This window comes from Taudactylus pleione, unplaced genomic scaffold, assembly GCF_031769625.1.
Source record: "Taudactylus pleione unplaced genomic scaffold, aTauple2 ptg000541l, whole genome shotgun sequence".
In the NCBI taxonomy this organism is placed as follows: domain Eukaryota; kingdom Metazoa; phylum Chordata; class Amphibia; order Anura; family Myobatrachidae; genus Taudactylus; species Taudactylus pleione.
The window spans coordinates 3,428,021-3,500,109 of NW_028284943.1; the positions used below are offsets into that span (position 1 = coordinate 3,428,021).

Genomic DNA, 72,089 nt, shown 5'->3' on the forward strand with positions numbered 1-72,089 from the left:
CAGCAGCCCCACTGTGTTCAATCAAGGCCCCTCTGAGGATGCTGGAGACAGCTCTGCTGTGGATGGCTGGCAGGGAGTGCAGCGCTGACAGAGCCTTCCAAGTAAGTCACAGACTTTTGGAAGCAGCTGGGACCCGCAGCCTGTAAGCTAAAATGGCTACTAATAGACACGATAAGGGGGCTGCATACTAGGATGCATCCTACACCTTCCAGCTGCGCTGCTTGCTAATAGAGCCTGGCAGTTACCACACTGTAGCCCCCTCTCCTGAAGGCAGGAGAGGCGGTAATACTCACCGCTGCCATGCCTGCCGGTTTGCGGTGGGCCATGGGGACCAGACAAGCCATTTCTAAAACTGTGGCTGGGAGGGTGCATAGAGGGGGAGGAGCCAGTCACACATCACCCATCTATACCCCCACTGTCATAGCTCCAGTGTCCCCTAATGGATGAAGGATAAATTTTAAAAGTGATCAAATGAATACACAGATTTACTTGTGGCATTCCCATGTTACATATTTTGGCCTCTATTCACCACCACAATGGCTTTGAAATTAAACAAATAAGATGTGCTTTAACTGCAGATTTTCAGATTAATTTGAGGGTAATTACATCCAAATCAGGTGAATGGTGTAGGAATTACAACAGTTTCTATATGTGCCTCCCACTTTTTAAGGAGCCAAAAGTAATGGGACTATCAACTCAAAAGCTATTCAATGGACAGGTGTGGGCTATTCCCTCGTTATTTCATTATCAATTAAGCAGGTAAAAGGTCTGGAGTTGATTCTAGATGTGACATTTGCATTCAGTTGCTGTCGACTCTCTATATGAGATCCAAAGAGCTGTCATTATCAGTGAAGCAAGCCATCATTAGGCTGAACAATCAAAACAAACCCATCAGAGAGATAGCAAAAACATTAGGTGTGGCCAAATCAACTGTTTAGAACATTCTTAAAAAGAAAGAACGCACCGGAGAGCTCAGCAACAGCAAAAGACCCGGAAGACCACGGAAAACAACTGTGGTAGATGACAGAATAATTATTTCCCTGGTGAAGAAAAACCCCTTCACAACAGTTGGCCAAATCAAGAACACTCTCCAGGAGGTAGGTGTATATGTGTCAAAGTCAACAATCAAGAGAAGACTTCACAAGAGTGAATATAGAGGGTTCACCACAAGATGTAAACCATTGGTGAGCCACAAAAACAGAAAGACCAGATTAGAATTTGCCAAACAACGCCTAAAAAAGCCATTACAGTTCTGGAACAACATCCTATGGACAAATGAGACAAAGATCAACTTGTACCAGAGTGATGGGAAGAGTATGGAGAAGGAAAGTAACTGCTCATGATCCAAAACATACCGCCTCATCAGTGAAGCATGGTGGTGGTAGTGTCATGGTGTGGGCATGTATGGCTGCCAATGGAACTGGTTCCCTTGTATTTATTGAGGATGTAACTGCTGACAAAAGCAGCAGAATGAATTCTGAAGTGTTTCGGGCAATATCATATGCTCATATTCAGTCAAATGCTTCAGAGCTCATTGGACGGCGCTTCACAGTGCAGATGGACAATGACCCGAAGGATACTGCAAAAGCAACTAAAGAGTTTTTTAAGGCTAAAACGTGTAATGTTATGCAATGGCCAAGTCAATCCCCTGACCTGAATCCGATTGAGCATGCATTTCACTTGATGAAGACAAAACTGAAGGGAAAATGCCCCAAGAACAAGCAGGAACTGAAGACATTTGCAGTAGAGGCCTGGCAGAGCATCACCAGGGATGAAACCCAGCGTCTGGTGATGTTTATGCGTTCCAGACTTCAGGCTGTAATTGCCTGCAAAGGATTTGCAACAAAGTATTAAAAAGTGAAAGTTAGATTTAGGATTGTTTAGTTTGTCCCATTACTTTTGGCCCCTTAAAAAGCGGGAGGCACATATAGAAACCATTGTAATTCCTACACTGTTCACCTGATTTGGATGTAATTACCCTCAAATTAAATCTGAAAGTCTGCAGTTAAAGCACATCTTGTTTTTTTCAATTCAAAGCCATTGTGGTGGTGAATAGAGGCCAAAATATGAAAATTCTGTCTATGCCCCAATATTTATGCACCTGACTGTATGTCACAACTCCTTAAGTGAGTGCTTATGGATCATTTTTAAATAGCACCCTATGGGGGAGATGTATCAAACCTTAAGAGATAAAATGGATATTTGTTTATAGCAAATATCAGCTTCTGCCATTTTATAGCAGATGCAAGAGAAATAACTAGAAGCGTATAGGTTGCTATGGGCAACTTCGCACGCTCTCTCTAACATTTAACACATCTCCCCCTTTGTCTCCTACTCTGAAATCAGGCTTTGATAAAATGTTTGATAACCTTTTATCCAAATGCAGCACATAGTGAACCCCAAGGAACCCGCTTCCAAACGTTATCCTCGGCTAATCCTAAATCCTGACAGACTACGGCCTGGTACGCAGGCTGCTCTTACATTGCGGCACTGAGTGTTTTAAAATTTGTTTAATTTACCACCCTGCCGGCACTGATAGGGTTACCCGGCCGCCCGCGCTGTGTGACCAGGGTCTGGTATCAGTCACGTGAGTAAAAGGAGCCGGAAAATGTTACGAGACTACGACACAAGGGAGTCATTCAGAAAATGCCGGAAACCACGTCACTGCCCTGAAGAGATGACAGCTATAACGGGGGCAAGTGTGACCCGCGCAGGACACGTCACGAACTCGTTGTCGTCACCTTCTGCCTCTATTGGCTATACCCTTCGCGCGTTGCACTCGCGCTTTCACAGCCGACTCGCGAGCTGTTGCGGCTATAGAGGATTGGCTGTGACGCGGCTCCTGACAGGCACCACCCATTCTCTGCCTGCTCCGATCGTTACACTCTTCCTATTGGCTGCAAGCGGGAGGAGGAGACATCCTGTCCCACCTCCTCTGAGCTCAGCCAATTGAGATACGCAGGGACGCCCCTTGTTCCCGTCCTTTGATTGGCTGTCCAGCTTAGTGGGCGGTGCCAGCCGTTGCGTTGTGTCAGAGGTGTCATAGCGTCCGGAACCGTCAGAAACGAAGAGGGGGGATTGGAGCGTACAGCGGCCCCAGCACCCTGACAGCCGGACTTCAATGAACAGCTCGTCTGTGAGTAACATACCCCCGCAGCACCAATTCAGCTCGCCCAAGCATGGGTGCTATTAGAGGCGCCTGGGTTGTGGCAGTGGGGCCCAGTGAGCGCACAGGCAGGTGATAGCCGGCGTCATGTGTGGCAGTCAGGGGCCACGGAGTGAGACACGCCCGTGGGAATGACGTGAGCCAAAGCCGTGTTCCAGAGGGGATCTCCGGCAACTGCTGACACCGCCGTTCACCGAGCCCCGGGGCTGCCTGGCCGCACCTATCCCTCCTGGTGACTTGGTAGACCAGACTGTGTCTCTGTAGCTGTGTGACCGCATGTGCCGGAGCCGCTGTGCCGTGGTCACACATGGGAGGAGGAGGAATGCTCTGTCTGAGCTGGGGGTTTCTTGGTCTTATCCGTCTGTGCCTGCGCCCTATGCCGTACATGTTACACAGCTATCTGAGGAGCAAGCAGGGAGACCGCGGTGACAGGTGGGAGAGACCGCACATGACAGGACTCTGACCCAGCACCATCACAGCTCCCTCCATGTGCTCTGAGCTCTTTCTCCTCACTAAGCAGCTGTTCTAGCGTCTATATACACTACAGCTCATTCTTTTACATCACTAACGCATTATATTTCTATGTTTTTATGCATTTAAAAAGTAAATTACAGGTGTATCACCAACACTTTCAGCTAGCTAGAGCCATGAATGTTTGATACTCAAGACCACCAAAGATGAGTTGTAATTCACCACTGCAGGGTACATTTGCCAATCTGGGGCACAAAGCACTGGATGTCAGATTGAACATTTTTTTACTCCAAATCGTGTGTAGGACTGCCAGGGTGCTGCCGGTGGAGAGTTCAAGGGAAATCGTACATCGTGAGCACATCACCAAGTGTGTAGGCACCTTAAAGGTGCCCACACACATACCGACTTGCCCCCAATCAGCCAATGTACACGATTTCCCTTGAACTCTCCCCAGGCAGTCGTGGTCACGATTTGGAGTTAAAAATGTCCAATTTGACTTAAGATCTATCGTGCAGCCAGTGCATTGTATCCCAGATTGGCGAATCTGCCCTACAGCACGGCAGATCTGAAGATGCGATGTACGACGATCGGGGACGCGCATCGGCATCGTGATCAAGTGTAGAAACTCATGATTTGGCCATTTTTTACATGATCTGTCGTCACGATTCGTCGAAATCGGCCAAATTGGATGAAAAGTCGGTATGTGTGTGGGCACCTTAACTCTTAAACTGGCCATACACAGTGCAGTATGTACCGTGCAATGCAATGGGGGGGGGATCTGATGTCCGGCATATCAGGTGGTTCCCACACACTGCGATCGGGTGGCAGACCGCCCGATATGCTGGCTCCTCCCACCCGCATAACGCTGCATGGGATCGCACATCGCATCCCCACATCGACTGAAGCTGCAGTAAGATCTGGGAGTGCGATGTACGACCCCACAGGTGCCCGCACTATCCAATATCATGCCCATAACATGGTACGATATAGCAGCCAAATCGAACCAATCTGTCTGATCGGCTGCTTTATCGCACAGTGTATGGGCACCTTTACACTTAATCATACTTGCATAAATCTGCACCACTATATTTTTTACTTTTTACGTTGGTTCAACAGCTATGTTTTTATAATAGAGAAATTAATTCCTCTTCTTTTATGAACTTATGATGAAGTATTACCACCTTCTCCGGCCCTGATTCAGTTGTTATAGACCAGGGCTCAATCCAATTAGGCGCGATGTTCTCTCCCCCACGTGTATGAGTGGCATACTCCCCCACGTGTATGAGTGGCAGTATGCCACACTTACATAACCTTGTAGGTCTGTGTACAAAATTCCACGAATCTGGGGTGTGTTCCAATGCGGTTACCAGCATTTATACGCCGTTGCAATGGCAACTCGTTAATTGGTTTGAGTCCTAACTATACCAACAAAAAAAAGAAGTTTTTAATGTGCACTATTGAGACCCATTTTTTTAAATATTTATAATAAAATTATCTTATAAAAAGCAAAATATTTCTTACAAAAAGTAAAATATGAAAGTGGAAATGTGCAAGAAATTAAAGAAAAGGTGTTTCATCATAGATTAGCAGTTGTTGCTCACGTTTTTATATGATGAACAGACTAATAGTTTTTGGCTGTATAATTGCTTATTAGAATAACCACTAATTGGGGATATTTGTCATACTCTGGGAATACAGGTTGTCTTCCATATCCAAATATTCCAAAATACGGAATAATCTGAAATACGGAATTTTTTAGCATGACTGAGCTAGTGAGCCCTTTACTTTTTGATGGTTCAATGTACACAAACTTTGTTTGAGGCACTATTAAAAATATTGTATAAAGTTACGCTCAGGCTTTGTGTATATGAAAATCAAACGAATTTCATGAAAGTACACAAACTTTGTTTGAGCCACAAAATTATTAAAAATATTCTATAAAATAACTTGCAGGCTATGTGTATATAAAACAGAAATGCATTCTATGTTGAGAATTGGGTCCCATTCACAAGATATTTCATTATAGTTTGCAAATATTCCATAATACACAATATTCCGATATCCAAAATACCCATGGTCCCAAGCATTTTAGATATGGGAGACTCAACCTGTAAATATCTTTTGTACTATACAAATGTCAAACAGTTTTAAATAGTACCTCATGACAAGGAAATTATGTATCGTAGCATTGGAGTTCACTAGGAATAAAGTAAAGGAACATAAGGTAATTTAAGTACATATAATATCAACAACCACGGTATTTGAATTGAATAGTACACTTTTTTTTTTTTTTTTTTTTATTTATTGCACATTTCTTTACTTTTTTTCACCTTTCATATTTCCAAAATTTAAGTTATTTTAATGCATTTCAGTACAGATATATTCTTTGATTATAAAATATGAAAAAATTGTCTCAATAGTTCATAACTAAAAACGTTTCCCATTTTTTTTTTTTTATTGGGACGTTTCTAACCCCTATGTCTATGACACAGGTTGCTAGTTATCGGCAGGCGCACATGTTGTCTTTATTTGCATGGTTATCTTCTCTTAGTGCATTTGGGAACAAAATGGAACTACCAAGGACAATTTGACTTGGATGTCTCCAGTTTATGTTGCATGGTTGAATGGACTGACTTGGTTAAGTGAGTCTCGGGGGGAGGGAGGGGGACCTGCGCCTGCATCTCTGGCGACGGCTGGTATTCAATTGTTGTGCCATGTGCACTCATTAACTGCTTATCATGCATGATGCCCCCAAATGCACCCAGATTAGCCGCGTAAAGTGGCTAAACCCGTGAAAGCTAAACACCAGATTTTGGGTGTATTTCTGCTTGCCACCTCAGGAGGGTGCCAGCAGAAATGATGGGCACCCACTGCACTTGTGTCCAGAAGCAAAAACCATTCAATATCATCAGTCACTTTAGACAGGAGCTGCAGGTGCGAGTAAACAATTGAATTCCTGGTGCATATAGAACAAGTAGTGGGTTGGCTTTCTTAATGGGTTATGGATGTGACTGGGTTTGGCATTGGACAGAATAGTATCCCGTGAGGTACATTTATTGTGCAACTCTATAGCAAGTTAAGTTGTGGCATGTTGTTGTCATGTGAGTGTTGTCTGAACTGTAGATGGAGCTTGAGTCATTGGCTTGTGTATTTATTGCTCTGGGACCAACACCATCATTATTGTCTAGTGGCAATAACTATGGACATGTTATTTATTTCACCACTGCTGGCAGACTTGCATAGAGCTTACATTTTATGTGATCATAGTAAAGGTAAAAGAACCTGGTAACAGCTGTTAAGTTATACAGGTTGAGTCTCCCATATCCAAAATGCTTGGAACCGGGTATTTTGGATAACGGAATATTATGTATTTTGGAATATTTGCATTTAATAATGAAATATCTTGGGAATGAGACCCAAATATGCACACAGAATGCATTTATATGTTCTATACACCTTAAAGTGCGCAAACCCGGTCAGATTTTTCTTCAGATCTGAACGATAACGATTTAAAAAATCGTTCAATCGTTCATATCTGAAGGAAAATCTGACATATCTGACATGTTTGTCAGATGAACGATGCGCGTTCCCGATGGTCAGATAATGGTATCTGACATCTGATGTGTTTGCAGTCAGATTTGGACGATTCCATTAATTTTAATGCAGTCAAAAATCGTTTGTAGTTTAAATTGTTCAGATCGTTCAATCGATCATCTGACACATCTGACCGTGTGTATGCACCTTTATACATACACAGCCTGCAGGCAATTTTATACAATATTTTCAATAATTTTGTGGCTCAAAAAAAGTTTATGTACAGAAATAAAATTCATTTATGTTTCATATACACCTTATACACACGGCCTGCAGGTCATTTTATACAATATTTTTAATAATTTGTGCCTTAGACAAAGTTTGTGTACATTGAACAATCAAAAAACAAAGATTTAATTATGTCATGCCAAAAAAATTCTGTATTTGGATATGGGAGACTCAACCTGTAGTTATCTTTATGGCAAACTGAACAATACTTAGAGGCTTTATCCAGCTAGGAGCACAGCTGCTCCATACCACCCCCAGGAAGCTGGTTTTGCCCTACTTTAGGTGACTCATGTTGTACCTGAGAACATGTTGACCTTCTGAAATGACTGAAAGTGACACAATCACGGTGTCTTCTTCCCTTTGCTTTGTTAATGCAATGTTGCTGTGATGATTTTGAATGCTTCGTATTAGTCATCCTCATGTTATATAGAAACTGTTAGCGCAACACAAGCTTTCTAAAATCTGGATGCTATTCTCTTTCAATAAACCTAAAGCTAATAAGATTTTTTTTCAACTTAGACATGAAATCCCTTGTTTTTAACCAGCATAGCTGTTTCACTTTTTACAATTTTTTTTTTTCTACTGCTCCGATTACAAACCCATTAAAAAGTGTTATTCATGTGTTGTTGGTAAAACCTAGATCAATGATTGTCTATTTGTTATTTCTCAATACAATGATGGCAAACTTTCTGCTTGATTTATAGCATGTAAAGGGAGGTAGTTTTTAATCAGACCTTAACATTGTCGGCAGAGTATTGTCGTGCGTAGTAGTATGCGTAGTATGTCAACACAGTATTAATGTTAGATAAACTATTGTAACCGGGTCGGCACTTTAGAACTGGGTACACACTGGAGTGATATCGGGCCAATATGTAATTTCTGGCTGAATCGGAACGATATATCGGCCGGATCGCTCAGTGTACAGCCAATTGGCGCACTCATGCGGTCGTTAGCAATATCTTCTGTTTGGCAGTGCTGCCGGGGGATAATGCCATAGTAGGGAGAAACACAGCATGGGGTTCCCCCTTGCCACTACATTAACCAGTTCCAAACTGGTCAGCCCAGAGCTGAAATTCCTTGGAAAGTGGGTACCCAATAAATAAAATGGAGTCTCTCCTCCTGATCAACAACCAGCCCTGGACTGAAAGCTCATGGCTATGCCCCGCACCCCTGGTGGCGGTGGGTACGGGTTTCATGGTATGTTAATATTGTTCATTACAGGTAGCCTACAAGTCCTAGCAGCAAGCCAGCTCTGGCATGCTGGAACTTGCAGACCCACAAGTGCTAGCATGTGTGGACATCAAGGGCCTGCTGGCACCTGCAGCTCACCTTTAATGAAAATATTTACATTAAAGACACAACACCTAAGGTTGAAATATTTTATTGGGCAGCACCTTCACCACGGGAAGGGGGAGGGGGGTCGTTTGCCTTTAAGCACTTTTGCATGGTCACCACCTCCCCAGGACTTGTGGCGTCGTCTTCTTTTATCTTTACCTGGGGGACAGCGACCTTTACGCTCTTTTGCATGGCTGCCTTCTCCCCAGGACTTCCTACGTCTTGCTCCTACTCTGCTGTTGGACTATCTGACACCCGCTGCCTTAAAATAAGTTGGCACATGGGGGTTGGACGATGATGCAATGAGCAGTGATAGGCTCGCCACGACCATCTTTTATTTTAAAAATAGCACTGTGGCGATATTTGTAAAACTGGTAGCTCCGCAATAGCACGCGACGCTGCTGAGCTCTGCACTAATGGCTAGTGGGACTGGATGCTCAATCCCCACCGCTTCACGCTGAGTCCCGCAGCATAGTAGGATCCCGCACCGCTGATGGTGTGCAGAGTTGCCAGACTGAAGATCGGTTGCTAGCTCTGGTCTCGGCAACCAACACACTGCAACATTGGTCGGGTCTCCTGGCTTTTAAAAATGTTTAAAAACCAGGGGGCGCGACATGCGAACTGTATCTGGGGTGCGGATCGGTTGGCAGAGAGTACAAATTTGTCCAATGTCGGACAGACTGGTCGGTAGTCAAGTCTCCCAAGGATTGGATAAGTGTGTACCCAGCTTAACTTTAAATATGATGCTTTACCGTCATCTTTAAAGTTATAGTGCTGACATGGTTGCAACGTTTTAATTAACATTAGTACCGTGTCCGCATACTGTGCTAGACATTACGCTGACAACAATGTGATTGTTGGAAAATCCTACTGATCCCATATGTAATAGCAAACTTCTAATTTCTCATACAATTATATTAAATATGCACTAAACTGTTTTTTTTTTTTTTTTCTAGTTTTAAAAATTGTCACTATTTATATTCTAATAGCATTTATTTCATGCTTTGGGGTAACAGGGAGGATGTGCCTGTGATTAGTGCTGGACTTTGTTTCAAAGTGCTGGAACTCAGCCTTACTTAACCTCTTTCAATCTCACTTGTGACTGGACATATTATACAGAGGTTTATGTTAGCTAACACAATGCTCAGGAAACACTTTTTTGTAGCTTACTTTATCAGTGTGAAATTTTGTGTTATTGTAATATGCTTCGGAAATGCTACTTCCTTTTGGGGAAGGCCATTCTTGCTAAGTGCTTTGGGTAATATTTTTGTAGTGTAGGTAAAAACCTGTAATTGCAGTTGTTTTGGAAATGTTAAATCTATTTTTATAACATAGGGCCGAATTCTCAGTGCCTTTTGGAGAAAAGTTTCAGCGGATTCGGTCTTTCCGCCTGTTTTCAAAGTATCTCCATATTAAATTCCAGGATGATTTCGCCTAAGCGGAAAGTCAATGCATTGTAATAGGCGGAAAAGTATCTCCTATGAATAGCAAGTGAAAAAATAGTGCAAAATCGTTATTTTTGGGGTGCAAACAAGGGGAAACTACTCAGAAACCTTGGGACAGTCCCCCAAGGACAAATCAACAAAATAATAAAAAAAAATTACCTCAACACCCCAAAAAAGTACTTTAGTTTTGAGGGCGAAAAAGTAAAGTGGGGGACAACTATAAAAACTATCGAAATAGATTTCTTGGGGTGCTGAAAGGAGGGCCAAGTGTTTTTGGGATTGCAGGTGCATGTATGAGGGTGGTTTTTCATGTTTTTTAAAAGTTCACTTTAGAGACATAAAATATGCTAGCACCCATGTTCAAGTACCCCAAATTTGACTGGGCTACTTATTTTCACCAAAAAATACTGCTTTATGCCATTCGTCACCACTTTTGCAAAGACGCTAATAAGAAGCTATTTAAACTACTTAAATACCCCAAACAAGTTTATTAGGGCTATTAGTACATATCTACATTGATTCCCTATGTTAGTGCATCTTTTTGGGGGGTACGGACTTATTTCCCCAATTCTGACAGTACTTTCCGCCTGTTCCGCATTCACCACTTTCCGTTATTGCCTGTTTAGGAATTGAATATGGGGAAAAGCGGGGACGCGTGCGTACACTTTCTGCCTCTGAAACAGGCGGAAAATTGGACAAGCGAAACTTTTCCGGCTTTTCGCCTCTAATGGAATACAGGCGTTAGTGTGTATGTATAGATATGGTATCAGGTGATTTTGGAATTGTTTGTTTTTTGCTGTCTGTTAATTTTCCTTGTTATACAAACATCTATACATTGTAACATCAAAGTAGCACAGTGCTTATTGATTTACACATAGGTTTTATGCAATGTTTTGGTAGTACACATAATGCTGGGCATACACTGGCAGATACAATGCCTGTCAGACCTACATACATTTTATCTGGTAGCCTGACACCCAGCAGGTGTCAGTGATATTTCACAGTGTATTGGCCACAATATCTGTGCTCCTCCCCAGGAGACCTTTTCCCATTCCTTCCTTGTGAAGGAACAGGGGAAATGTATGTCTGTAGGCTGCAGTAATGTGGCCAGCTTTTAACTTGCATCGGACGACCATGTGTGTACCCATCTTAAGATGACACATTTGCAAAGGGACGGCAGTTTGCACAGATAGGTCAAACAGGTGGCGGAACTAAGGTATTCCCAGCAAAGCGTGGAGCAGGCTCACTGTTGCATCTAGTTTAATAAGATTAATGTGTGGTAAGAGATGCTGAGAAGGCATGTCTTTTCGGTTTTTCCTTGCTGCAATGTGCATGAGCTCAGAGCTGCCATATTTGTGGTCTCATTCTATGCTTTTAATGGGACCCGTTTGGCTTATCCATGTTGCACTTTGGGAGGGATCTACTGAGATTGTGGATGAACCTTGCATTTTTCTGGACAGACTATGGAAGTGCAAGGTGATTTTATTGGGCAGAATTACATTTTGTGCCTGACAGAGCTATTCAATTGTTGCTCCTGTCTGGCACGATCAGCTGCTGGCGCCGGCAGCACGAAAAGTGACCCGTTTCAGCGCCCAAACTGCACTTTTTGTGATCGTGCCCAGCACTTTGGTCGGATGTAGCTGTTTTATTTATTTATTTATTTTATTTATTACCAGTTATTTATATAGCGCACGCATATTCCGCAGCGCTTTATAGAGAATATTTGGCCATTCACATCAGTCCCTGCCCCAGTGGAGCTTGCACTCTATATTCCCTATCACATGCACACACATACTGTACACACTAGGGTTAATTTGTGTTGGGAGCCAATTAACGTACCAGTATATTTTTGGAGTGTGGAAGGAAACCAGAGTATCCGGAGAAAACCCACGCAAGCACAGGTGGGCCCATTTAGTAAAATCCGAATAAGTTTTAGTAAATAGAGGAAGGTAATTTGAGGTGTATAGTTTGGAAGGATGATTTATGCGGCTAAACCCGGCCTCTGGGCACGATAATTGCCATCAATTGAATAGCACCCCGCGATCTCCCGTCATTTTAGACGGGAGATCAGGCGCCTAAAACAATTGAACTGAGCCCATTGTGTTTTCAGTCATCTTTAGTCTGATGGAAGGAGGTGCCATTGGTTAACTGGGTGATCTGAGTAGGACCTGGGGTGTCGCTCAGCTGATGTAACAAACTGCTGAGATACAGACCAGAGTGTGCTAAAAGCACCAGAGCAGTGAGCGGCACCCCAGACAGAAAAGAGAAACTGCATGGGTTATGACATGTACAGGGATGAACACTAGTGGACTGATAACTTGCCATACAACATTTTTCCAGTCAGAATTTCTGACTGAGGTTTATATGCATAAATTTACTAATGAATTTTTGGAAAAAGACTATATTTGAAGGTTTGGTAAGGATTTAAATTTTGAGATTTTTTTATTTCATTTGATAGTATTTATTTGACACAAGTAAGATGTAGAATATTTGCTGCATAGTTGAACATTAACTTTTCTATGTTTTGCAAGTAGTTACATGCAGTTGCCATCATATAGGAATGAGATTAATGGTGTAATGTAAATAGGAAATGAAGAAACATGTATTATCTTCAAATTGAGATACTTCCACTTAAACTACCATTATATCTTTGATGGAGTGAACAAATTTTGCCATGGATTCAATGCATAGGTCATACAGTGAGCATAGTGGGCACCCATTTCTTGTGCCATTAGCTATGGTTAGACAGTCTGTAAACCATACTAATTCTTACAGTACTTGCCTTCTTTATAAGGAAGCCAGAATAGTTACGTATAGCATCCATGTATCTCCACTTTACTCTGTTGAATGCATTTAATTTGTCAAGGGCTGGCAAGGCCAACCTGTGGCTCTGCAGCTGTTGTGTCACTACAAGTACCAGCATATCCTACCCCTGATCAGCTGGTAAAGCATGCTAGGACTTGTAGTTTCACAACAGTTGGAGAGCCACAGGTTGGCCAACTCTGGTTTAGTGGCCAAGATCATGATTGAGGTCTTTTGACATTGAGCATGATGTAATAGTTACAAGATTTTCCAGGTGTTGTGCTGCTCTGAGGAATGATTCTGTTTGGGTATATCAATGAGCAAATAATTCTGTTTAACCTGAACTCCCAAATTTACATATGTTTTTGATGTCATTATTAGCAAGATAGATCGGTATTTGTCAAGCTCCAGAGGTTCTTTCTCTGGCTTAAGAATGATAGCTATGCTGGCCCTTAGGAGGAATGACTGCAGTGTACTTGATTAGTATAGAGTTCTACTTGGTGAGATGTGCGGCAAGTTGCAGCATCTCTCCTGTAATCTGTGGATAGTCTGTCAGGTCCAGTAGCTTTGAAAGTTAAAGATAACAGACCACTTAGTGAGTCTTCTCTTGAGCAAGATGGGTGTTCGGTCTGATAATATGGTATGTAGATTATTTTGACAGAAGTTGGAAACTTGATAGCGTGTTTGTATTCTTTCCATCATCTTTCTTTCCAAAGTACTGTGTAATGGTGAAAAAATTCATTTAGAGTATGGTTTTTCAGATGGAAGCCAATGTTGTGTTTTGTGTGTTTAATTTCTGTTCTAACATTAAATCCTGCCTTTTACTCTTATCGTAATGAGTATATTCTATGCCCTTTTCAGCTTTGACAAAACAAGGGTTATTTGACATCTGAGCATTGAATTGTATTTGAAAATAAAGTAGGCCTGTGTAGGCTTTACAGGGCTGCTATATGACGACTTAGATCCTGAAATTTGGGTTCCAGACTGTAAATAGACAGTAATTTGATAGACACCAGATGTTAGACAAAAGGTCTACACACAAAAATGGTCGACACATTATTTTTTGTTTGTTAGGGATAGGCACTTACCCGGAGGATTCGGTATGAAATCCCGGCTGTCGGGATGCCACTGTTAAGAATACTGACAGCGGCATCCCGACAGCCAGAATCCAGAGACATCAAATCATTGTCCAGCAGACATAACATAAAAAGACCCCAACCCTGGCAGGAAGGAACAGCGCAGGGTGAGTGTCCAGTGTCCCCTATGGAATCGGAGAAAGGGATTTATCGGTAAGTACCAAAACCATGTTCTTTCATCCACTAGGGGACACTGGAGAGCATAGACAGTGGGGACGTCCCAGAGCTCCCATTATGGGAGGGAAAGCACTGAGAACCATGCAAAACAGACCGGCCATACGGCGTTACAGAGGCTGCAAACATGTTAAATCTATAAAATAGAAAAAAGGAATGTCAGCCAGACCAAGTAGCCGCTCGGCAAAGTAACTCCATGGAAAAACCCTACGAACAGACGCCCACGAGGAACCTACAGAGAGAGTGGCGTAATAGAAAATACGGAGGCTCCCTAGATGAAGCCATAGACACCTGGGGGCCAGTGACTGTTTTGAAGCTGGCCAACCAGGACGAACAGCAGCATACAAAACAAATAGTTTGCTTTACATATGGCTGCAGACCCTACCAGATTAAAACGAAGAACCCTAACAACATCTAAGGATCCTGATGAAGGAGAGTGTCGAGGAAAAACCAGTACCACAATAGATTGGTTGATGTGGAAAGCCGAAACCCCTTTTGAAAGAAAATCCATTCCTGTACCGAGTTCCGCTCTAACCTCCTAAAATATGAAGTATGGAAGACAACAGGCTGGCGCTTCCAGATCCGACACCCTCCTGGCTGATGCCAGCGTGAGCCTTCCATGAAAGGTATTTGAACACCAACTACAAAAGGTCGAACAGAGGCGAATGTAAGAAAGCAAGTACGAGATCCAAATCTCGAGCTGCAGGAGGAACAAAGGGTTTTTGCAACCGAATCACACCCTGTAGAAAAGTCTGTACCTCCGGTATTCAAGACTCACTTCTTCTGGGGTAAAAAAAAAAACATCCGAGCTGAAATATAAACCTTCAGCGAACCCAACCGCAGACCGGCTGAGAAACCTGCTTTCAGAAATAAAACAGAAATCTGGCTAGGTTGAATTCTGTAGGAGGAGCTCCTCCACATTCACAGCATGAAACAGTATTCCAGGTACGGTGGTAATGTTTAGCAGCACCTTCCTTCCTAGCTCTAAGCATAATAGGACCTACCCTGGTTGGGATCCCTGTACTTCTGAAAATGGCCCTTTTAAGAGCCACGCTATCAAACATAGCTGCTTTAAGTGTGGATAGACCAAAGGAACCTGAAGTAAGAGAACTTCTCTCAGAGGTATAGACCACGGATCGTCGATCAGCAGAAGTTGAAGGATGAAATACCAAGATCTGCGAGGGCAATGCGGAGCTACCAAGAGAACCTTGGCCTTCTCCCTTTGTGATGTGTACAATTTGAGCGAGAAGAGGAAATGGAGGGAATAGATAGACAAATTTGAACTGCCACGCTGTCGACCATGCCTCCACTGTCGCTGCCTTCGGGTCTCTCATCCTGGATGTCATGAGGTTGACCTGGGGAAGACCCCACCATTCGTGAAAAAACCTGCGGGTGTAGTGCCCATTCCCTTGGGTGCATGTCCTATCGGCTGAGGTATTCTGTTTCTCAGTTTTCTACACCTGGGATGAAGATTGCCATTGCAAACCTTTCCGCCCAGATTAGAATCCGGCTACCTTCTTTTAAAATCGCCGGACATCTGCATCCGCCGTGATTAATGTATGCCACTGTCGTGGCATTGTCCGACTTGACCCTGACTGCACGGCTCCACAACCGGTGATCTGCTGTCTGAATAGAGTAGAAAACTGCCCGCAATCCCAATATGTGTATCAGCAGACTCTCTTCCAGTGATACCCAGCGGTCTTGGAAGTGCTGTTCCTGAAACACCACTTCACATCCTCTCAGACTCGCGTCTGTGGTGAGGAGAATCCCATCCTCCACTCCAAAACTCTTACCCTCCAGGAGGAATATCGAGTTCAACCATCAGAGGAGGGATATTTGAGTTGTGGGACTTAACTTTACCCGATGGTGAAGGAAAAAGATGGGATCCTGTTCACTGAGAGAAGAGGACTAGCTAAAAAATCCTGGAGAGAATTCCACTGTAAGGAAAAGGCCTCTAATGCCTTGACCATCTTCTCCAGGAGTTGAGTGCAAACATGCACCAATACCAGACGAGATCAAAAGACCGTCCTTACCATGTACTGAATGGAAGTTGCCTTTTTCCTGATGAAGGAACACTCTGACATCAGGTGTCCATTTGCGTAGTTGCAGATGAGACCTGAGAAAATACAGAAACCACCCATGGCGATTAGACGGCTGTGAGTCACACTGATATTCTGCAGTAATTAGACCCTGTAATGGGCCTTCAGCAGAAGATCCTGTTTCTGAAGGAGAATCATGACGGCCATGACCTCTGTGGAAATGAGTTCCGAAAAACGAATCTCAAATGCCTGGTGAAGCGGCCATAAAGTTGAAGAAAGTCGTCCTTGATATCCAGAGATATTGTGATTCGCCGTCTAGTCCCGCAATCCCCAACTGAAGGGACTTGAAAATCCTTAGGAATAAAATGAGATTCTACAAGTTCAGAGTAGGTTTTGATCGAGCCATAAGGCCTCAGAATCACGAAAAACTGGAGTAAAAAACTTGTCCGGTCTGATGTCTGGGAACCTGGACCATCACTCTAGTGCAGCTAGTGTTCCCTCTAGCTCCGGCGGCAGGCAGGGCGCCGGAGCTAGAGAGGGCAATCTTGTCCGAAAAGGGGGCGTGGTTATGAAAAGGGGGCGTGTCTATAAGACGCGTCCCCTTTTCGTCATACTTGGGGGCGTGCCCGGCGCTTACGGACATGCCGGGCAGCCCCCACCGCATGTTTGGTGAGAACGGCTCCCACAGGCTGTTAGGGCAGGGCGCTTTTTGCTCTCCTCCTGGAGGGCAGGGTGCTTTTTGCCCTCCAGAAGGAGGGCAGGGCGCCGCGCCCCGCTAAAACAGCCTAGCGGGAACGCTATGCAGCATCTTTCAACTACTGTGCTGAGGCACACTAGTGTTGTCAAGTGTGCCGCGGCGGTCAGCTCAGCGCACTTGTACTGTAGTGTTTTATTCCTAAGCCGGCCAATGTAGTGCTTTTTACTCCTGTGGAGGCCAATATAGTGTGTTTTATTCCTGTGATTGCCAATGTAGTGTGTTTTTAGTCCTGTGGAGGCCAATGTGTATGTTTTTTTCATTGGTTACGCATGCCAAATCACCAGATAGTGTGCCTTGGCAATTTTAAAATCTTGTGTAGTGTGCCTCGAGTTGAAAATCACTGCTCTAGTGGATAGAAGCTATACTCCTGTCGTTGGAAACTGACAAACCTGTGGTAAAAAAAAAAAGGTAGAGGAGGAGACTTATGTTGCATACACACGTAAAGATTTTCTGTCCAACTAGTTGATATGTTGGAATTAAAATCTGGTAAGGTATGAAAGCAAATGACAATCGGCAATTTGCTCTCAAATGCCGGAAAATGGACAAAAACTGTTGTTTGAACAAATTGTTTAGATCAAACATTTAATAAACTTGTCTGAACGACCATTTTAATCTGTTTTCTGGCATTTAGGAGCAAATTGCTGATAATCAGTTACTCCCATACGTTACCAATCAACTAGTTGCATGGTTGGACAGAAAATCTTTACATGTGTACCCACCCTAAGAAGTCAAGCTTGTATCCTCGAGTGATGAGATCCCAGACCCAATCATCCATACTATATTCTGTCCATAATACTCTGAAGTCCTGAAGACTCGCTCCCACTTTGGGAACCACCAGGTGAGAGGAAAGTCCATCCTGCACTAGACTCAGTAGTGGACTTAACCTCATGTTCAGTAGATGTTATTATGACACTACCCCGACCTCCAGAACCACAGGTACTTGATAGTCGCGTGAACAACCCGGAGCACTAGGACCAAAACGTGGGTCCTGTATAAGAACGTCTAGGGGAAGGTAGATGAAATATAAGAGGATTTACCCCATCCATGTCTCTAGATTCATGGCAAAGAAAAAACATCTGTGCGTGAAAATGTTTTCGGCTTTCTTCGATTCTGCACTTACTGCGTCCTGTCATTGTAATCTACATGAAGCTATCACACTTGCAGCTGTACAAATTGACTTAAGAGTATACTTCAAACTCCTGTACGATGTCTTAAAAGACATGTCTTAAACAGCCGCTAAACTAATGATATACTGTAGTGGGATTCTCACAAGATATACTGCTATGCATGAAAAAGATAAAAACCGCCGGGACATCTGAAATTGTTTATCTGGATGTTCGCTGTGGGGCAGGACTAGTGATTCCTGTATCTGCCATACCTGGCGGATTGCAGACAATAAATCTTTAAAAAAAAAAAAACTACATTCCAGAATGCTGGCAGTGTGTCTGGCAGCCCATCAGTTGCCTGTCTTATTGAGAGGTCACTGCGCTAGGGGTGGGTCTCGAACCTTTGTACGTGACGCATGCCACTGTCAGCCTCCATAAAATGTTCTCAGAATCCCATTCTGGGATTTGGATCCCAGTCTTCTATATATAAGGCCATGTAATTACCCCTGCACCACGGGTATCTGACACTGATCAGTGGTATGTGAAAGGGCCTTCCGAGACCTTCCTGCTTCTAGAACCCCCGACCTGGAAGCACCTCTATTTCCAAGAAGCCTCCAGCTCAGTAGAGAGAAGCTATTGCTTATTGTATATTATGCTGACGGACTAAGCTCCTTAACAGCACCTTATTTATTTTCCTGTCAGCCAATTACCCAAATCTCATTTGCTTTAGCGTAACCTGCGCCATCTAAGACGGCGAATCTGACATCCCTGAAGTTAATTGTTTAGGATGCAATTTTTTTACAGGGAGAACACACAAACTCCACACAGCCAGAGCCGCAGTGGGTCATCGAATCCCAGTGCTGCGACGGTGCAACGCCAACCACCACACCATCTGCGCTACACAATACTGTTTTATATTGTACAATATTTGCAGGTATGTAGAGACACCTTAGAGCCTCATGATACTTAGACCCCCCACACACATTAAAGTGTAATGAAAGAGGAAAACAGAAGAAACTGGTATACAGAAAAACAGGAGAGAGCCACACCTGCCCTAATAGCGCTCCTAGCAGTGCCAGAAATTGCTAGACATAGAAGGCATTAATCACAAATGCTTAAATGCTCTCCTGACCAGCCTAAACCCCACTGTTACTTACACTTCCGTTTAGGCTACCAGTTTCACTTGCAGCAGAATTTTCACTATACAACAGGCAGAGTCCCTCCGTGTAATGGCCGCCAGCACCTTCCAGAGAAGCGCTGGGGCCGCTGGGAGGAAAAAACGGCTCCGGAGGTAAGCTCCGCCCCCCGCTATGGCGATTAAACTGTATTACAAGCGCCCTAACAACCTGGAAAGAAATGCCACAAGTAAGTGGCAATCAGACATAATGAGTATATTAGGCTGTCTGTACTAGCAGCAATCCCAAGTCTGCAGCGGTGAACTGGAATACTGTTACCACTCTTACATTAAAGCTGTGTGCTCAACGTGTGGGGTCACACTTCTTAAAATTTAAAGTGCCATGCTCCCTCTCAACAGTCTATGCCCTCCAGTGTCCCCTAGTGCAGTGGTTCTCAAACTCTGTCCTCAGGACTCCACACAGGTCACGTTTTCCAGGTCACCCAGCAGGTGCACAGGTGTGGTCATTACTCGCTGACACATTTTGAAAGATCCACAGGTGGTGCTAATTATGTCACTTGTGATTCTGTGAGGAGACCTGGAAAACTTGCACTGTTTGGGGACCTGAGGACCGTTCTCACGATTAAACACCCTGTTTAAGGCGCGAGGGGCTGAAGAATGGGCATTCTCCGACCTAACAGCGCGCTGCTTTGATGTAAAATTAATAAATTCACCTAGACTATCAAGCAAACAGATCAAGCTTGCTTGCATCACGATAAAAAATAAATTGGAAAAACCCTTTCAGGTAACCTAACCAAAAGCAACTGTAATTAAAGTGGTGGCCACCATATATAGTAACCAACAAGAAAAGCAGGGAGTGTGGTAGTAGAAAGATTAATAAATACTAAATCTATATGAGTGAGAGACTGACATAAGGGTAAATTCAATTAGCCGCGAGTTGGCTCACAGCACGAGTAGGTGTGGCCACATTTATTTATTTATTAACCGTTACTTATATAGCATCACCACATTCCATTGCCCTTTACAATTGGGAACAAACAGTATAAAACAAGACTGAGTAATAACAGAAGGCTTAGAGGTAGGGCCCTGCTCGGAAGCTTACAACCTATAGGAATGCTGCACTTCGGTAGCTCTGCTCTTTGAGATTTTTGTTCGCAGGCCCATAGGGCTATGTACTAAAATCCGCAAGTGTGGGCCGAGATGTGGACAACCTGAGGTACTATTCCGGCGTTTCCATGTTGCAATGGCAGTTAACCCTGGTTGCACCTAATTAACCCCACAGTGTGTAAACTTATCACAATTTAAAACAAATTAAACACAACCTAAAGATCTCTGAATGCTTTAGAATTTAGATGATCATATTACATGCTGCAGAAGAAAATAAAGTTGTTAAAACATTTGAATCTGGACTCCTTAAGCAACCAAATGAAAGTAAAGGTTTGCTTGCCTCCTGCTAAACTATGATTGTTCTTTGTTCTTCAATAAATAATCCTCATTCTAGGTAATCTGTTTTCAGCACGGTGATCACCTCTAGCTTGCTACATTTTCAGTTTGTTGGCGTAAGGTACATGTAATCCATACTAACATCTGATAACCCTTTCACCGAAAATCGTGATTGTATTGTTCTGCTCAAATTTTTTTTTTTTTTATCTCGCCTGTCACTGATGCCTCCAGTGGGGGAGTATAGTTGATGTCAGTTTAATGATTTGGAAATTTCTTCCCAAGAGACTGATCACTTTATCTGCAAAAACAATTTACAGAGTTTCCACTCATTGCACTCCACCCACTGATATAATCCTGCTCACATGTAAAAAAAGGATGTTCTGTAAGTGCGTTTTAATCTATTTTCAGCTGTTAGCAGTGACATAAATCATAAACATTGACTTACAGTACCTATCTACAAATGCATACTGTACATATTCTGCAAACAGCACAGAGCGTTTAAAAACTGGCCGCCTAATTTGTGGTCCTCGTGTGCTCTGACACATAACACCTGTTTCACTGTAGAGTCTATACATGTCATAAACTGATCTGTCTTTAGCACTCTTGAAATGTCTGACAGAGCTAACCTTTTCCACCTCTGATCAGTCTGTGCAATGAATCTATATTCTTTGATCCCCACATGGGTCTACTGGCAAGCCAGCTGGTCTGAGATTACAAGGAGATATGTGCTTTAGCTGATATTTACGGGTCACAGAGCAAAACACACACCGGGACAAATTGCAGGATGTATCTTCTATGCAGCAGGAAGATGAAAATGTCTGCCACAGACACTGCAGGCCATTCCGACTCTATAAGCTCTGTCCCTGAGTGAGTTCTCATATTTCTCTCCCTTCACCTCTTGCCCATTTTGAAGCAGCTGAACGACCTTATTTGTTTGGCAGGGGAACCTTTTCATGCTAATCTTACCAGGCCTCTCAGACCGGAGTAATCACTTTCATGAGACTCTTATGGATATGTAAGTAAATGGGGTGGCAGGATTGATAGAACAGTGCTCCTGTGTTTTTTTTTTTTTTTTTTTTTTTTTAATTTTTATCATTTTACCAGAGATGCCCCTAGGACTCAATGCATTTAGGCTCGAGTTTTTTTAATGAAACCCACAGATGTGTCCTCATACATCTAGCCTCAATACACCACGCAGCACGACTTGCCTGGTGTGAGTAAGCCGGCAGATCCCGTGCTACTCTGCTTGCATCGGGCGTTGTGTTTTGACAAAAATATGCCTACGTTACAATGCGATGTGACTAGGATGCACCAGCAGAACATGCTGATAAATTTGATATACAACACTTGTATATCATTATGCACCTGGGTGCATTCAAAAACTCTGCGGCCGCTATGTATACAGATTCAGGGACTCAGTTGCACGCTGATATACAAGTGTCGCATATCAAATTAATCAGCACAATCTGCTGGTGTGTCATAGTTGCATTCACAATGCGACTTAGACGCATTTTCGGCAAAAAAGACGCCCGGCACAATGCAGATTTTCACGAGACCTGGTGCTCTGAGAGGGGCTTTTAAGCGCGACTGCAGCAAAGATTTGTAAGGACACATCTGTACAGCACACGAGTGTACTCATCCGAGACCTGCGAGATCCAATTACAAATGCCAATTTATGGGGCTTGCAGCGAGAGTGTGCGATCTTTCTACAAAATGAGACCTGGAGAACTGCATGAAGAAGTGGGGAAATCATCCTGGAGCACAAAAAAGTGACACAGCAGGATCATATGGAAGGGGTTATTGGACAAAGGGAAAGTACTGGAGGTTTTTTAAAAGGTGTCAAATGGCTGATTTCTGCACTTTTTGTTCATGTTGGAAAAATGATAACAAGTGTGTTTCATCGTCTTTCCAGCATTTTGGGTTTCAGAAAAATGCCTGTATAGTAATTTTCCAGTGTTTTTATACTGTACATGTTTCTAGTTGTTGGAATAAACCATTTTACCTCTCACCTGCAATTCCAAAAACTCTTCTGCCATAAATTCAACACCTCCACGTACCTGTCCCCCCATCATTTAACCCATCATTGCATTATTCAGAGAAATTTTCCTGAAGTCTGAGGTGTCTTTTTGCTACATTATGCTATTTAAACCCATCCAAGTGCATAATTTTTCATTTGGAGGGGTGCATCAGAGGTTCTGCACTGTGTCCTGCAGGTTTACCTCAATTTATTTTCCCTACCTTTTCACCTGCTTGGGGGGGGGGATGTTGCAATTGGGTTGCAAATTAAATTTGGAGTGTGAGTTTGTAGTGCGAACTGTTTGCAGAACCCTACTTGCACCTAGTTGGATTGACACCCTAGTTGAGAATAAATGTGGCTATGCAGTGCAATGAGTTAAATAATCACCAATATCACTTGGCTGATATTCAGACTGAATGAATGTGGTTGGTTTATTGAACATTTTATTTCACCATTATTACTTTTCAATGAACTACCCTACTTTCTGCTCATATGTCTCAGTTGTAAAAATGTTAACAATCAAAACTGATAAAAAGAAAAACCTGAGTAGGCTAGTAATTCTTAACCAGTGCACCACAAGAATTAAGGGGTGAAGGCTGAAAAGTCTTGTACTTTTTGTTTTCTTCGCCTTTTTTATTAATCATGAGTCATTATGGTGCAAACATCACAATATAGGGGGCGAATCAATTTGGCGTAATGCTGAATAGCCCCGGGAAGGAGTTCCCGGAGCTATTCAATTCAGCGCACTGTTAAGTCTGACTAAAGGATTTCTGCTCGCACCCTCCTGATGTGTGAGCAGAAATCCGACTTAAGTGCAGGCTGCGATGCAGTTTTCCGGCTTAGCGAGGTTCTAACAGCCTCGCGGATGGCACTTTACCGCGAATAAACACCCAGCTTAAGGTGCGGTAACCGGCCATTCTCTGATTTAAGTAGATGTAGTCGGACTTTATAGCGCACTGTATTGGATAACTCCGGGAACTCCTTCACGGGCGCTATTCAGCATCGCGTTGAATTGCCCCCATAGAAATGGTTGTGCACAATGAATTATCCTTTCACATGGCTCCAACTGGATTTGGGACTATTCTGTTTATGATGTGTGCCCTACACATAACTGGGAAGGTTAATTTCAACTTGATTGATGTGATTTTGCTTTTCTAGAAGAGTAAATAGCAAGTTTTCTATCTTAACCCATTGAGGTGCGCAGAAAAACTTAAGATGTTGGGAGTACCACAGCTGGCTGATGTGTGCGCAGTGATGCTTGGCGTCACATCGCCAATAGTTGTATCTCTAAAATATTTACAAATCATTTATACCATGATTATAACTTGTCTATAATGTATACCAAGCTACTGTACATAGCATCATAAATATTTAATGATTGATGAGATGGGTTCAACCTAGTCTCCTTTAGCATACCTCTGTTGAATATGCATTCATTGCTGGGCTGCTGTGACGAGTAGAAACAGACAGTCTTTCTCGGAAAAGAAGCAAATGAGATCTATTTTAAGGGGTGGTTATGTGATGGAAAGATTCTCAGAAGTGGTAATTGGTTGACATGCGGAACACAGAATATTGGCTGTGGCCTCCTGGGAGGTAGCCACCCTCTTCCTGTAATGCTTGTTAAGAGAACTTCTGTTCTCTCACAACACAAACATGTATCTCATGTATGCAGTGCAGCATTTACACAGGGAAGAGAACAGAAACTGTACAGAATTGTACACTTGTTATTCCACAGTGCATGTTCATTTAATGGGTAATCTATATCCTTTTTTTTTTTTTTTTTTCCCCCAAAACTGCTATATTGGGGAATTTAGCTCACAGGCTGACTGGCCGGGAGCTATTCATTTACTTCATGCGACGACCACTTTTTCTCATGAATATAGCCTGTATTTACTGTAGCTTCGTTAAGCTGTATGCTCCTGGGCTGCGTGATGCAGCGGTTGCTGCTGGCCCTGAAGGCCACCTAACGTGGATTTCTGCTTGCCAAAAATCTGCCATAAGTGCAGCCTAGTGGCTAGTCATTGAAAGTAATTGAATAGTTCCCGGGCACTATGCCCGAGGGTTAAATTGCCCCATGGAGTCTGATTGGGCAGACATGCTTTTTAAAAAGTCAATACAGTATGTTAAAGAAATCTTAATGATCATACTAGTTTGCTTGCAGTTGATATTGGCATCAATGTGTGCATTATTTCATAAATATTTTGCTTCACTAGTTGAGTGATTGCTTGTAATCAATTCTTGTGGTTTTTTGTACATTAATGTTTTTTTATGCTATAGTAACAGTCAGGGCCGCCATCAGGGGGGGACTGTCGGGACTCCAGGCCCGGGGAGAGAGGGAGCCCGGGTGGTTCAGGGCAGAGACTGGGACTCTTTGCCATATACTGACACCGACCATGGCTCCCACTAGCGCCAGCAAATGCTCCCTGGTGATTGTGCGCATTTTTTTTTTAATTTAAATCCAGTCACCTGGGCCCGGCTTCTCTTCCCAGAGGACCTCTCCAGATCTTTGGACTGTTCTTGGCTGATCCTGCCGGCCTCCGCGTCATGGATTGGATCACCCAGCCGCACCACCCCTCGAGGCTTCACTGAGCAAGGCTCCTTCCAGGTCCCTCTGATCCTCTCCGACCTCCTTCTGTTGGCTATTCCAGGAGGTCACATCCCACACTGGGGTCCTGTTAGTAGGACAATGCAGAATGCAGTCTTCGGTCCAACGTTGGGGTCTTTCTCCTCGGCACTGACTTCTTCCCCGGCAGTCAGCAGCAGACTTCCCCGCGAAGCCCCTCCTTCGGCGTTCCGGCTTCAATTCAGGTCCTCCCAGCGGCAGGTCTTTCCAGCAAGGTCCACAAATCACTTTTCCCAGCAGTTCTGGTGGCTAGGTAATCCAGGGGCAGCAGCCACACTTGTGGAAATCACTTCAGGGGTCCTGTTAAGCAATGACAGTAGCACATCCAGTCTCTGCCGTGGTCCAGCATGGACCCCTCCTTTCAGATCAGTAGCATCAACCCACATACTCCGGGGGAAGAATCCTCCTCCTCGCCTCCACTGGCCGTGTCCTTAGTGAACCAGGGGCCACATCCAAGGACCAACCCAATGGCCGCCTATCCTGCAACCCAGGAGGCCAATAGAAGAGGAATAATTTTCCTCGGCTCCACCGCTGGCAGAAGAAACCAGGTATGCTCACCCTACCCTGTGCTTCCCTCTAGATCAGCCAACCAGCCTTCAGTGTACCCCCCAGTCCAGCCAGCCAGTCTGACTTCACTGCCCTGTCACCCCTAGTCCAGCCAGCCTTGCCTTCCCCGCGCCCCTCTAGTCCTGCCAGCCTGCCTTGCCACCCCCAGTCCAGCCAGCCTTCCCTGCACCCCCCTAGTCCATTTAGCCAGCCTGACTTAGCTGCCCTGCCCCCTTCTCTCCAGTCAAGCTGGCCTTTCCTGCCCTTTGCTCCCCTAGACCAAATGCCCACCTCTGCCCCATACCCCAGGGAAGGGGGCCCTGCGTTTTTTTGTCCGTACCGGGCGCCAAAATTTCTGATGGTAGCACTGGTAACAGTGCTAAGTTAAATTCTCCCATCCCTTGATAAAAGTTTTGACATTTGAAATGTGTTATGCATACTGTTTAATAAGCTATGGGAACATTGTCTTACAAGCATTCAGAGCAAGGGGGGGGGAACCTTTCTTCTGCCAAGTGTCATTTTTATATATATTTATATTATCCGTGGGCCAGGTGCAGGCCACGTCCCATACATGTTACATCATATGGGGGTCGGACCACAATCTCCGGTGATTACAACAATGCCCAGAGCATCCTAAGGATGCTCTTGGGAGTTTTAAGAGCAGAGCTGTGACTGTCTGAAGTGACCTAAGGACGCTCCAGGTGGCACTGCTGCTTAGATTCTGGTTGCAGGGTGCCATTCTAGGCACCCTGCTAGCCAGATGAGGCTAGCAGAAAAAAGCTCAGAGGGCCAGACCAAATGATTTCGGGGGCCTTATTTGACCCCTGGGCCTGAGGTTCCCCATCCCTGCATTAGAAGGAATCATTGTAGGAAAACATGTTTGTTTTTATTATAGAGTTGTGCTAGAATTGTGTTCTACTATAAGTGATTGGCTTAAAATGCTGTTTCTGCAGAGGAAAGAAGTAAGAAGTTGTTGTACTTTGTAAGAAATTAAAAGGATTCTGACAAATCTTCACAGCATAGTACTATGCTAACATTACTGTCTTGATTTGCTATTTGCAGTAGGGATGGTGGGGGTTTGTATTCACCTTACATATGAAAGGGTGGCGCTTTGTGGTGCAGTTTTCACCTTGCCTTTTCATGGGGGGCCGTGGTCATCATGGGGCTTGGTCTGCATGTTACTCAGAGATGCTGGGCTGCCCCCAAGCTTTCCCACAGTGTGACTAGATGAAGACGCAGCGCCTAGCTGAAACAGCCCAGTGGGAGCACTATACCGTATTCTAGTGCAGTCCATATGATCACGACAACACAGCCCTATGATTCAACACAAACTTATTATAGATAATAAAATGTGTTACCAAGATTTTACAAATATAATACAATTTTTATATTAAAATGTTTTATAATAAATAACGGCCCCCTTGTTAGTCTTGTATATAAAACATGTAAGTAAATCGTATTTGTGTGTTTTTGATTCTGGTAACAATTTCCTAGAGTTTTCAGTTTAATGGCTGTATATTAATACTTATAAAGACACTTTATAGGTATCACAAGGGCAAATATGGTTGTAAAACTTGTGGAAATAATAAATTTGGCATGTGGAGAAAAGCTGCAGGGAAGGTGGTCAGTGCTTTGTATACAGCCATGGGCAAAAGTTTTGAGAATGACACAGTATTAGATTTGCTGCTTCAGTATTTTTAGACCTTTTTGTCAGATGTTACTAATACCCCTTTTACACCAAAATCCCGGGTCCGACCCTGGAATTTGAACACTGGTCAATCCCGGGTTGAACTCTGCTTCAGACCCGGTTTACACTGCAACTTGACCCGTGTTATTCCCGGGTTTGACCCGTTCACACTGAACCCGGGTAATCCCTGCTTTTCTCTATAGAAGTAATTAAAAATGGTCTGTTTTAAGGTCTGACAAAGATGGTCACAAAAGGCAACAAAAGAGAGCGGTGGGGACTGTTTCCAGCATTGCTACAGGCTGCTGTTCAGGCTGTGGCAGGCTGTGTATCAGCCTGCATTTGTGGCTGCTGGTCAGGCTGTGGTGCAGGCTGCAGTTCTGGCTATGGCAGGCCGTGTGCCTGCCTGCTTTTGTGGCTGCTGGTCAGGCTGCTGTGGTGCAGGAGGTTAGGCAGGCAAGCGATGGCTTCATGTGCGTCTCTCTCTGCAGGGCACTGACAAATTACATCATCTGCCAGTGCCCCAGAAGCTCCAATCAGCATCTTTCAGAGCTAGCCGGGTCAAATAAGCAGGGTAGCACCCGTTCACACTGCCGCATGACACGGGAACAACCCATGTTCAACCCTGCTCTCAACCCGAGTAAGATTGCCGGGTAAACCAACCCGGGAAATTTTTCTGGGAGCCGTTCACACAGAGCATCGACCCGGCAATAACCCGGGTTATTCGGTTGGTGTAAAAGGGGTATATGGTATACTGAAGTAAAATTGCAAGCATTTCATAAGTGTCAAAGGCTTTTATTGGCAATTACATTAAGTTTATGCAGAGTCAATATTTGCAGTGCTGACCCTTCTTTTTGAAGACAATGCAATTCGCCCTGACATGCTGTCAAATTCTAGGCCACATACTGGGCGCTATTCAATTGTTTTCGCTGTCCGGATCTCCCGTCTAAAGTGACGGGAGATCGCAGGCCGCTATTCAGTTGTTCCTGCTTTTCCCGCTGATCGCGCCCGAAGTGGTCAGGTTTAGCCGCATAAATCGGCTACCCCCGACCAAAATGCGGGGCATGATCGTGAAAAATGCCGTTTGGGCGTCCAAACAGGGTCGCTTTTTGCCCATTTCAGCTCGCACCCCCCTGGGGCTGCAAGTTGAAATGGAGGGCTGGCAGCTGATAGCGCCCGACAGGAGCAACAATTGAATAGCTCCGTCAGGTGCGAAGATGGCTGGAAACAATTGAATTCCGCCCACTGACTGCCTTGCTGCCCATTCTTGCCTAATGCTTGGAGTTTGTCAGAATTTGTGGGTGGACAAACAAAAACCCGCCAACAGTAAAGCATCCTGAGACCATTCATGTGTGGGGTGGCTTCTCAGCCAAAGGAGTGGGATCACTCACAATTTTGCCTAAGAACACAGCCATGAATAAGGAATGGTACCAAAACATCCTCCAAGAATAACTTCTCCCAACTATCCAAGAACAGTTAGGTGACGAGCAATGCCTTTTCCAGCATGATAGTTATCACTTTTGCCTTATGGCAAGGTGCTCCAAGTGGCTCGGAACAAAACATCGAAATTTTGAGTCCATGGCCAGGAAACTCCCCAGAACCTTGATCCCATTGAGAACTTGTGGTCAATCCTCAAGAAGCGGGTGGACAAACAAAAACCCACAAATTCTGACAAACTCCAAGCATTGATTAGGCAATAATGGGCGGCCATAAGTCAGTATGTGGCCCAGAAGTTGATTGACAGCATCCCAGGGCGAATTGCAGAGGTCTTGAAAAAGAAGGGCCAACACTGCAAATATTGACTATTTGCATAAACTTAATGTAATTGCCAATAAAAGCCTTTGACACTTATGAAATGCTTGTAATTTTACTTTAGTATACTCTAGTAACATCTGACAAAAAGGTCTAAAAACACTGAAGCAGCAAACTGTGAAAACCAATACTTGTGTCATTCTCAAAACTTTTGCCCACGGCTGTATGCTGTTAATGTGTTTGTGTGCATGAATATGTAGATGTGTAGGCCTCCATACATCTGCGATAGATTAGATTGGGGAATTTCCCTGTTTTGCAGATAATTGGGGCAAAAAATTGTCGATGTATGCGGCACACCAATTGCTGATTCCGACCAAAAAGTGATCAGAATTAGTGAATCAGGTTGCCCAACATGTTCGATTTCCCAGGCCAATCGTGGCTGTCAATTGCTAGTCTATGGTAACTATATCAGCCGATTAAAATGATGAGCCTTCCAAGATTGGCAAATCTCTTTCCTGAAAATGATCTGCAACTCACTGAAACATTTCTGTAATGTATTGCAGTGGATTGGAGTATCTTTAGATTGACAGATTCTGCGATTTTTTTTATTCCTCAATCGTTCATTTGTGATAGCTGATGTATGGGCCCCTTTATTATATGCCCTTCTATTGGAAACACCTTGACACGCTACTCAAATCATGTGCAATATTTAGAACAGGTAGTCAATAGGACAAACTTAAGGCGCATACTCACTTAACGGTTCGCTCCATGAGCGATATCAAATGTTTGTCGGGCTCAATGTCGTTAACGATATCATTCAGAGACTTCACCGGCAGCATCCCTGAACATGCACAACCTGACTCTGTCGTCAGGTTGTGCATGTTCAGGGATGCTGCCAGTGAAGAAAGATTTTGTTGTGCATGTTCAGGTGATGAAAGATTTCGTTAACTATCCGTGGGAACGCGCATAGTTAACGATATCTTGCATACACAATGGATGATATTGTTATCGTTCACAATATCAGCCAGTGTGTATGCGGCTTTAGTGTGCATAGTAAAGCTACAACTGAAAGTTGATTTTCAAAATTGAAATTTCATTGCTAATGTAAAGTCCTATAAAGAAAGTGTTGCTAATCATGCCTCCAGCAGGAAGAACTGTGGGGGGTCCCATTCTTTGTCTCAGGAAATGCCTGCCCTGCCTTTATACCTGTAACTGATGTTTTTCCAGGCACAGCCATGCCATCAGTCCATGCTGCTGATCTGTTCGCTTTTCATGATGCAATATTTACAAAAACAGTATGTTTGCCATTGTTAATAAATTATTAAATTTCACATTCATTTAATACACTTTATTTTTTTCTTGAAATGCACTAGGGTACATTCTGTAACCTTTGCAGCGTCATGCAGGACGCCTCAGCATGCTGTACAGAACACATTTTTCTGGAGTCCTTGAACTGTATGTTCATGACTGTTTGGAAATGTGAGCGCACTCCCCTTTCCTACACTATCTGCTATTTGTAAACCTATCAGATTCTCAGCTGCTGTAGTATGTTTAAGGAGAGCTAGTGAGTGCAGCAAATGGCCCCCTTCCAGCTGCATGTTTTGGGAGAGGTCCAAAGTAAAGGTAGTAAGGAAGGAGGTGTACATGTGGTGGGGGCAGTAGGGCCGCAGTCCTGAATATTCACTCCCCTCTTTGGAATTCCTGGCCCTGCTTCCCTCACATGTCTGTGATGAAATTAAACATGAGGAAACCTGATTATTCAGGTACAGTCTGCCTTTGCCAAGTAATAAAATGACTGTGTCCCTTCTCCTTGCAAAAGCACCGGGTGATCTTGCCTTCAGTTTTGCAGGAAGACTTGTAGCTGCAAAACTATGTGCTGCATGTACAACCGTGAAGGTAATACTTCCAGATAAAGCTTGTCAGTAAGATTAGCTGGAATTTACTGCCATAAATCTTGTAGTAATGTGGGGTGTTTATCCTGATTTAGCACCATGTATGCCTCAGATTCTTGTGCGCAGCAAAAAACGAATCTTTGCTGCTCTTGTGAACAATACATTCTTCACAATTACAGCTCGCATTGCTTGTCAAGCTCCTTGATGTATTCTTCTGTGTGACCAGAGACTTTCCTCATTCCTTTTTTTAAACTGCTAACTTCACAATTTGGTGCAGTGAACAGTTCATAGTATGCTGTCTTGTGATAACCATGAAATCACCAATAGGAGTGTCTATACTACACCTACTCTTTCCATAATAGACCTGACCTTGCTACAACTAGCAAGGTGCATACACACGTAACGATTTTGCAACCAACGATTTTCTGTCAGATTTTCCCTTGAAAAAGTGTACGATTTTTTGAACGAATAATGTTCCTTTCCTTAATTAAAATATCCATGTTGGACAGTCTGAAATGAACGATAACTATAAACAGGAGTGCACATTTGTGATTATCGTTCATCGTTAGAACTCTTAAACTGAACAATTTTTTTTAACAATAACTGTGTCGTTATCGACAAATCATTAAAAAAAATTGTTACGTGTGTATGCACCTCTAGGGTCACCCACCCTTAATTATCTCGCCAAAATGTTTATATTTTTGCTTACTCCCAAGCTATTCTCTTTGCCCTCAGTCAGTGCGTATTCTATTATCTTTTCTCTATTCTGACCCATGTTACCCACCAGGATCATATGTATTGCATACTTCTGTATTATGGCTCCTGTTAGCTAATTCATAGTAATAATATTGGCTTTTTTGTAATATAAATGTTTGTCTGTGTTAGTGTGGTTATTTAAAAAATAAAAATAAATCACCATTGATATTCTGCAAATTGTGACTGTAGGGAACAGAGATGTAAAATGTGATGAGTTCCTAAGATTATTTAGAACTTTGTTTAGCTACTCAAAAATAAACTTCCTACAATTGGTGATTACATTTAGGATAAATTGTACCTGCCATTCATACAATCCGCAAGGTCCCCCTGACCAGTCTTTCACTGCTGTTGCTCTGCCTTCTTGAAACAGTAACAGGAGACTTTGTCAGCCAGCCACAGAATCTGTGCAAATTATACGTGTCCCAAATGAAAGAGATGATCTAGCCATAAGAAAACAAATTGGCCCCATGAACCTAAAATGAATAGATATATACTGTTTCAAAGTATTTCTGATACTCTTGGGTCATGCAGTAAATATGAGTATGACTATCAACATGACTGTTTGCTCATTACAAGACCAGATACTGCCCTAGTAAACTAAAGAGAACCCCCCAAATCTGGTATCTGTCAATTCCTAATACTTACACAAGTTAGAATTCAGTTCTCTTTGGTTTGCTGCTTTAATGTCCGGTGGCATGTCTTATCACTTATTGCAGTAAGCGATCTTCACAAATTTTCCTGTGCATCTGTATGTGGTGCCAGACATGAGGGGAATTATATTGCTGCAAAGTGTGGAGTTTATCACCCCCATATGTTTTTCAAAAGGGTCTTGTGCTCATGACTGCTGCAAATAGCATTTAGCTACAAAATTGGAAAAAACTAAAATCTGCAATCACGTGCAAACTGCGAAAATAAAAAAATTGTAGTTTACGTAACTTTAGAATCAGTATAGAGGCAGCCGTGGATGTCGATGGCAGCCGTGTATTATAAGCACTAAGTATGTTACCCATTCTACAAGCTGCATAGTCTAACTAGTGCTTTGCAATCACTCAGATCAGCTGTTTGGATTTTAAAAAGTATGTTACCCATTCTACAAGCTGCATAGTCTAACTAGTGCTTTGCAATCACTCAGATCAGCTGTTTGGATTTTAAAAAGTATGTTACCCATTCCCATCTAGCAAGCAACATATTGCTCTTACATTTCTGCATAATGGATTTTATTTCTGTTAGCAAAGATTTAGATGTAATGACTTGATTGTATTTTGTATTACCTGGGTGGGGGATGTTGTTCAGTGATGCCTAGTTTATGGTAGGATACTGCTTGTGTTTACACAAACCCAGTGCCAAATTTCTTCATTGATTAGTTAGCATTTGTGGTCAGCTGTAGCATGTCTCAATCAGACTTTCTTTAAGTTTAGAATCAGTATAGAGGCAGCCGTGTATTATAAGCACTAAGTGTGTTATAACACAAAGTGTAATTATATAACAGTTAAAAAAAACAGTTGAACAAACAATGAACAACATCTACAACAAGGTAATTACAATATCATTCCTTGCCAGTAGTTTGTGTGTTGTGCATTATTGAATGTATTGCAAAAATGTATCAAAAACTTCTATTAATGATCTCACTCCATGGAATCATCTCTAATGGTGCGTACACACTGGGCGATTAAAGTGGACGACTGAACGATAACGATATCGTTATCGTTCAGTCGTCCACTTTATCGTCCATTTTTAACACAAAAAAGATGACCGATGACGACGACGCGCGTTCCCGCGGGTCGTTCGTCATCCTCGTTCATCGGGCTGACATGCAGGCCAACCTGACGACCTCGTCAGGTTGCTGCATGTCAGGGAATGGGTGAGAGAGCCCGGCGCTGAACGATATCGCTAATGATATCGTTCAGCGGCTGTGCTCAATGTCATGAACGACATTGAGCACAGCCTGCCGGGGACACACTAGACGATATCGCTCAGGGAGCATATCGTCTAGTGTGTATGCACCTTAAGACTACTACATCCTTTACTCTCCCTGCAGCTCATCCTTTTGTACATATTGCTGCCTCAGTACTTTCCTCTTCTCTTACAAACACATATGAGCTTTTAACTTATCTAAACACATTGACAATAACATCCACAACCTCTCGCCATAACAAACATTCTGTCAAATCCCACAAATATATTTATATCTCGCTCCTGTTGCTTCTATTAGCTGGTGACATATCTCCAAATCCAGGCCCAACCCACATGCCACACCCACAACGAACTATAAATCCAGCTAACCTCATAAATATTGCATGCCTCCCTTCACCATCCAAGTCACTAAAATGTGCATTATGGAATGCACGCTCTGTCTGCAACAAACTAACATCCATCCATGACCTCTTTATTTCAACCAACCTCAACCTTCTGGCAATAACAGAAACATGGCTAACACAATCAGACACTGTCTCCCCTGCTGCACTTTCACATGGTAACCTACACTTCTCACACACCTCCAGGCCTGGCAATTGTAAAGGAGGTGGGGTAGGAATATTACTCTCCCAATCTTTCACATTCACAGTTCTCCCACAGGTACCTTCACTCACATTTACATCATTTGAAGTACATTCTATCAGGACTTTCACCCCTTTCTCTCTGCGAGTTGCTGTTATCTATCGCCCGCCTGGGCCACCGCACCAATTTCTGGAACATTTTTCAGCCTGGCTCCCTCACTTCCTATCCTCAGACATCTCCACCATCATTATGGGTGATTTCAATATCCCCATTGACAGTCCACAATCTCCTCATGCCACCAAACTATTCTCTCTAACCTCCTCTCTTGGCCTCTCCCAATGGACTGACTCCTCTACTCATAAGGAGGGCCACTGCCTTGATCTTGTATTTACCAGACTATGCTCAGTTTCTGATTTCACTAATGCTCCTTTCCCTCTCTCAGATCACAATCTTATCACCTGCACACTTTCCTCCATTACATCAACCTCAATGTCAGTGAAATCAACCAAACCTCCTAAAACCCGCAGAAATATTAATGTGATTAACTTTCAACAACTATCTACCTCTCTACAACAACAACTCTCACCAATTTCTGCACTCACTTCTCCTGAGACTGCTGCATCACAGCTAAACCAGATTTTAGTAAAAGCCCTCGATGAAGTAGCTCCAGCTACCCATCACACTCCGCGTAGACTCAGACGTCAACCGTGGCATTCTAACTTAACAAGGCATCTACAAAAACTCTCACGTAAAGTAGAACGTCAGTGGCGAAAGTCTCGCACTCCAAGTGACTTCCTCACATATAAGTCTATCTACAACTCTTATCGTACTGCTCTGGACACTGCCAAGCAAATATATTTCCAATCTCTAATCTCTGCTCAAGCCTCTAACCCCAAGCGACTTTTTAATACATTTAAACTGCTTCTTACCCCTCCGTCACCCAAGCCACCTGCTACTATCTGTGCACAAGATCTTGCTTCCTATTTCAAGGACAAGATTGATAATATCCGAAATGAAATGTTATTCTCTTCCTCAGCTAGTGACCTACTCAATTCCCTACCTGAACCCTCTGGCACATTCTCTTCATTTGACCCCACAAATGAAGATGAAGTATCTACACTCTTCTCATCCTCCTACTCTATTACCTCTCCTCTAGATCCTATACCCTCACAAATTAGTAAAGCTCTGTCTCCTGTGCTCATCCCAACCCTAACTAAAATCTGTAATCTCTCTCTTTCTACTGGCATCTTTCCATCACTGTTCAAGCATGCAGTGATTACTCCCATTCTGAAAAAACAAAATTCTGACCCTAACACTCTCTCTAATTACCGTCCTATCTCCCAGCTCCCATGCCCCTCCAAGCTACTGGAGAGACTTGTCTACACCCGCCTCTCACACTTTCTTAACACCCACAACTTATTGGACCCACTTCAGTCTGGCTTCCGTTCCCAGCACTCCACAGAGACAGCACTGACTAAGGTAGTAAATGATTTGGTCACTGCCAAGGCTAAAGGCCATTACTCACTTCTAATTCTTCTAGATCTCTCTGCTGCTTTTGACACTGTTGACCACTCTCTTCTCGTACAAACATTACAATCCCTAGGTCTTAAGGACACAGCCCTTTCTTGGTTCTCTTCCTACCTATCTGATCGCTCTTTTTCTGTTCGTTTTTCTGATTCTGCCTCCTCTTCGCTACCTCTATCAGTTGGAGTACCGCAAGGCTCTGTCTTAGGTCCTTTGCTATTCTCAATCTATACCACCTCTCTTGGCAAACTAATCCGCTCTTTTGGATTTCAGTACCATCTGTATGCGGATGATACTCAAATCTACCTATCCTCTCCAGATTTATCACCATCTGTATTGGTCCGTGTCACTGAATGTATTTCTGCCATTTCATCTTGGATGTCATCTCGCTACCTGAAACTTAATATTTCTAAAACAGAATTAATTATATTTCCACCGGCCAATAACAGTTACCAATCTGATCTCTTTATCACTGTTGATAACTCAACAATCCACCCCACCCCACAAGCTCGCTGCCTTGGTGTCATCCTTGATCTGAATTGTCCTTTGTTCCCCACATTCAATCTGTCTCAAAATCATGTTACATACATCTAAAAAACATATACAAAATTCGACCATATCTCACACAAGACACTGCAAAAACTCTAATCCATGCACTCATTATTTCCCGCATTGACTATTGCAATAGTCTCCTTACTGGTCTTCCCAAAAACAGGCTATCGCCATTACAATCCATTATGAATGCAGCTGCGAGGCTCATCTTCCTTGCCAAACGTTCATCGTCTGCTGCCCCGCTCTGTCAGTCCCTCCATTGGTTGCCAGTTTTCTACCGTATTCAATACAAAATACTGTTACTTACACATAAGGCCATTAACCGAATTACACCAACATACATCTCTTCACTCATCTCAAAATATCTCCCAACCCGACCTCTCCGCTCAGCACAAGAACTGCGTCTCTCATCCCCACGCATTACTTGCTCCCATTTACGGTTACAGGACTTTCTTCAGGCTGCACCCACTCTATGGAATGCCTTACCACACACATTAAGACTTGCCTCTACTCTTCAATCCTTCAAGCGTTCCCTGAAAACTCACCTCTTCAGACAAGCTTATCAGATTCCAGAACCGACCACATAACCTTCATAGCTTCCATGTCTTATCACATCCCCTCTCACAGTCCACACATAACCTCACATATTGTCTTTCTTTCACATACTCCTGACATTTTGCCGACATTCCTATGTGACTGGATCATGCAGCCCACCAAGAAACTCTGCATTCTGGCCAGACCAAATTGCAATATATATAGCACCTATCCTTGTGTATCAATGCCTGTTTCCCTATAGATTGTAAGCTTGCAAGCAGGGCCCTCTTACCTCTATGTCTGTCTGTTATTACCCTGTTTTGTTCTAATCAATGTTTCCAATTGTAAAGCGCAACGGAATATGCTGCGCTATATAAGAAACTGTTAATAAATAAATAATAATAAATAAATATTCTTCCAAATCTAAGTGGAACCTATGAAAATGCTCCTAAAAGTTTTTTCCCCAAAACTTTTGGTAGCTGCAAACACATGAGAAGCCTGTTACTAGACATGCAGATTTCGCTCTCAAGAAAGCAAGCATTTCATCATTTACAGTGACCTCCCATTTTGTAGCCGCTTTATGGCATATTGGCCCTCATTCAGACCCACTCGCGAGCGGCTGTCCGCTCGCAAGTGGGTCGATGGTCCCCACTGCACATGCGCACGACGGAGGGAGCTCCGTCGATGGTGACAGCACGCCCCCTTTGGTGGGCGTGCCTGCCTGACTGAGGCGTTCCCGAGGGAACGCCTACCGTCTGAAGCCGGCCCCACTGACATCACTAGTGATGTCAGTGGGAGTGATTTTGGCTCTGATAGAGCCAAAATCACTCCTGGCCTTGCGGTTGAAAAACCCAATCGCAGGCTTTTGCTCGCAGTTTCGATGGTCGCGATGGTCTTGACCATCGCGACCATCATCCTGCACGCTCGTATATGCTGTGGGTGGTGACCCACAGCTATACGAGCGTCCAGGAGGACGCTCCATATTAATGGAGGTGGGCCCTGATTCAGAGCGAGCGCTCTGGTCAGAGCGTCCGGCTCTGAATCAGGGCCATTGTTTTCTTTGTTCTTAGCACAACTGCTGCCATTGATTGAGCCGTTTACTCGCAGGTTGACTGTAGTGTAATGAGATGATAACACTACTATGTGTGTGTGTTGTGCAGATCAGTATACTTTGGTCTTTCTAATGAGATTCCAGTATGGTTAATATGATATGATTGTACAAACCAGCATGAATTAGTACAGTGTCCTATTCTACTTAATTATTTATGTTTCAACCTACATAGTTCGTTTTGAATCTCATAGTTTAATCCAGTGGTTCCCAAACTTTTTTGACTCTCTGCGCCCTAGAGTATCAGAATTTTTTTCCACGGCACCCCTGAGCCAAAAGTTTGTTATTGATATATTCAGAAAAAAAATAAAATGAAGTAAATTGTCCTTCTGTCACCCTTAGGTTCTGTTATGTGGTGGTTGACAGGGCTGCACTTCTTTTTGTCCACACATTCTTTGATAGGAAAAACCAGTGCTAATGGCTGCCAATCACACTGAATAAAAATAGTTTAATTTGGTACTGGACCACCAACCCAAGGCACCCCTGCAAGTGCCCTGAGGCACCCCAGGGTGCCACGGCACACGTTTGGGAACCACTGGTTTAATCTCTTCAAAAATGGCTACTTTACCCCATTAATTGTCAGAATGACTGGTCATCCTATTTGCCTGTGGACACCTTGCGATTAAATAGCAGCATGCGTAATGGATGCAATGGTGGAGCTGCTTAGTGAATAAAATAGGCTATTTTAGATGATGCCATTAGAAAATATAAACTATTGCAAAAATGCATGGCTGCCATTGAGCGACTGCAAATTATTCTTGTAGTTTAGCCCTTATAGGGTCATTTCCTTTTGGTGTCACTACCTTTTTGCCTTGAATCACCTAAAATTAAAATACAACTATGATTTAATGAAATAATGGATTACTAATTAATTTGATCATTGATGCACCTCAATCACTTTTTAAGAAAATTATTGGTTGTTTAGCTCTAAGGTATGTCAAACTTTACATACTTGTCTAAATGTTACAATGGGCTCCATTCAATTGACTGCAAATTAAATCGCACCAGGAGGGAGCTCCTGGAGCTATTCAATTCTTCGCGCAGTTAGGTCAGGGAATGCCCGTTCTCGCTCCTTAAACAGGGTGTTTAGTTGCGAGAACGGGCATTCTCCAACTAAACTTCCCGGCGCTATGTTGTTTTCCCAGCGCTAAGGGCAGAAAATGGCGTCGCGCCTGTACTTTTGTCGGATTTCTGCTCGCATCCCAGGAGGAGTGCAAGAAGAAATCCTTAACTGTGCGCTGAATTGAATAGCTCCGGGAGCTCCATTCCGGCGCTATATAATTTGCGGTCAATTGAATCGAGCCCAGTGTCTTTTTAGTTTTAACTTGTACGAGGGTAATCTAGAGTACCGTTAGGCAGGTCATTCCCCCTTCCCAATTCTTAGTCGGGCAGTCTCTATAACCAGGTTTATAAATACTGTGAGTGGCGTGCTGTTATGGTTGTTTTTGGCGACGTTGTTGCATTGTGCAACCCTATGAAATAAAATAGTTTCTCCGTTCGGGCGCTCATTAGTATTTAACGCGGCTACAAGCATCGGGTTTAGCTGCGCACAGCGGCTTAACCTGTCTAAAGAAGTGGTTAGGGTGTCCAAACAGCTGTTTTGGCGCCCAAAACAGACTTTGCACATATTTTTTCTCGCACCTCAGGAGGCTGCGAGAAGAAATGTGTCCCCCCCAGTATTAGGCGTCCGAATGGAGCAACAATTGTATTGCTCTGTCGGGTGCTCAATACTATAGATGCCCAGCGGGGTTGGTGTCCCAAACAATTTAATTGCCCCCAAAGGGTTCCTGGACGGAAAACATTAAAAGTGATGATGAGTTAAAGCTTGCTGTTATCAACTGGTACAGTGGACTGGAGGCAGCTGAGTAGAACAAGGGTATTCTAAGTTACGTGGACAGATATAATAAATGCTTAAGTGTGACGGAGGTGATTATGTGGAGAAATAGACCAAGGTATTTTGTGTTTCAAAAAAAAAATTTTAATTTTTTGGATTACCCTTGTATTTTACACATAGTGGCTCTAAGTGATGCTAAGTCGTTAGCTTTTAGACATTTTTAACCATAATGATGAAATTCTCCTTTAAAGTTGTTGTCCGCTTATATAACAAACCCCCCAATGCTTTCAAAGTTAACATTACATTACCTAATGTGCTGTGCTACAGTTTGAGTAAAGTCATGTACAGAGTAATAAATCAGCAAAACTAGTCTGCTAATGCTGATTAAAACTAATTTGTAATTGCTATTTTGTCACCACATATAGTCAATGCTGTGGTATGCTTTACTAAATGTATATTTGCATACGTTTTTCTGCTACATGACTGTCTTGGCAGCAAATTGGTTTGCTGGCACACCTGAGTCACCCTGGAAAGATTAACCGGTTTTTATGTGTTGTTTGAGCCTCTGTATAGGCCTTACCCTTCAGGTTACACCTGTGTAATGCATTGGGATCTCATTAACCTCAACAGTTCACTGACAGAACGAGTAAGAATTAGGTGTCCTATTAAGTGACCCATGTCCAACAGCATGAGGCCTGGCCAAGCTAGCTGTGCAGCCTATTCAATAACCTGTTAAATCATTAACTTCGTAATCTAACTTTGACCTATCAGACTATAACTGTAGCATGTTTATCTGGTAAAACATATGCTTCCATATTCTAGTGCAGCAGTGTAATAACCACCAATTGCCTATACAGTACTTCTGTATCTCTTCTATGCAGTTCTCCTGGGGAGCCTTCTTTGCAGTATATTTTGAAATCTATCCAGATATTAAGGGGGCAATTCAATTGTTTTATCGCACCTGATCTACTGGGGGATCAGGGGATTATATTCAATATATATTGTTTTTGGGCCACCATGCCTCTTCGCGTATGATGCACCCATGTAGACTGGATTTAGCCATGTAAAAAGGCTAAACCTGTCTAAAGTCTAGGTTAGCATGCCCCAAAACCAGGACTTTTTGCACATTTTTGCTCTCCACCTCAGAAGGTGGTGAGCAGAAATGTGTCCACCATCGGCATGGTGTCATGTATAGCCTTAAGCTGATAAAAGGATAAAAGCTTTTTACATGAATAACTTTCAGCACCCCTGTTACTTTTTTCAACAATAATATTTATTGAATTTTGAAAAGGGGATACAGAAAAGAAAAAAGGGGACCAAAATAAGGGGGTACACAGAAAGGAATACATTCCGAAAACATATTACACAGTAGAAGCATAACAATGCAATCCTTATCGATTTACATAGCGGCAAACATCAGGGGTTAGGTGATAGTCAAGTCTGGGATGTAGGTAATCCACCGGTGGCCAGAATGCCAGTCATCGGAATCCCAATGTCGAAAGTCCTACTCAGGAATAAAGATAGGCGTCAAAATCCCGACAGCCACCATCCCAAACCAAGATAAGCGGGGCATGTTGGGTATTAGCTGTGGGAAGAGGGGACGACAGGAGGGTTAGGTTTAGGGACCCCTGGGGGGAGGTTAGGGTTAGGCACCCCTGGGGAGGTTAGGGTTAGGCACCCCCACCTCCCCCAGGAGGGTTAAGTTTAGGGTGCAGGAAGGGAGGGGATAGGCACCACTAAGGGAGGGTTATGGTGCTAACCAGCCACAGTCGGGTTGTAGAACCTTCGGTCTTCTGGCGTCGATATTTCATACCCAACCCGTCAAGTCTATAGCTTTACTATATAAAAAGGACCTTGTTCCTCCCGATACTCATTCCATTTGAACCATATCATAAAGGGAGAAGAGCAGAGGAAGAGTATTTACAGCCAGCAGTTTCAAACGTAAAATGCTTTTACATCTTATTTTCAATAGCTAGCAAAGTGGGCAAAGAAGCGGCCTTAGTGGCAATTAATGTGTCCAATAATATATCTCCCCTTGATAGATCACCTGGGCATAAGTGTAGTAGGGCAGTAAGAGGGTCCAAAGCTTCTAGAACTCCTGTCACTCTGTTAATCCAAGCGAACACTTCCTCCGAAAGAGGGCGAAGAATTGGACAGCCCCTAAAAACATGGAAGATATCACCAACAAGACCAGAGTTTCTCCAGAAAAATTTGGAAGATGAGGGACAAATTTTGTGTTGCTTAGCAGGAGTGAAATATGCGCAGCTTAAACATTTCTGAATGATTTATGCATGGAGAAATCTGAAAGCATGAACGAAATAGAACTCCCCAGTCTTCATCAGTCAGAGTCCTAGATAAATCTATCTCCCATTTGACTTGACAGGCCAGTCTTCCCTTCTTAGCTTATATTACAAGTAAACGTACCACTAAGGATATTCCACCTTTATGGTTGGAAGACTGAAGTTGGGACAGAATACATGTTGGAAAAGGTGGTTTATTCAAATGGACGGGTAAGCAACATTGAAGCCAGTGTCTCAGTTGCAAATTCCTCCTGGGGATACTATGGTGATTATGAAAAGACCGCTTCCAGACCATGTTTCAAGGTGTAGATCTGGAATTAGGTTCGCTATCCCTGCCAATGATAAAAAATGGTGAAGGAAGGGACAACTCGTCAATAGGGCAACCATTTTATGCCAGGCCACAACAGTAGCGTTAATAGCCTTGGAGACGCCAGACCCTAAAGGCTTAAATCAGGGAGAGAAAACGGACACGCGGCTGTGCTCTCTATAGCTTAGCACCCCTGTTTCTGTCACCACTCCTGTTTACATATATTGTACGGTGTATAGCTGTTAATGGACATTTCTTTCAATGTTTTTGCTTCTACATTCAGTTAGTAGAATATTTTAAATAGCATTTAGAAGTTACTAATATGGTATGCATCCCCATGGCTGTATGCAACACATATATGTTAAAGTACTTGCTTATCAGACTTAAACCTGTACTACAACAAAGTAAAAAAAAGAATTTAGGAACGCTCCATGTAACTATATGTCCTTGGGCTCATTTTCTTCTACAGCTCTGGATGACAAATTGGGGAGGGATGTGAGTGGGAGAACCAATTACAAGCTGTATTAAGAGATTGCAAAATGTTTACTCCGACGGGAAACAGTTAAGTCTGAGAATGCCGGTTCTCGCGGCAACTTAACCTGGGTGTTCAGTTGTGAGAACCGGCATTCTCAGACTAAAGTGCCGGCCACGAGGCTTTTAGCGCCGCCCTAAGCCGGAAAACAGCCTCTTGGCTGGCACTTTAGTCTGATTTCTCCTCGCACATTCAGGAAGGGGTGCAAGAAGAAATCATTAGTCAGACTAAATAGCGAGCTGAATGAAATAGATCCGGGAGCTTCGGCGCTGTTCAATTTCTGCTGAACTCAATCGCCCCCTTAGTGTCATAGTAATATGTCCACACCACTCTGCTTGCAGAGGCCCCAAGTGTACATTGCATGTTACTTTGGTGCTCTTAGTGCACACTGTTAATCACAGGCAGTGAATGTACTTAGCAATGCCATACACTGACAGATTTTTACAGGCAAGCCGACATCTGTACAGTGGTCTGAGAGATGCAGAAGGTTTTGAAGTGGCTTCATACATTGAGAGATTTAATGTCACAATGTAAAGTTTGTTGCAATTAAATTTAAATCTTCAGGATATTGTTCTTGCAGATTGAACATACAGCACATGAAAGTGGAAATCAAAAGATCACTATCATTTTGTGTGTTTTTGAGCATTGGCAGATCACTTTTCATGTACATGCACTGAGCTATAATGGTTGTGAACAATCGTTAATCTTCGGGATTGCCTGGAAATATTTCTAGTGTATGGCCAGCTAGTGATGGGCAGGAGCCTGCTAGCATACAGATGGGGAATTGCTTCCTGAGCACATAGGGCCATCTTTACTCTGTCTTGTGCTGCTGGAGGCATTTCCAGGTCTGGTTATTTTTTATCCTCTATATTGATGGGTGAAAGTTAGACTATGAAGTTTCCTGCAGGAAGAGCAGTCTCTGGGTCTAGTAACACCCAGAGCAGCTATCCCACAAGGCCCCACAGTCTTCGCTTTAGCTAAAACATGCTTTAGCATGTTAATACATGATGAAAAAAAATTGTATAGGAGATACAAAAGAAAAATTACTACTTTAAAATGTATGTACTTTTCATGTATTTCATCCTTATAATTGTAAGTCTAAAGGTGCGTATCCGCTAGCAGACTGAAACGATTGAAAGATTACGACATTGTAATCGTACAGTCGTTTCACAGTCTGTGCTGTGCCTACACTGACCGATCAGTCGTTCAGTGTAGGCACCCTCCCTCATCCCCGAACATGGCCAATCTGTCCTTATCGGCAGATTGACCAGCATGTTCGGACGATAATAGATGTCAAAAATGACCAGCGGGAGCGCGCATCGCTGGTCACTTTTTTACATTAAGCTGCCCGATTTTGTGCCCAACTAACAAGATAACTGTTATTATTCAATCGCTCTGTTTAATCGTGTAGTGGGCACCCGCCTTAAAGGTGTCCATACATGGTGCGATTACAGCACCGCATCTGACGGATTGGTACGATATCTCTGCTATATCGTACAGTGTATGGGCATGATATCTGACAGTGCACGCTCCCGTGGGGTCGTACATCGCACCTCCAGATCTTACTGCATGTTCACTTGATCTGGGGATGCAATGTACCCATGCAGCGCTATGCGGGTGGGCAAGGAAGGTGCCAGCATATTGGGCGGTCAGGCAGTGGATCGCTCAGTTTGTGGGGGACCGCTTCATATGTTGGCCGTTGGATCGGCCGTCGCAGCGCAAGGTGCCAATCGCACCGTGTATGGGCACTTTAAGATTATATTTTTTTCGTTAGTTACGTTAAATTATGTAAATTGCCATGGGAAGGATTTGTCTGCAATTCCTGATGTAACCTATATAGATGAACTACACAATAATAATAAAAAACCATATCTGTCCCAAAAATGGGGTATAAAATTGAATGGGTCAGCTAAAAATGAGAAATTCCTGTGAAACCAGTACAGCACTAAATGGTACAATTTGGCCTCTCCTGAATTAGCACATCAACTCAAATCATGGTGCTAAAATATAAATGGGCTGATTCAGTTGTGGCTTCATGGCGTACTTGGACATAAATGCGGATCTTTGCCTGTACAGGGTTACTGAGTTGTACACATGTATGTGGCTGCACTGCTCTTATACATCTGCTTGTGAAAGTAGTCCTCAGCAGGCTTCTGCACCAGCCCTATCCTTGCTGCAAGAGATCCATCTGAAATCAGGCAGATCTCCACATATGCTCACCTCTGAATAGCCCTCACATCCGTCTGCATGCCTTCAGAACATTTAGCCTATGTGCCCACGACCAAATGCCGTCCTCTCAGAGATTCTGCTGAGCTATGTATGGCTGAATTGTCATTAGTTATTAATACACTTTATTTTAAGGTGCCACATAGGGATCATACCAAGTAACAGAGGAACGTTGACGTGAATGGTGCAGTAAGCGCAAGTTGACCTATCATTGGGAAACAAAGAGCAATGAACCGCCAAACTAGGTAGGGCCCGGACAAGGAGCAAGGGTAGGGTAACTCACTGTATATTGCCAGGCAAATGTATTTGAATAACAGGGAAGGAAATGCAGTCAGCTCTCAATGAGCCTGTACCCAACAAAGGGTGAGCACAGAGTCGGTCGCTAAAAGTAAGGCTAGTGCTAGGGATGAACATGAGGAAGGTGGGCTCAGCCCGTGAGTGCTTCTATGCTTGGAGAAGGGGTGAACAGCTGGAGAAAGGGAGTTTGGGAGGAGGGATGGGTAGGCTTTGATGAAAAAGTGTGTAGTTGCGTATATTCGTCTCAAACGCACGTGCAGTTTGAAAAAAATCATAAGGATTGTCTGCAAGACAGGTGTAACTCTGACAGCCTCAAAGTGTACTTTGTCATGCAGGGTTTTTTGCAAGCAAATTTTTTTTTTTTTTTTTAAATATATGCGGTAAATGTGCTGCCTCTGTGTCCTGCCTTAAGCGTTATTTAAATTAGATTTTAGTTTGGGCAAATGCTGCTGTGGTACTGATCCATGTGATCATTTTGAACCAGTGTACTAAAAGCTGGCAATCTGCTGTCTGTTTTCTCAGGAGCAATGGTTGTGCAGTGCATGGGCTGCTCCAACTCATTACCACTCATGAATATTTAGTACTGCCCTGAAGATAGATAATTCCATGTTTTGGAATAAAATACTAGACAACCCAGGTGACCAAATGTTGCCTCTAATTTGAGCAATTTGGAAAGGAAAACTTTAAAGCATCCACATAATGTCTGGATTTTTCCTAGCTAGCTAGAATCCAATTTAATTATTATTTTTCTTGTTCACTCAGCTTAGAGGAAACAATTCACATGTTCCTTTTACGTCTTACATAAGATAAAACAGTTTTAGGAACCTATTCACATTTATCCTGTTCATTTGGTTGCTTCCAGAATGTGAATTATAGGGTAATAAGCATTGCTTGATTTTTGTGCAAAAAAGTTGACTTGTCAGGAATAATAAACACATGAGGGCATGTATGAAAGAGAGTGAATTTGTCGGTGACCAGTTCTTTTTTTTTTTTTAATTTGCCTGTTTACAGAATTTCAAAGTTATATGGTTAGCCCAAAAACTTTCCATGATTGTACGTTGTTCTTTGTATAAGCAGCAGCACCACCCACTTTAAGGGTACATATAATTGCATATTTCTGATCAGATGATAGACGACAAAACTAATTTAGCCCATACTAAAACACAAATTGATCACTTTTACATGTGTCTACAGACACCCAATAAATGGGGTTGAAACAAGGGCCTTCATTTTTGCCATTTTGTTTCACGTTAGATTATGTCTATTTCTTAATAAATTCAATTTTTTTCTACCCATGATAATGTGCACTGTTTCTTTATAGTCTGACCTATGTTGTAGTTTTCATTCATTAGTGGGGCTCTGCACCCTAATCTACTTTTTCTTAATATAGTGTGTGCATAGGACTGATGAATTGAATATATTTGTATAGCAGATATTGCATGTAGCCTAAGCGGGTGTAACATGATGTTTTTCTTTGTTTCAGGGTTACTCTTGGAATATACGTTGCACATTTATGGCGATTCGGCGCATAAGGACAGAGTACTGCCAGGCTCAGCACAACGTTGGGGCAGACAAGTGAGCGGAGAGCGCTCTCGGTGGACACACTGAGCCCACCTCCTCCAGTTTCTGCTCTCCCTCTCGTCCGCTTCAGAAAAGCATATGGGCGTTCTTATTTATTATCTCACCTCACAACCGCATACTTTTCACTACTTTATTTTTCCTTTTGTGAAGGGAAGGATTTTAAAGGGGAAATTATATTCTCCCTTAATGAGTGCCTCACTGCAGTAGAGACCATTGGTCACTATTTATCCATTTATATTTTTAAGCCCTATTTCTCTCCCAGAAGTTATGTGAGGTTCTATTAGATGCTCTTCTGCACATCAGAAAGAGTGCGTATCTCTAAGTAACAAACCTCTCTCAATTGGGATTTTGCAATAATTTGTTTTTCCTCCCACCTCAAATATCTATTTTTTTCTTTATAGAATTTTTTTAATATTTTCTGCTGTGAATTTTTTTTTAATAAATAAACCTTATTTTTTTAAACTATCACAATGAACCGTCCAGCTCCAGTTGAAATATCTTACGAGTGTATGCGTTTTCTAATCACCCACAATCCAACTAATGCCACACTGAACAAGTTCACAGAGGTGAGTGGTATCAGACAAAACTGGTTGTTCATTTAAAACGTGTTCTTTTTACTATGTACATATTTGATTTATTTATATTTGATATTTAAGTAACTTGTTTTCATTGTTTTTTTTTTTTTTTTTTTCAAATCATGTACAGTACAGAGAATATTTAATTGATCACAGCCCCTTAACCTACCCATGTGTTGTTTTTTTTTGTTGGTTTTTTTGAAGAGACCTATTAAATAGTCTATTAAGCCAGTGTCACTGGTATCCCACAGGTTAGTTTGCCAAAGTTTGAGACCACAAAAAAGCAGTGTGTTTTGCTTATAGTGGTAAAAAGAGAAACGTATGCCAACTTACCCCACGAAATACACAACCCATATATGGCCGTCATGTCACTAGAACTGTCACCACTGTAGGTTCTGTAGAATAAATATAACCCCAGGATCTTGCTCATTATTTACTACTTATTGGTTTTGCAAAATAAGACCATTTAGTTCCTTTAAAACTTGGAATATCATGGTTAATACAAATCCTATGGTCACAGCGACGTCCTACTGTGTAACAATTGTGGAAGGGGTGGTTGGGGCTGGGTCACAACCCTGGCCTAATATGAAAACTACTATAGGTAAACATAGACTATAAAATCAATCAGATTCCATAAAATCCCTTCATTTTGTTATTAATGCTCCCAAGATAAAAAGTTATGGGCACAGTGTCTACCAAAAACTTATGCTGGGTGTGTACTGAACACGATATCGCTAACTAAGGAACCCGCGCATACACACTTGCCGATGCCGGGACCGACTGCGGGGGCCATGCTGCATGCAGGTCCGATGGGCGATGTCACAGCGACATAGCCGACACACACTGTCCGATGTGGACGATATGTCGTCCGATACGCCGGACCAGACGACCTATCGTCTAGTGTGTACTCTGGTTTCTGGTTTAGTCTTGTAAAACTAGAAATTAAACTCCACTAGGATTTCATGCAAAAGTTGCCTTTACATTGAAAACTGGTACTCCATGTTTAGGCTGTAATTACTTCGTAAATGGACACTATATAAAATTTAATACAAATGTGTAATCTGCACTCAGGTGCTGCCATTACACTAGCAAGACATGGATTCTTGCAATGAAGTAAACCAGAATAGAAGAAAAAATAAAGGTGTTGCTATGCATACAAACTTATTCATTTATTCAATGAAGTCTTAAAATAATAAAGAGTAAACTCATATAATGAATAGTACATGTAAAACAGGAACTCAACACAGCATATTTTTAAGCATACACAATCCAATAATTAAATCTGTGGCTACAGGAAAAAACATAAAATCCAATTGCATACTTATAAATATTTATAGATGCTCTCAACTGTGTTAGTATGAACTTATTCTGGAGTTACAATATAAAGTCTCCTTAATGAGATCTCCTTAAAGGATAAATAGTCAGCCTTGGAGAAATTATGAATACTCGTGGGTTAATAGTGATATGTTAATAATAATTGTTCATAGAAAATGTTGGTGGTCTGTTGATACCTATCCTCCCCGGTTCGGTCCTTACTAGGAACAAAGTCCACCAATTAAAATCTCCAAGTATATGGCAACAGAGAACGACCCCCTTTCCTGTATTAAGCGCACACAAAGTAAATCCTGCCGTGCCGGTAATTGTGAATATTAGCGGTAGCAAATCTCAAGCAGTAGTGCAAAACATTGCTTCCAACTGCAATAAACTATAGCCCACAGCTGAGCCCTAATAGTCCCGTGCCACATACCACTGATCATGGCATACGGCGGTTTGTGTGCTGCAGGATATTCATGAAAGTTTCGAGAGATAAAATAAAGTACCAACCAATCAGCTCCTAATTGTCATTGTCACCTTACAGGCTGTGTTTGAAGAATGACAGGAGTTGATTGGTTGGTACTTTTTCTCACAATTTTATCTCCAAGCTTTTATGAATGCCTCCTTTAGTGCCTCCAGACGGTTAGCATGCGTATCACTGGGAACAAGGTCAGCTGATGCGATTCTCCGTCTCTTCCTACGGCTGGTTTCTTTAGAGGATTGACCGCTATTGCTCCCAGTTGGCTTTTATTCATATAAGGACCAATCTGAAGTCTGCAAGTGTTTAGATGTTGAATTCATTCAATGTGTCTATATTGTCATTTATCAATTGGTCCAGATATATACACCTTATAGAAAAACAATATCTACTTATACACAGATATAAAAAATATATATTATCTATGTAACTGAAGTGCTATTTATTCCAAAACATAAAATATATATATATATTTTTTTATGATAATTACTTAATAGTTAGGTTATTAAGAATTAAAACAAATAATAACCTTAGTTTAGATATGGATACAACTTATAGCAGGGCCCTATAGATAACAAGAAAACCTAATAAAACAAAACCCTTTCAAATAACTAAAACTATTTCCAAGACACCTATTTTTAATTAGAATATATATATATAATTATGTTATTTAATTCAACAGTTTGCTTAGTGTTAAGCCTGTGTCAATAGCATAATTAGTATAAGTTATACATGTAGGTAGCTCATTTATTGGACATAATAATTTTCTGAATAGATTGTTTCTTTATTGTTATAGTGGACTTTGTATTATTTGGGACCTTTATTTCTTACACTTTTCTTACTTTTATATTATTCAATGTACATTGAAAGGCTTATTCAAATGTTGATCCATACTTACATCAAAACCACCTACTGCCAGTCTAGCTCTAGCCTATGATTTGGAAAGTGATAAGGTGATTAAATCACCTTTCTACTTTCCCAATTTGTGTTAGTAAATGGGCAATATTATCTTTTAGCCTCTTACATATTTTTTTTTTCCATTCTAATATTATGGCCCCTTAGAATATTACCCTTTTTTTAATTTGTGCTTTATTGTATCATAGTTTAAAAAGATGCTGCCCAAACTATTACAGCTTCACTATGACCAGTCTGTGGTACTATTTTTTTTTTTTTTAATTTTAGGTGTGAATTGTGGCTGGAGGTTTTTTTTGTAAATTACATGTTTTACCTCTTCAGGAGCTGAAGAAATATGGAGTCACTACACTTGTGAGAGTTTGTGAAGCCACATATGACAAGGCTCCGGTAGAGAAGGAAGGGATTCAAGTGCTAGTGAGTATTTACGCTTATTTATCAAACCTGCTCCTGATTTGTGTTAGAGCTGTGATGTAGATGTCGAAGCTTCAGGAAGAGAAGGTTGAAGTGGAGTTAAGGAATTTGAAATATGTTCAATATGAGACATACATATACTTATAAGTCTTATTACAGTCAAGGCCAGTTCTAGAGCAGGATCAGAATTTCCTTTGCACAAACTCACTCACTGCACTCTTAGCCTCACACTAATGCTGGTATGATATAGAACTCAATAACTCATTACTATTTTAGTAGTAGGAGTTACGCATGGTACAGTACATACATGGTATAATGGCTGGTTACAGGTGCACTGAGGTGTATTAGTATAATAGGAGTACTCGCCAGCGAAGAACGGGGCCTGATAGCAGAATTGGCCGCACCCTGCTCTGTGTTGGAGTAGGTGTTCCCGGATTTACCCGACCAGAGCCAGCCCCTCCTGCAATAAGGCCAGGTCGCAGGTTTTAGGAGCAGGGGCTGCCTGGGGTGGCGCAGGAATCAGACCAGGCATGGATCTCTCCTCTGCATGGCGAGCTGCGGGCTGGTTGGGAGTGGATGGGAGGGCAGGCTGGGAGCCGCAGTGAAGATGGCCCTGGGCTGCGTCTGAGCCTGTAGATGAGTCCGGCACGGCCAGAGGTCCAGCTGAGACTGGGCGCAGGGTTGCGTTCTTCCAAGCTTATAGTGCTCTGGGCAATAGAGTCGCCCTGAAGAAATAATTTTGGCTGTTTTAGTATTGAAAATGTCTGAATCTAATGACTGTGTCAAAAGGTATGAAAATATTGTTACATGGTAATGAGAAGGTTCTTGGTCACTAGTAATGGCTTAATTTGGACAAACTGAAAACCTTTTGAATTGGGTCAGCTTACCATAGCATACACCTATATCAGAGAATCTAGGGGGTAAATTTACTAAGCTCGAAAATGACATAGAATGAGGCAAAATCGGCTGTGAACTGCATATTCGGAATTGACTAAAGGCTAAATACTGACGACTTTGCTCCATTTGAAAAGGAAAAATCAGTTGAACACCTGAAACTCGGACGGTAACATGTTTTCGGACACATACACCATCGGTCCAACTCGGCAGCCTTTTGCCATAGACATCAATAGGACCTGGATATTTACTAAGGATTCGGTTTTGTTATAACGGCCGAAAATATAGAGTGCCAATCGGCCGCAATAACTCCAAATAGAAATCTCAAATAGAACATCTTAGTCAATTTGAGTTTGACATATGAACAAACCTAACCATCACTGACAACTCTGCACGCACGGATTGGGGAGATTTGTGATACATGCATCGTTGTGTAAAAAAAATAAATAGACACAGATACACGGACGGATCAGTGAGATCCGTCTGTGCTTCTGTGTTTAAAAAAAATTAAACCTGTGTAAAAATAAATTAAAAAAAAAAAAAAAACTGCGTGGTTTCCCCCCCAAAAGAACAACCAGCATCGGGCTTTGGAGACCCAGTTCTGGTTGTGCTAAATACAGGGGACAAACGACCTGTATTAAGCACAACCAGCACCAGGCTATTCAGAACCAGCCCTGGTTGCCAAAATACAGGGGACAAACTACATAAGGGGTATTTAGCGCAACCTGCACTGGGCTCTGATCCATTGAAGTCAATGGTGGGAACCATTCATTGGCTGAGAGGCGGAAGGCTTGCCTCTCTCAGCCAGCGAGTGCTCAGTACCGGAATTTCCTTAGTGAAATCCCGCGGCGTAGCCTTTATTCTGGTAGTACTGTTCTTAAAGGACAGTACTAATGTCTGCTGGTCTGCGTATTTTCGGTTTGTATTGTCAAGCCCTATGGATGCCTACTTTGGAACGAAGAGGACATGATCCATACTCAGGAGGAGGTGAGTATAGAATTTTTTGTTATAGGTACCTGTGGATTCCTACTGGAGAAGGGAACATGATTGGCTTCAGGGTTACATAGGTGAGTATGTGAAACTGAGTGTGCATGTGTGTTTTTATTAAACTTTTACTTTCACAGTGTGTGAGTATTTCTTTTGCAGTGGAACTACAGGTACCAGCTGGCCAGTAATGTCCTGCATGCTGGTACTTGTGGTTCTCCAAGTTCCAGCATGCGGGGGAGGCTTGCTGGGACCTGTAGTTCACCTGCAAAAAATGTTTTTAACTCTTTCATTCGCACCACACTTTACATAAATAACCTGGCACCCACCACTCCAGGGGTGCCGGGGATAGCCACGGGCTGCCTAGGCCTGAGGTGCCCTGGAGAGGGGAACCCTTTTATTGGGGCTGACGAGAAAGTTTGGTGCTTAAATTACAGGGGGACCACTATGATCCGGTTCTGAAAATACAGGGGACAAAAAGCAGAGCCCAGTGCTGGTTTGTGCTAAATACAGGGGATGTAGTTTGTCCCCCTGTATTCTTGCAACCAGGACTGGTTCTGAATAGCCTGGTGCTTGTTGTGCTTAGTGCAGGGGATCCCTATGTTGTTTATCCCCTGTATTTAGCACAACCAGTACTGGGTCTTGAAATCCCGGTGCTGGTTGTTCTTTTGGGGAGAGGGCCACACGTGTGTTTGGGGGGTTTTTTTGCACAGGTTTTCATTTTTATTTTTTTTGAAACACAGAAGCATAGATGGATATCACTGATTTTTATTTATTTTTTTTGACACAGATGCATATATCGCGGATCTCCCTAATCCGTCTGTGATTGTGTTTGTTCGAGTTAGTCAAAATCTAATGCTAAATACAAATGAATAATATGAATATCTAATGAATACACAATCGAACAACACGAATGACAGCAGCTTAGTAAATTCAGTAACCTGTTCGAAAAATTAAACACATGAATACGGGCTGTCTTTCGAGATTGATCTCGGACGACATCGAATAGAAATCGGCAGCTTGGTAAGTTTACCCCTAGATGTGAAAGAGAAGCTGATTTATATATACAGGTGTGGAGGCATCCAAGGAAACCTTAAGGTTAATTTTTAGTAACCCTGTGTTTGAAATGGGGAAAGATGTCTGGAAGTTGAGTTACAGCCCTGATAAGAGATGTGATGGTTAAAGATCATGGTAACTGGAAAACTTCACAGCTTCTTATTGTGGCAGTGTGGAGTAACTGAAAAAGTTTCAGAGGAGTGCGCAGTCACAGTTCAGACATCTCAAATCTTGCACTGAAAGTAGCTGTTGACTATTATGCTGGCCATACACTAGCACGATTTCGGGCCGATTGCCCGATTTTAGACGCGATGTACGATGAATTGTTGAAATCGCGTAGTATTTAGGTAGGATACGATCCGATGCACGCTCCCGCCGCTCTTAAAACATATCGTATGATCAGATGTGCAGCCCATATTATCTATCATAAGCGTATGCAGATCGTGCCGTGTATTTGTGCATGCGATGCATCGTGCGTGTGACCGGCGTTATTTGAGTTACATTTTGAAGAAGTGTGTGTTCTTTCAATGACCTTCCCTCCTAAACTGCAGATCGATCGTATCGTGTGATCGTATGTACAGTACATCGTGTGTCAATCGTGCGGCTGGGACTGTCAGGGAGCTGCCGGGGAGTTTTTGGGAAATCGTAAGATGAATCTCATCTTATGTTGGTCGTACTAGTGTATGGACAGCATTACACCAGCCCTTGTGTTCTTTAAAGTAATGGAAATATATTCTGTAGTCACCAACTCACTGCCTGTCAGCTAACCTTTCTGCGTGGTATGATAGGTGCTAACCTTTTATGCATTTGTTCATCCCATGAAGAAATTGGTCAACACTAATCAAGAATAAGCATTTTTGACTTCTGTCTAACCATTATTCACTGTGTATTCTTTGAGGGAGCTCTCGGAGCTATTCAATTCAGTGCGCTGTTTAGTCCAACTAATTATTTCTTCTTGCACCCTATTGAGGGTGCAGGGAGAAAGCCGACTAAAGTGCCTGTTTTCCGGCTTAGCGCTAACAGCCTCGCGGACGGCACTTAACCTGGGTGTTTAGTCGCGAGAACAGTCACTCTCCGACTTAACTGCTTCCCGTCGGAGTAAACATCGAAGTGAATTGGATAGCTCCGGGATCTCCCTCCTGGTGCTATTCAACTCCAGCTGAATTGAATTCCCCCATTAAGTGTTACGGCTACTGTCCTATAGTGGTTTATTATTTATATAGAGCTGGTTGTGACCTTTCTCTTATCTGGATTTCTTACATGGTTTTCTTTTACTCAACTGCCTACGTCCTTCACCTGTCCTCTCATTTGCACAATTTAGGACTGGCCATTTGATGATGGAGCTCCACCCCCTACACAAATAGTTGACGATTGGCTGAACCTCCTAAAAAACAAATTTCGTGAAGAAGCAGGTTGCTGCATTGCTGTACACTGTGTGGCAGGTCTGGGCAGGTAGGTACATTGTCACAGTAGTACTCTGAGTAGTTATTTGGGTTTTCTTACCATCCATATGTGGCATGTCAGACCAGATCTGCACATTACCATGCTTTTTTTAAAGTGCCTTTATCTTCTGGATGCTTACATTTGTTTGCAGAGACGAATTCATCAATTTACATGTCTGACACCGGATTGGTGGTGCACTTCTGCATTGAAAAAAAATCTGGTTTCTGTTTCTCCAGGTTCATCTACATGTTTTCCTCTTTACGTGGCACTAAACCACACATTGTAGTTTATTTGGTTTAATGCAAGATATGGCTTGGGTGAATTGCAATATGATTAGAAAAATAAAAAGGCACCTGGTCTCTGTATTCAATTGGTGTCATGCACCTGTTTCATTTGAATGCAATGCTTACTATACTTGATCTGGTGGGCACATAGGGCGGAATTACATTCTGGCGGTTCAACTCACAACAGCGGCTGCCCGACATGGGTGACAATCCTGATCGTTCCCAGGTAATTATTTACTAACCTCCTCCTACCCACCCTAACCCTCCTTAGGGGTGACTAACCCTAATCTTCCACAAAGTGCCTAAACCTAACCCCCCTTTCCCCGCCACCTAAACCTAAGTCCCCCGGGGTGCCTAACCCTCCCTCCCCCTAGCCTAATCCTAACCTCCCGGGGGGGTGCCCAACCCTAAGTCAACCCCTCCCCCCTCAATCGGGATGCCGGGCGCTGTTCTCCTGGCGTTTGTAAAATGACGGGGATCTAGATTTACACGCCTGTCATTTAACTCTCGCCGGCATAAAACAGTCGAGAAGCTGGCCGACAGGATTACGCCCGTCGGCTTCCCGACTGCATACCCATAGGGCCAGGAGTGTTTATATAAGGAAATGTTGCAAGGCACCAGCTGACAATATGGCAAGATACAGATGATCGAGTTCCTGGCAACAGAAATGAAGGGCGCTAGGAGTACACTGATTTGTATGTTAGCTGTACTGGTTGTTGGCAGAAATGATCTATGCTGGGCTGAGTTGAGGGATATAATGTAGCCCTTCACTGTGTTGCTATGGTGTTTGAATTACTGACATTGTAGCTTGTTGCTTGGTCTGCTTTTTGTTTTCTTTAACTGGTAATTGATTTGTCAGTTTGGCATTTAATTTAAATGCATACAATTAGTTACTACTTGGCCCTGTATTGCAGACTGCTCTTGTTCTGGATTATAGACATAAAATGGTGTTGGTTTTTAGCCAATTAATAATGCATTTCTAGTGCTTGCTCTCCTGGCCTGCCCCAAGGAAAATGCACACATCACTAATCTCTCTGCACTGTTTTATTTCAGGGCCCCTGTGCTGGTTGCTCTTGCACTGATTGAATGTGGGATGAAGTATGAGGACGCTGTGCAGTTTATCAGGCAGTAAGTGAGCTCATTAACAGATCCGCTCTTTATTTCCCTCTCCCAGACTCACATCTGACATTACCTCCTGAGACCTTTGTTCATGGTAAACAAGGCTCTGCACAACTTGCTTGTTAAACCGTTTTCCTCACATGTCTTGCTGCTCCAAGAAATTAACAGCGTACTGGGGAAAAAATGCAATAATGGATCATGTTTTAATTTGGTGTCTATATGTTTAACTTGCTGAAGGTGTGTGCTGGAACATAGCATGTGTACACTATAGGCATTACCTGGATAGTATATTCAGGCACCATCAACTACATATACTTGCTGCTGAAGTCAATTTTAAAATACGCACTCTTTTTTTTATTTTAATTCAACTTAGACACAAGTTCTTAGTTTATGCTGGTTCTTGTAGATACATTTACTTTTATATTGAAAAAAATAATTTACAATTTAGAGCTTCTTTTTTTTACATTTATTTTTCTTATAACAAAATTTTTTTATTGAGACAAAAATTGATCTTGGGGCCCAGTAAATATTATTTGCAAATCCTTTTCTTTTTTTTTTTTCCTATTGAAGTTTTTTGAGATGAAGTTGGCTTGTGATGGTAATTTACTTCAGACCATACGTATACATAAAACCTTGCATAGATACAGTACACAAAGTAGTTGTGTGTTGTTTTTTTTTTTTCTTCTAGGAAACGAAGAGGAGCGTTTAACTCCAAACAGCTTCTGTACCTGGAGAAGTACAGGCCTAAAATGCGTCTGCGATTCAAGGATGCCAATGGTCACTGCTGTATGCAATAACACAGAATGGAACCCACTGGTTCAATCCAGGCCATTGTGATCCAGGAGGTCAAGATGAAATGAATGATCCTACATCAGATGACTGGTCGCTCACCTCTGTCCCATCAGGAACAAAACTACATGAAGTGCCACAGTTGGCAAAAAATGAAATTTTTACACATGCCCTCTTCCCCCTTGATTAGAAAGAGTACCATGTCCATGTGGAATTTAGATTTAACATCACCATGCAAGGCAACATAATGAGCTCAAGTACTGAATATTGTTATAGAGCTAGAGAAGCCTAAAGAAAAATGAACATCTGTATTCAAGTACAGTAGGAAGGTACTGGTGGTGATGACTAGATCAAATGAATGTGAAGCTGTTTTGACACCCTCCTGATGAAATATCATTTTTTATATTTAACTTTTTATTTTGTCCCTGCAAATTAGTTTCAAAAAAGGTTAGCGTATCTGCCATCTACAGCAAGCAATCCAAAGTAAGGGATGCAGGGCCGGTTATATGAATGAACAACTGTACTGCTCAGGGCTCCTCACATCTCTGTGCCAGCACTGTTTCTAATGATGCTTTGAACACTGTCTCAGCCTTAAGCCAAATCCCTTGCACACTGTTTTTCTATGGCAGCTAACAGTCCAAATAACACCTAACATTGTCTAATCTCCCCTTAATCTGTCATTCAAAAACTTTCAAAAGTTATGATGCCATACTGTATACTAGTACAAGGCTGATGCCAAAATACAGATGCATTTTGTAACTAAAAGTGCAGCCATAGTCTGCACTGCATCTACTCAAGCTGCTGCTTCAAACATGACCGGCAGCTCTGTGTGCGATATGCACTGTTTTTTGTCACTTATCTACTTCAGACTATCTGTCGATCTTTCTCTCAGTTGTATTGTATAAAATGTAACCTGCCTTGCAAGGGGTAGGCTGATGTTAGGCAACAGAGGTCATTGGTGATGAGTGGTATTCCGATTGCAGAGCTGGAGAAAACGTGCACAAGTTTGTTCACTTTATTGAAACTCCATTATGCATTGTTATGGCAGCTGCTGTGAAGAGATGTATTGTATTCTAAGGCAGGGAACACAATCCTATTACACAATACCAGCCTGTGAATACATGGTAGTTGTGCGTAATAGTGCATAATACAAGGGTGTATTCGCTGCCTAATCCCAGTTCAGGATTGTATCTCATGTACAAGAAAATTATTATTTTAATGTTGCTATATATATATATTCATTGTTAGAAATGGACTTGAAAGAAATATGCTATTGCTGCTCAAAAAAGATCAAGGGAATGATTATGTATGTCACTCAGCTTCATATAATTTATCCCATCTGGCTGCATTTTGTACAGCAACTTTGCCCATTGAGAATTAACTACTTTCCACCTTTGTGTATCAGACAGTGGGAATTCTGTGCCTAAATCCCTTTTTATATTCCCACTTTGACAGAATATTACATACAGGGGTAAAAAAAAAATCAATTATAATTTCTTTTTTTTCCATCCCTCTGTTTCCTGCTTTTTAAAAATGGAAGTAGTGACTGAAAGAGGTGTCAATACAGGTGATCTAATTGTAAATCAACAAGTGCTACAAATATCCTTGATCCCATGAAACGTGTTAAATAAAAATATTTTACACATTCAATGTTCTGCAGTCTGTGTTTTTATGTGTATGATCCATGTATCTCAGTCCTTAAATTTTTTTTAATCCTTTTCAGCTTGTGTTCTTTTTGCATCAGAAGTGAGATGTGTGAAGTAGCCCTGTATTGGGAGTGGTATGGTACTAGACCGTAGTTAAAGCAAGGTCCAGTTTGGAACAATATTATAAATTGGCGAACAAGAATGAACACTTAACACTTGATTGCATAAAAAGTAGTTCATGGCTTGTCCCTGTAGACTGGTTACTTAAATCTGGCATGCATGCGTGTATTTAGTGTAACCAGCCTGGTGCCCCCACCCTACACAACACTACACATCAATATGTTAAGACTTCTTGTATCCCTTTTAGGCTTTAAATTATATATATATATATATATATATATATATATATATATATATTTATACACCTACTTTTTGTAAAAGCGAAGTACACCCTTTTCAATGTCTGGCGATGTGGTTAATCTTTCAAAGAACAATATTTGTAAATGGGCCATTCCATGAAATAGAGGACACAATATATTAAATTGTATCACAGCAGATTCCAAGACATTTTCAACTTCATTTCTTTCTACTGATGAATTTAATGTAACTGTCACAGTGAGTTCAGTTGATGTAGATAACGTTGTTATTGGTTCTATGTTGAATATGATGGAAAGAGTTACCCAGGTGAGATCAAGGTCATCAGAGATGGTGAATACTTGTGAGCACAATGGAGCAAGCTGGCAGCAACTGGAAATGGCCATCATTACCAGATGAAATATTTTATACATCTTCACAGTTAATCAGGAAGATAAATAGGCCTACATTGATTAATTCAAGTGGATTCTACAGGTTTGAGTAATTTGACTGGGGACAGAAATGTAACGCGAGTCACATTTGTATGTAACATGAGGCACATGTCAAAATTGATTTTAAGTATAGTTTGCTTAACATTCAGTTTTTTGTTTGTGTGTCAATCATAAGTTTAGTGGAGATGTCAGTACACCACTTTGAATAGGAACAAAGTAGCAAAGGTTCTCGTCTAGGTCTGATAAGGTCAGAATAAATATATCTGATCCTATATGTGGTAGCATGTAGCAAGGACATAGGTGTATGTATAGGGTTGGATTCTCTGATTCTTGCCCAGGGAGTATAGCCAGAGGTTGTGTTTGGATGAAATTTCTAACCTGCAGGGACATGTAAAAATGTGCAATATGTGAAACTTATCTTTCAAAATAGAAAACTACTGTAACACGCTTACAGGATAGAATACATCATGGATAGCCACAATACCTACAGATTTTCAGACCAGAAAAGTGGCATTTTCCAGACCAGGGCTGAAAACTGGATTGCTGCAGATAGGATTTAAGTTTTTGTTAATGGAGCACCGTATCGCAAACTAGAATATTAGTGACAACAACATCAGGTAGGAGGTGCTTTGTTGCGTAAACCAATTTGAGATGTATCAAAAGAAGACTGCCTGACTAAAAGCCTCAATGTCAGGAATGCCCAAACTGTCTGCTTTTAGTTTGTTTTGCATAATCTATCCTAAGATTTATTGCAGTCCACCAAATTTTGTAAAATATAGTTTTGAAGCAAGTCTTGTCTATTTTTGAGAGCCCTTCCAAAAGCATTTGAAGGAAGTAAACTTTTGGGAAGGTTATGCTCTTAGTTGCAACTGATTACTCTACCTAATGATAGCAGAAAAGAAATTAAATTTCTGAGGAATTTAGAGAGAGGAGAGCGTGGGTTTGAAATCTGTGCTATATACATTGTATAGTTTAGGAGGGATTAAGGGGAGTCAGAGATGGAGAACTTGGATCTGGATGGGAGTGGGAAAGTGAGGCATCACCATTTATGGGTAATAATTCTGATTTAGTATAATTCACTTTATAAACTGCAAATGGACCAAAGCGGTTATTGATGGAGATTATAGCAGGGATCGAAGTGGCTGGGTTGGATATGAACAATAACATGTCGTCTGCAAATAAAGCTAGTTTAACCTCTAGTTGCCGCACTCTTAATACCTGTGAAGGCCAGGGAATTGTGAGAGGTTCTAAAACTAATGCAAAAAGTAGTGGGGGTAGAGGGCAGCCTTGACAAGTGTCTCTTTGTATTGAGAAGGGGGATAAATAAAACAATTTCCTATTACTTGACAGGAAGAGTCAGCATATTGGTGTTGAAGGACTGAGATGAAGTCTTCCAGTGCCTAAACAGACTCAAAGATTCATACAGATGATCCCATGTAACTAAATGAAAGGCCTTTTCAGCATCTAAAGCTTGGGTACACACGTAAAGATTTTCTGTCCAACCATCCAACTAGTTGATTGGTTGGAATGAAAATCTGGTAATGTATCGGAGTAAATGATGATCAGCAATTTGCTCCTAAATGGCAGAAAACAGATGAAAATGGACGTTCAGACAAGTTTGTTAAATGTTTGGGAGCAAATCGCTGATTGTCATTTGCATTCATACCTTACCAGATTTTTATTCCAAACAATCAACTAGTTGGATGGTTGGACAGAAAATCTTTACATGTGTACCCAGTTTAAGAAAATAATTCATAACAATCTTCCAGGGACCTGGAAGACTCCAAACATTGCATTACCATGAGTAAATATCTACATGTATAAGGAAGGGAGGATAAATTTAAGTCTGATTAAAATGTAAAAAAAAAAATTATCTGTGTTTAATAATGATATCAGTCTGTAGGAGTTTGAGTCGCTGCCAGGTTTGAAGATAGCTGAATTAAAATAAGTCTGGGTCTGTGGCCTGACGAAATCATATTAAACACGGCCTGTAGTAGTTCACAAATTCTATAGGCAAGTACCTTGCAATAGTCATTAGATAGGTCAGGAGGTTTTCCAGTCTTTAATGACCCCAGAAATTTCCTCCACTGCGGTAAGGGCTAATAAGGAGGAAGCAAGTAAATTCTGCAGACATTTGAGGTAACTTAAGATCTCTCCAAAAAACAGCCTTCTCCAATATATCCAGCAGGGGAGCAGAATATAATTGGGCAAAGAAGGACCTGAGAGTTATTAGTAATTTGTGCACTAGATAATACACGAGTGCCACAGAACAGAAGTAGTAAATCTCTGGGAGAGTTGTTTGATCTGTGATTTAATGTCCTGGACAGCCTGTGTTAATTTGGCAGCATGAGTATACATGATGGGACCCATATTGTCCTGGATGGCTCTGACTACGTCTCTTTAGGTGACAGGATCCTCTGAGGGGGGAGAAAAAGGCTGGAAATCATCTACATGTAGGGGCTTGGGCGGGTCTCCTACTGGAGTCTTGGGCGAGGGGGGCCATATTGCTTCTGTGCACGGTCTCTCCTAGCGTGCCCACTGCTGCATTGCCGGCATTTGTGGGGAGAGAAACCTCCCCATAAGGTGCTGGGTATATTCTCTTCTGGTTTACTGCCCAAGATGCAGTGAAGAGAGGTGCCATAGCAGCCATGGAGGTTTTGGTAGCCGAAGCTGCAGTGGAGCTGAGGTGTCCAGCGTCTCCTCACATGAGGACTGGAACTAGAAGCCCCAATTTAATTTGTTTAAATCTTTTAAACGCTACAAAAGTTGTGCTGATTATGACCAGCTCTGATCGTTTATACCAGGGGATGAGCATCCTCAGGAGACGTACTTCCTATAAGGTGTATCTGCAGCTGTGTCCACCCTGATTTATTGCAATTTTGTGAACAGATCCATATTGCATTCAGCAGATTGACAGACCTTAACTTCTCCTTACCACTTAGAGGTGAGTAGGGTAAAGGTAAGATGCTATCAAATCTGCATATGTAATTTTTTTATTTTTTTTCTAATTTCCATTTTTTATTTTAGTAAACCAGATAATGGGTACAGCTTGTAAAAGTAGAAAACAAATACATAGTAGTTATGGTTTACATAAGGATTTTGTCTTTTTATAAATGTGGGAGTAAGAACAGACACAGAAGGGGGGACAACAAAAAAAGTTTGGTCTGCTGTTAATTCCTCAAGGCCATAGAGAATGGGAAAGACCACCAGTTAGGGACATGGAGAAACTCTAGGCTGACCATCCAGAAATGAGCAATATTGGTGAAGAGACAATCAAAAATGTATTTTTTTATTTTTTTTCAAATTGGATTAAACAATAAAATATTTAATTTCAAAAAATGAAAGAGAAATATGCCTGGTGGTATGACCATATGCCCACATTGTAACACTACTTCCCAGTTCACCATGGCAATAGATCCCCTAGTGGCTCGGAATGGGTATGATTCCCATCAGCGGCAGCCCGACAGGAGCAGAGTGCGAAGCAGCGGAAGCCTGACAGTGCTGGAAATCCTGATCGTGGATAGGTAAGTATACACTAACCTAACCCTCCTTAGGGGTGCCTAACCCTAACTTCCCCCCCCAAGTGCCTAACCCTAATCCCCCCCTGTAAGTGCCTAACCCTAACCACCCCCTTCCCCGCTGCCTAAACCTAAGTCCCCTGGGGGGGTGCCTAACCCTAAGTCCCCCCCCCCCCCCGGGGGTGCCTAATGTTAACCCCCCCCCCCCTAGCCTAACCCTCCCGGGGGGGGGTGCCTAACCCTAAGTCCCCCCCCGGAGCCCTAAACCTAACCCCCCCCCCCGCGCGGCTGTCCGCTCGCGGCGCCCGGCGTCACTACGATCGTGATGCCGGGCACTGGTCTCCCGGCGTCGGGGAAATGCGGACGTCTACATCTAGACGCCCGGCACTTCACCAATGCCGGGATAAGACAGTCGAGAAGCCGACTGCCGGTATTTAGGCAGTCGGCTTCCCGATTGCTTCCCAGTGGCTCAACCCCTCATCCACCAGCCTCCATAGGTCCCCCACTGTGGCACTGCTTTCCTCATTCCCCAGGAACAAAAAACTTTATGGGGATGGACCCCCCCCCACCCCCTTTCCCCATGCCAATAGATTCCCAGCAGTGGCATTACTCATCCCTTGTGGCATTTTCCCTCCTAATGCAGAGTGTAGTGTTCAGGAACTAAAGTTCCCTTCCTTGCTCTTACAGTAGCAGTGCGCTCCAGTATGCCTGTATAAATCTTGTTGTTTTGGTAAATTTATCCTCCAAAAATAAGCTTACAAATGGTGGTAATAGTGTTTTAGTGAAATAAGTGTGAACAGAATTTCAAAGTTGAAAGGTATTCTTGTTGCTGCAAGGTGTTAGGAGAAAGGTGGGGGGGGGCGATAAGGGCAATCGCCCCCGTACTTATAGACACGATTCCCAAAGTCCTGCCCAGTTATTTACACTAGTGTCAGTCGGGCCAGCTTAGCTGTGCTGCTTGCTGTCAGCAGTGCAGCGGCTCAGGCGGTCACTGTGCAGCAGATGTTTGCCTGTGAGTACACAGCAGTCTGCGGTCAGGGTCATCAGCTCGGTGCGGGCCCCCATGTCCGTGTCAGTCGGGCCGGCTGGGTCGGGGCAGGGGACCTGATTCCACTCTCTGCATTTGCATACCTGACACTTGGGATGCAGGCAGAGTATGCTGCCGGCGACAGATTCATGATCCACGTAGGCTGCGTGTAAATAGCACTGGTCAATCACCAATCACAATGATGAGTGGGCTCTGTACACTGATTGTGGATGGCTGGTGCCATTCACCAGAGTGCAGTAAAATGCACAAGGCAGCAGGCAGGACTCAGGAGAGCGAGGCAGTCAGAGAGACCGCAGGAAGGAAGGCAGGGTGAGTCGCCCCATAGATCTGAGGTCCGATTCATAGTGTATAAAATAAATGTTTATTTTCAATTACATTATGCGGGGAGAAAGGAGTATAAACAGGGAAGGGACACATTGAGATAGAGCTGGTGTAGTCAAATCTGAGGACTGATTTGTTAGTGTGTAGGGTAATGTCAGCATAAAGTGTAGAGCAAAATTAGCATGTAGTGTAATGTCAGCATATAGGCCCTCATTCAGAGGCGCTCGCAAGCAAGCGCTAGTTCTGAATGAGGGGGGCCGCTTCTATTTTTAAGTGCGGCCTCCTGGTCGCTAGCTAAAGCCACAGCTTTAGTGAACGACCAGGTTGATGGTCAAGACCATCGGGGCTTGCGGCTTGCTTAGGGTCTCGGCAACCGCAAGCCCCAGGGAGCTTCCTGCTCTGATCGAGCAGGAAGCTCCCCACTGACATCATTGCTGATGTCAGTGCGGCCGCCCATAAAAAGGCAGGTGTTCCTTCGGGAACGCCTCAGTTTGTGAAACCACTCCCCCCGCCCTGCCTACAAAATGGGCCAAGCTGTCGATCAACATCAACAGCCTGCCCTTTTGTTATGAGCTCGGGAGCGAGAGAATTTCTCGCTCCGGGGCTTGCGCACACGCAGTGCTGCAGCTGCGTGTGCGCAGGGCCTAAACATCGACCGGGTTGCAAGCGTTCAGCGCTTGCGACCGGGTCTGAATGAGAGCCATAGTGTGGAGCAAAATTAGCATATAGTGGAATGAGAGGGAGGGTCTGGTGCACGTGTGGGGCTGGAGGGAGCCTGCTCTGTGGGGAATATTATTATTGGGAGGAGCCATGGGGTGTCTGGTGCACATGTTTGGCTGGGGAGAGTCTACTCTTTGTGGAATATTACTATTGGGGTGGTCTGGTGCACGTGTGCTCTGTGGGGAATATTATTATTGGGGGCGAGCCTCTGTGGACCATAATATAATTGGGGGATCTGAGGGAAGGAGTTAGTATTCATTCTCAAACCGCCCCTCCCCCCCTTTAAAAGTAAAGTCTAGATCCGCCACTGTCACAGAAGGGGTCTAGATCCTTCAGAAGAATAATTTTTCTATCTCAGTCTACTTGAACACTAAGAGGGAACATCTATCTAAACTTAATATCCTGTCATCTGATTTAATCTATCACTGGCTTGAGAAGATTATTCTGACCTGACTCTGTCCAAGAAGAAAGCTTACAATATCTGTTGGTGAATGTAGACTAGTGTAGTTTACTTTGGAATCCTGTCGGTGAACGATTCTCTTCAAACAGTGACTGGAGAGCCAACTATGTAGCTCTTGCACCCAGCTGTATTTTCAGGTACACAGACAACTGGAGTAAAGATGGACTATACACTGCACACCACACAGCAGAAGAGCAATGTCCTACTTCGTTCTTCAGTAGTAAGGTTCTTCTCTGTGGTTCGGGGAGTGAAAGAATCAGAGAGCCGGCTCAGCGGTAAGATTGTAAGTGCCTGTTAGAGTTATGCAGTGCAGGCATTTCAAGAGCGGTAGTTTAGAAGTACCAGATCTTCAGGTGAGGGATGAATAGAAGCCCTAATCCCCAAAGAGTAGGCCACAATTGGAAGCGGCCACTGCCCTTATGGTTCAGTGTCAGTACCGCTTTTGGTGGAAGGAGCTGCATATACTGTAGATGAAGATTAATGATAAGCAATTTTCATCAGTTATGGTATGAATTGAGTTATTTTTAAGCAGAAACTTCCCCTTGACAAATACGTTCTTATATGGGACTCTGGGCCTGATTCACTATGGATCGCTATTCTGCTTATGCGCACGCAACGTAGTTGCTAATATCAGTGGTGACATGTAAATAGAAGAAGAAACAAGGTAGCGCTGGCAGACAATATAAAAACAATTTAATAGAAATGTAACAATCAATAAAAAAAATGGTAAACAATGTTGCAATGTGCACATATGCTGACAATAAATTAGAACTGAGCGATGTATAATAATGTCTCTCCACAATTGTGAAAAAATTCCAATAAGAAAATGGATAAATGATAAAAGAATGTATATAAAAGTACAAATAAAATATGAATGTCGCTGACTGGCAAATTCAATACCTGAGTATATTCCGACATGTAAATGTTTGCATTCGCATTGCGATCGTATCCTGATATAAAGACGCCCACTTCCCCTTACTCACATCCATATACTTTAACATAGAGAAACAATCGGTAACATCAAGTAATATTAGACTTTTTAAGGAAGCCCAGAGCTTACTCAGGAAATGCTTACTTTTGCGCACACTGACGCTTCAGGCGGTGTCTGGTATCGCAGTGGATAAGTTATGCACGCCCCTGCAACGGCGTTGAAACGCACTGGCACACCTGTGTGTCAAACATGCAGCCCACCAGATGCTGTGGAACTATATATCCCAGCATGCCCTGCCACAGTTTTAGCATGCCCTAATAGAAAAACTGTGGCAGTGCATGCTGGGATGTGTAGTTCCACTGCAGCCCGGACAGCCGCATGTTTGACACCCCTGCTGTAGAGAGTACAGTGGGTGTGGACAAAGCTTTAAAAATATATACTAATTTCCATCTGAAGGACAATCCCAAAAAATTTGAACAATGTCCCCAACTTGAGAATAATTCTGCTAGCAGGATATAGATTGTTGCCACCACATTTTATGGAGTTTGGCAAGGGTAAGATACAACCTATTCAATGCATTGGCTGTACTACAGACGGTTTTCCATTGTTGGGACGAAATGGTCTGATGGGATAGAAGGGCTGACTGTGTGACTGGCTGCCAGCAGGAGGGATGCACTGCCTGGCCGCCGGCTGGTAGGAGAGAAGGGCTAGTGCCGTAGGCCGCGGGCAGGAGCCGGTAAGGGGTGGTTGAGTCTCTGTTGGGGTGGGCGGGCAGGCCAGGCAACTTGTGAAGTCACGCCGCCACATTTAGGCAGGTCACAGTCCGGGCGCGCCTGAGCCTCCCAGGGGAGCTCAGCAGCGCTGCCCGGTCTGCACTTCTTTAATGTGACCGGCGGCTCTGCGGCACACTTCACAACTGCGGTTGCAAACCTCTGGTATAGACTGTGCTGGGGGGCAGCCTAAAGTCAATACTAGTGAGAACTACACTAAGCGTGGCCAATATAGAAGAGGGAAAGGAAAGGTGGCACAAATGTTTAGGAGTCCATATAAGATCTGCTAAAGGGTATTCCAATATTAATGCCCCTTCCAGGTCTACCCAGGGTTTGATATTAGAGTTTGATATTAGAGTAAGGACCAATCATGTATCTGGGCAAGTGAAATTGCTTCCTGAAACTTTGCTAAATTATGGACATTCAGTCTACCCTGGTTCTAAGATGCATTCTATTGCAAGGCTTGTGAGAAAAGTTTTATGTAGTTGTAAGATATGGATTGGTGTGTAACAAATACATTTATTTGTGTAGGTAACACCATCATCTTCAACGATGATAAGTGGCCCATCAAGGAGAGCTCAAAGCTTAACCCCAACTTCATTAACTCTGGGATATGTTATATGAACAGAGTAGAATTAAATTCAAAAACATCTGGATGCGTGCACTGAGAGAGGACAAATTGTCTGATCTCCAAATCTAGCCTCTGGTATATCAAAAGGCAAAGCTTCAGATTTGGTCATATTCAATTTGCACCCACTATATTGGAGTAATATGTCTTGAAGGGTCGACAATAAGGTCTCTGGGTCTGTAACAAACCGCAGCACATCATCCCTAAAGGTACATACCTTTCAAACTGTGTTTTTTACTACAATCTCTGGAACTGTAGAAGAAATTGAATTTTCATAGACAACAGTTCTATAACAAGAATGAGCAGAAGTGGGGAGAGGGGGAATCCCTGTGTGGAGCCCTTAGATATGTGAACGGAATCAGACAAAAAACAGTTACTAAATACCCTTGAGAATGGACAATGATAGAGGGAAACCTAGACCATAGAATGTTACCCCTAAACCAGAATTTCAGCAGCAGCTCATGGATATAGGACTAGTGGGAGCCAGTAATATGTATTTGGAGTGTCTTAGGACTGCAAATCTTTCCTGAATGTGAAACAACATCCACAAGGTCTAATGCCCTATGGGAGTTATCAGACACTTTTCTACCCATTTCAAACCCAACCTAGTCTGGGTGAATCAACTGTGGGATGAGGGGAATAAACCTGTTGGAGATTAATTTATCATAAATGTGATATTCTTATTTAATTTGGCAATCAATCTCTTTTTAATAATTTTCATGGTCTTTTTCACTGGTGTGGGGATGATCACGATTTGGGCCTCCATTATTTCACAAGGAAGGGACCTTGTTCAGTGTCATCTTTAAAATTGAGGTAATTCCAACATTTTAAGAAATTGTTTATTAAACCATCCAAACCAGATGCCATGTCTGTAGGTAGCAATTTGGACTTTCTGGTCAGGCCAATGTGTATTCAGGGAGGATAGGGATGCCTGATCTAATAAAGGAAAGGAAAAGACTTGAAGTTTTTTTTTTAGCCTGCTTGGCACGTAATTTACGCACCAGTAATCTACCTTCCTTGTTTACAGATTATGATAATAGTTTTATACATCTGACAAGTGCCCCTTACATGAGTGATACAGTTTTTGCAATTCATTTCTGATAGAAACCATTTTTACTTGAGTGAGAAGGAAGGCTGTTTCTGGTTTTGTGATTCCATTTGCTCTAAACCCACTTGCAGGTTGGCCTTTTTTTCAATTTAAATCCTGTCTACAGAGCAGCTTCACAAGATTGAAGTCTATCAATCCAGTCATTAGAAAATACATGATAACCTCTGCCATAGCCAGAACTGCTTCAGATGAAATCAGGAGATAGGAGGTTAAGGTGCCCACACACATACCGATATACTTACGATCCAACGATGTGTCCGATTTCCCTTGAAACTCTCCCCGGCAGCTCAGCACACGATATGCTGTCCAATCTTCATCCGATCTCCTGCAGCCAGACTTTTTATAGTGCATTGTGTCCTAGATTGTCAGATCTGCCGTACAGCATGGCAGATCTGAAGATGCGATGTGTGACCAGCGGGGGCGCACATCGTGATCGTGAGTGGGGACTCATGATTTGGGCATTTTTTGCCCAATCTGTTCTGATGTGACGGAATCGGCCAGATTGGGGAAAAAAATCGCTATGGGTGTGGGCAGCTTTAGTTTCCATAGGGAGAACTCTGGTTTGGTAAGTGTGTTGCAGAGTCCACTTATTTAACAGGCATATGGCAATAGAAATGACAGTATGTATGGATGGAGAAAAACCAAAAACATTCTGTATCCAGGTGTGCCTTTACCTGCAAGACATCGTCAGGGACAAACCCCCCAAAATGCCACAGAGAAACCAACTTTTGCTACATGCACCCTAGCTGAAGTTTGCACAGGAGGCTGAGATGACTGTTGTATATTTTTGGAAGTGTAAAAAAAAAATGTCATAGGAAGGAATTTGGCAAGAATTATGGGTAAATAATGAAAAGATAGTTACATTTCTGTCTTCCAACAAACCAGTTAAAATTAAATATATTCCATGTGTGTCCATATCCTTATTCATCAAAGTAAATGATAAAGAGTTGTGAAACAAACTGGCAACTCCATTTCACTTAAACGGGCCATTTGCAAATTAACCCGTGGAGTATCTATTGTCCCTGAACACCAGGAGAGCTAATGAAGAAAACTACTTTCACATTATTACGATGGAAAGAAGAGAGAGCAAGAGGCTGTTTGTTTGGGAGTTCAGACTTCTGACACTGTACAACAAATGAATACTTTTAATTTGTTTCCTTTCTATAAATAGTCATACATTATTAATTTGAGGTCAAGAAAAACTAAAATGATTTCAGAATGTTTTTACTAGCTCCATTTTTTGAGCTACACTACTTGCACTATACTGTATGTATATTAGTAATATAGTCATAGTGAAAAGCTATTTTAAAATAATCTGATATTTTCTTGATAGAAAATAAATAACAGTTGTTTTAATTCAATCACAAATAAGAACACAAAACGAAACAAACATACAGCATACGAAACAAACATATAGCATACGAAAGTACTATCTAATATAGTGGCCTATTTATGGGGTGCTTTCTCTTGGCTTGTCGCTTGTACTCCTCTTTTGGGGCATCTCTTGTCACTGTCCAACAGTAGTGATTCACCTACCCTGATATCTTTGTTGTTTGTGCAGAAATGTCTTGGTGGAATCGCTCACTATGCTTGTCACTCAGCGCACCACAGTTATCTTGTGTGTGTAATCCCGTGAATCGCATATATTTGAATAGGGGAGGGGACAAATAACTGATTCATTTAATTGGGTCATTAGGCCCTGCCCCCTCTGCGCAGAACGCAGATTGCTGGTAAGATTCTCTTCATTCTGCCCACTTCACTAGGAATACCCCTACATCCTCATAAATGGGCTATATCTCGGTACTCAGAGCTAACTGAGAGTTTTAAATGTCATATTCATTCTTGCATGCTGAAATCAATTAGAAGTAGGGATGTGCGCCGGACCATTTTTGCCGGATTTGGATTTGGTACTAATTCGTCGTCCGGCTTTGGATTTGGATTTGCCAAACTGCGGTGACTGGATTTGGATTTTTTTACAAAAATTGACAAAAAAAGCTAAAATCACATAAATTGGTCTTTTTTTTCTTCCTAGAGTATTATTAACCTCAATAACATTAATTTACAGTCAATTTAGACCATATCACAGCTTATAATATTGTTTTCAACATTATTGGCCAAAGGTTGCAGTGAGCTGACTGGTTACTAAGCGACAAAGCAGCGGCACAACGACACAGACACCACAGTATAAAGCACATCTATGACACATTGCCACACAGGAGTGGCAGAAATGAAAAGTAGTGCACCCACCCAGTGGGGTACGGCCAGCAGAGTCACAGTACTTGTTTACAAAGTGGGCTACGGCCCTAGGAGTCACAGTGCACAATCTTATTAGCATTACACCGCACATAGGGCCTGATTCACATTACACCATAAAGTAGTGTCTCTTATTTATGTTACGACACACAGTAGTGCCCCTTTTACACAATGCCCACAGTAGTGACCCTTTTACACAATGCCCACAGTAGCGGTGTCCCTTACA

The 72,089-nt window shown here is 42.6% G+C and overlaps 1 protein-coding gene across 1 annotated transcript; it reads left to right on the forward strand.

Annotated features, from left to right (window-relative positions):
- The first annotated feature begins 2,996 nt into the window (after window positions 1-2,996).
- Window positions 2,997-59,304, forward strand: PTP4A2 (protein tyrosine phosphatase 4A2). Its single transcript, XM_088451239.1, has 6 exons — window positions 2,997-3,136; window positions 47,295-47,958; window positions 50,996-51,088; window positions 55,341-55,471; window positions 56,800-56,874; window positions 57,554-59,304. The coding sequence occupies exons 2-6, from the start codon at window positions 47,863-47,865 to the stop codon at window positions 57,660-57,662; spliced, it is 504 nt and encodes a 167-aa protein (XP_088307365.1). The 5' UTR covers window positions 2,997-3,136; window positions 47,295-47,862; the 3' UTR covers window positions 57,663-59,304.
- Window positions 59,305-72,089: the final 12,785 nt, after the last annotated feature.

Excerpts from the sequence above, each read along its gene's own strand:
- PTP4A2 (XM_088451239.1), top strand. The coding sequence starts at position 47,863 with ATGAACCGTCCAGCTCCAGTTGAAATATCTTACGAGTGTATGCGTTTT. Across the intron at positions 47,959-50,995 it reads CACTGAACAAGTTCACAGAG|GAGCTGAAGAAATATGGAGT; the intron begins GTGAGTGGTATC and ends TTACCTCTTCAG. Across the intron at positions 56,875-57,553 it reads GCTGTGCAGTTTATCAGGCA|GAAACGAAGAGGAGCGTTTA; the intron begins GTAAGTGAGCTC and ends TTTTTCTTCTAG.